The sequence below is a fragment of the Cajanus cajan genome, chromosome 5, assembly GCF_000230855.2.
Source record: "Cajanus cajan strain Asha chromosome 5, NIPB_CcT2T_4, whole genome shotgun sequence".
NCBI lineage: Eukaryota > Viridiplantae > Streptophyta > Magnoliopsida > Fabales > Fabaceae > Cajanus > Cajanus cajan.
In genome coordinates this window covers 2338288-2409631 of record NC_138521.1, presented here as the reverse complement: position 1 = coordinate 2409631, position 71344 = coordinate 2338288, and the positions used below count along the sequence as shown (strand labels likewise).

Genomic DNA, 71344 nt, shown 5'->3' with positions numbered 1-71344 from the left:
AATCACGAGTTCTTCCAATCCTTGAAAATGACACATGTTATAAACCGTGAATACAAACAACTTGAGGTAAACAGTGAATGCAAATAACTTGAAATGCAATTTATTAAAAATTGAATAAGTGGTGCCTCGTTAAAAACCTTCTCAGCCTCTTTGCCTTACAGGCTCGAGGCTGGAAGGCAAGTGTACCGTCTCGGTAATAATCCGACATGACCTTCATTTTGGCCGTATGGCGATCGCAACCCACTACTCAGCTTTAATCCGAATCCTTCCCCTAAGAGAGAGGATACTCGGTCTAAACCCGATTACGGGCATGTCCAGCACCATTCCCTCCAGTGGGGAGCTCGGTATATTACCGACCTAACCTCTCGGTTGGGGGCCTAGTCGGTCGTAAACCGACTCAGCTGAGTTCATTCGGTAAATAGCCGACCTGTTTGCTCAACCGGGGGTACTCGGCCAAAATCCGACTTACCCCTCCCATGTAAATGCTGTTCCGATATCAAGAATAAAATCCCATCCTATACGATAAAATATTGCCCAAATATTTACGGTTAAGGAAATCCCTTGATTCTCGGGGCCCAAGTAGCCCATGAACGACGCACCATAAAACCCTAAACCCTAGAGTTGAGGGGGCAGATTACACTTTTGAATGCTCTGGCTTTGCGGCTTGACCTAGGAAAAACCCTAGTGCACCCCGTGGCCGGAACAATATTATTAATTTTAAATTATATAAAAATAAAGATAATTTTAAATAAAATGAAAATTGAATCAATGATAATTATTTAACACATGATATAAAAATTTATACTAATTTTTTAGAGACTTGTTTTAAAATATAACAAATTTATTAACATTTATAAGTATAAAAATATATAAGCATATTTAAAAAAAAAAATAAAGATATTTTTAATAATGAATTAACTCAACCTTTAACCCACAACATAATACTGAGAGCAGTTTGATGAGTCTTCAAATTTTACAACTCTGGTCCTGGCAGCTGTAGATATTTTTTATGACTTGGTTGAATTTTGCAATGGCTGTCTAGTGTCAACGTCATATCCTTAGAAAAGTGCATAGCCAAAAATAAAAGTGATACCCAAAAAAGTGAAACTAAAAAATAGACAGATGAGGTAAATGCAACAGTGAACACATACATGGACAGCCTCCACGTGTATCCCCTTATCCACAATTATTCTCCTCGTGGACCCTCGCCACACCCAATAACTCCCCCCATCCTGAAGAGTAAAGACTCTACGAGTTTCTTTCTATTGTAGCAAGTAGCAAGCAAAGCATCGCAGCACGCAGTTTGTAATGGCAACCACACTCGCGTTTTTCCGCCCCACCCTGGTCCGGGCCTCCGCGGCTTCTCCATCCAAACCCGACCCCAACAGCAGGAAGCCCGTTTCCTCCAACTGGTGGGCTCCTTTGTTCGGATGGCCCGCAGATCCGGACTACATCGGCTCCGGCCCACCGCGGAAGCCGACCGGTAAACCGGATCCGGAAGTGGGCCGGCCCAGATCGAGGTTCGGAGCGGGGTGCTTCACGGAGGAGAAGGCAAAGGAGCTGCGGAAGAAGACCACGGAAACGTCGACGTTTCACGACATCATGTACCACTCCGCAATTGCGTCCAGACTCGCTTCCCAAGGGTACGATAAATAGCAACTCTCTTTCCAATCCGTCGACTTTTCTACCCTCAATCGCTCATCGTTCAATTTCTTTTTAATTTCTTCAACTATCAACCTTAAGCTGATGAATGATTTGGGACACTCTCTCTTCATATGTGCTAGTCGTCTGGATCTGTATTTTATTTACCTTTCTTCTCCTTTAATTTTCCACTTTTTCGATCTCTATTCTCTATTCTCTATTCTCTACATATTTTGAATTCTCTTATTGTTATTTATTAATTTTAGTGCGCATAAAAATTAAATATAAATAAAAATAATGAAATTGGTACATCATAATTTTATTTTATAAATTTAATAAAATTAACTAAAATAATTATTTATCTATAATGGAATTAAAAATGCTTATAGCTCACAAAGCAAGAACTTGAACTTGTATGAAAGTTATTTGGAACTTCAATAAAATAAACAATTTAGATTAATAAATTACATATAAAATTATTACGTTTGGTGTTTCTATTATAGTCAGCAGCACCACCGGTGTGTTGAAAAGAGTGTGTATGTTGTTACCCGTTACTTGTTAGCATTTCTCTCTGGTGCAAAAAGAAAAGTAAAAGCGAATAGCAACCGCTTTGAAGAGCCTGCCAGTTCCAATCCAAATTTGTGTCCAAGTTTTATTCATTTAAGAATAATGGGCTGGGCTTCCCTCCACCTCCAGAGTCCAGACCCTTAAAGCTCCATCGACAAATAAACCAACGGGCCGGTTATCAAAAATTTATATATCCAAGTCTTTTAAAAGTAAGGTCATATATATTTGTTATTTTATACATATTTTATTATTATACTTTAATTTTTATAGGATAAAATAAGAAAAAAGTATTTTTTCTTTCATTTTCTGATTTTTCTCCCTCACCAAATAACAAAAATTATCTCATTTTATTCTCTATATAATTGAATTACATCATAATCAAATTATACCAAAACATTGATTTAAATGGTGATAAAAAAAGGTCCGTGAAGGCAATTAATTTTTTTTAACATAACATACGGCAATTTGAAAAAGGAAACTCACAATAAAATATGTTAAATATAATTCATGAATTAAATAATTCCGACAGCTTTTTTTTTTTTTTTTTTCCTAACATTGTAAAATTAAAACAGTCCCTTTAATTTCATACAAACAAATAACGTATCCATTAGATATAAATAAATTTTGACATTCACGATAAATTAAAATTATTTAATTAAAAAATAAAGACAAATAATCGAATTAATTACAACAGTTCGTGGCGTAAAAGACAGAACGTGGCAGCATGGGGACCGTTACATTTCCCCTAATCCCAGCAAGTTCTAAGCTACGCCGTGGGCGTAAACCAAATTCCGAATTACGTTGGTGGCACCAGTTAAACCCCGAGCGCATGTTAGAACTTAGAGGGAACCACCTCGTATTAAAATGTTATTACTATGGAAAGGCGCGAAGCAGAGAATTTGGTTCAAAACGTCACCTATGCGATTGTCCCCTTGTGCGAACATCATGGGATCCGGGTCGGGTTCTCTCGTGTGGTTCCGGAAGGGTATTCGGATCCACGACAACCCGGCTCTAGAATTCGCTTCCCGAGGAGCCTCTCATCTCTACCCCGTCTTCGTGATCGACCCGCATTACATGGAACCCGACCCGAACGCTTCCACACCCGGGTCCTCGCTCGCGGGCCTTAACCGCATCAAGTTCTTGCTGGAGAGCCTGGTGGACCTTGACCTGAACCTCAAGACCCTTGGCTCGCGACTTTTGATTCTCAAGGGTGACCCTGCTGAAGTTGTCATTCGATGCTTGAAGGAGGTATCATATCAATATCATGTAATATGACCGTTGTGTCCTTCTGTTGTTTGCAAAATTTAAGGTTGTTGTTTTCTCTCTGCTTAGTGGAATGTCGGGAAGTTGTGCTTTGAGTACGACACTGAACCGTATTATCAGGCTCTCGATGTTAAGGTTAAGGTAATGTTGTTTACTTCAGGTGTTTCAGAAGCCTAGTCTTTGTTGTTAAGTGGGTTTGTGTTGACAGAACTTTGCACTTGATGCTGGAATCGAGGTTTTCTCTCCTGTGAGTCACACACTCTTCAACCCCACCGATATTATAAAGAAGGTCAGTTTGAACCTTCCACAAATCATCTCAATTTATTGAGGCTTTATATGTTTTTAGTTTCTACAACAATAAGTAAGTCATGTATTTTTTTTTTTATTCCTTTGAAATCTCAAGTTACTGTATCTGTTCTTAACCTTCACGTAATGTAAATAAATAAATAATATTCATTTTGGAGATCTATTTTTTTTCTTAAGATTTTACATATGCCATCATGGTACTATAGATATTAGTGAGTGCTACCTAGATGGTTATTTCATATTCAATTAAACACATGTAGTATTTAAGCTTAGTACATTAAGAGTGTCAAAAACCACTAAGAGGCCTAGTAGTTGGAGATTGAGATGGATGTATTAGAATTTTGGTTTGATCCTCATTTTCGTCTTTGTAGTCTTTTCTGCTAATTAAAAATAAAAAATTATCAAGTGTCACGTAGCGGTATGCATAAAATAGTAACCTCATATTGTTGGAGGATAAAACTTAAAAGTTCCGTCAATTAACTATCGATTAAATTTTATCATTTTCTATCCCTACAAATGAAATAGTTTCTTCCTTATCTTTCGACAATTCACGTACGGTTGGATTCCAATGTTATTCATTGTTATTGTTGTTATTTTGATTATGTTAACTCGTGATCAATTTGTCTGTGTTCTTGTGCCAATGCCAAAAAAGAATGGAGGGAAGCCGCCCCTTAGTTATCAATCGTTTGTCAAGCTTGCTGGGGAACCGCCATCTCCTATTTCAACCGTGTACTCTTCACTTCCTCCAGTTGGCCATCTTGGAAGCTGTGATATTTCTGAAGTTCCAACACTCAGAGATCTTGGATATGGTGATGCTGAACAGGTGCGTGCGTGTATTATATTTCAGAATTCAAATTATATCCCTTTGTGAGCGTCTAATGAGAGAAGTTATATTCAGGATGAGTTCTCTCCTTTCAAAGGTGGTGAGTCTGAAGCATTGAAGAGGTTGGATGAATGCATGAAAGACAAGGTACTTTTACATTCTAGCATCAAGAATAACAACTATAAGCACCATGCTGGGATGCCAATTCATCAGTATTCACATATAAAATTGATGTTTCTTGCTGAAATATTATGTAACATACTGTTATACCTTCTTCTGTTTTAGTAAAGTGGCTTAGTTTCTATTTTTTTTTATTTTATGATTTTAGAAGTGGGTGGCAAACTTTGAGAAACCCAAGGGCAATCCGTCTGCATTTCTGAAGCCAGCAACAACTGTTTTATCACCTTACCTGAAAGTAAGTCAAAATCTGTTACAGCTGAATTGTTTAATATGTCCATTTTGTTTGACTGCACTATATACGACAATGAAATTTGAGATCTTTAATGCTTTTTTGCCTTTTGTTAACTTCCTTGGCAGTTTGGTTGTCTCTCTGCCAGATATTTCTACCAGCGCATTCAGGAAGTATATAAAAGTATGCCAAAGCATGCATCTCCACCTGTTTCTCTTATAGGACAGGTCCTGCTTTCTCCTGAAGTTTAATACTGTATTGTTTTCAGAGCTCTACTTTTAGGTAACTGAAGCTGTTGCCTTGTTGGTTTGTGCAGTTGTTGTGGCGAGAGTTCTTTTACACGGCAGCTTTTGGGACTCCAAATTTTGATAGGATGACAGGCAATAGGATATGCAAGCAAGTAAGATTAGAATAATGGTCTGCTGATGTATATTATTTACCGATATTCAGTTTGATTCAAAGAAGAGATAAAAGATTTAGAAAGAAATAGATGTTATCTTAGGATGCATTCATATAACACTATTTACCGACTAGAGTTGTACATTAGGACATGAAATACTTCTGCATCTAAACATAAAGATATTATAAGTTAGCTCATTATGTTTATGCTTCAAGAATATTCATTTTGTATAATCTCGAATGCACTTATATCCTTGTATTGTTGTTGATATGTTGAACCTTGGTCTATTATTATGATACTGATGTCAGATTAATACTGCTTTGTTAAAATAAATGTGACACCACTTAATTATTATAAATGTTATTTAAAATACATTATAGGTTCCTTGGAAGGATGATGATAAATTGCTGGAGGCTTGGAGGGAGGGTAGGACAGGCTTTCCTTGGATTGATGCTATCATGATCCAGGTTTGGGTTTTGACATCCTCTTCCAAATGAAGCAATGAGCAATATTTTATTACTTTGAATTTGCATACCTCAAAACTATTCTGCCATGATACTTCTTATCAGCCTTCTCACTTGGGAAGTGCATTTGAATCCATCATTTCATGTTGTAGCTACGCAAATGGGGCTGGATGCATCATCTGGCACGGCATTCTGTTGCATGTTTTCTAACTCGAGGTGATCTGGTATAATGACTTCGATACTTTGAGCATGCCATATTATTCATACTCCGTTATTCTATACTAATTTATGTTTATGCTGTCGAAAGTTTGTTCATTGGGAAAGAGGACGAGATGTCTTTGGGAGGCTGCTGATTGATTCAGATTGGGCAATTAATAATGGAAACTGGATGTGGCTTTCTTGTTCATCTTTCTTTTATCAGGTATGAAGTATACTGTGTTAGTACCAGACAACTAGTCTGAATTTTCAGTGGAAAGTGACTAAATCTTCTGTTTCAGAGTTTGAATCCTGAATTTTCCACTGACCTGTATCTCATTCATTATTTATTATGATCAGTATAATCGTATTTATTCCCCAACCACATTTGGTAAGAAGTACGACCCTAATGGAGACTTTATTAGGCATTTTCTCCCAGTCTTAAAAGGTACGTTATAAGTTCTTTCATTTCCATCATGTTATATCCTCTATCACTTTTCTTTTTGATAAAATGTTAGAACTTAGAACTGAACTTCTTCAAGCAGATATGCCCAGAGAGTACATTTATGAACCCTGGACGGCTCCTAAAAGCATTCAGAACAAAGCAAATTGCATAATTGGCAAAGACTACCCAATGTCAGGTCAGTTCTAGTAACTGTTAGTTTCATTGGCTTTCAACCGTGAGTCATATATATCCATCCTGCTGTTTTGCATCCACAGAAATGGTTTCTTTAGTTTATAATATGCGTTCACATTTAACTGAAACATTTATTACACATATTACTTATATGAAATTCCAATTTTAATTAAAGAACAATACTTGGTACACTAATGATACTGCATGTAAGTTTTATCCTTTCATATATAGGAAGATTTGCATAAGTATTGCTAGGAATTTGTATTTCTTTGATTTATCTGTCACAGCACCTGATATCTATACTCTGAATATATGCATGTTAATCACCAAAAGCTGATAACTTGAATAGATTTTAGAACATATTTTTTGATTTTTCTGATAAAATTTAACGTGTTTTTGTATATGAGGTTGCATACTATACCTGCTTATTCTTTGTGTTTCAGTTGTTTCTCATGATTCTGCGAGTAAAGAGTGCCGAAGGAAAATGGGGGAGGCATATGCACTGAATAAAGAATTGAATGGTCTGGTTAGTGAAGATGATCTGAAAAAGTTGAGGAGGAAATTAGATGAGAGTGAAAGGCAAGGGCAACAGGGTGGAGCTAAAAGATATAAGCAACAGCTGATTGGCTGAGTTGCACTTTATACAGTTTTTTTTTTTTTTTTTTGCATTATCAAGACATTTGTGTGACGAGTATGTAACAAGTTTCCTACCCCGTGACGCGGGATACGTTTTTGTCTTTATTTTAAAATGTAGAAAAAAATAACTCGATACAAATTTAAAATATTTTGAAAATTATAGCATTTTAAATTGCAGTAAAATTACGCATAATAAAGTAAATGTGATATTTATATACAATTATGTAAGTTTTAAAATTTTAAATTTGGATAATAATATTTAAGTTTTGAAACAATCAGATTTCTAGTAAATCATATTATTAACAAAATAAATTTTATTTTAAAAAGTTATTGATAATTAAAATAATTATATCACAATATAAATTATTTATCTTAAATATAACATATAATCAATATATTGAATAGTATTTGTTTATATATGTACTTTATTATAAATGGACTAAAATATTGGGATATGCATTTAAATAGAATGTTAATGATGGATGAAAAAAAACAGATAATTAGCGAATAGACTTAGTTCTGAATGACAAAAGAGGCGCATGTTTAGGAGCCTCTCAGCCTCACATCACATGAAAGGTCAACAATACCCTAGTCGCCCAATTTGTCTCGAAGGTTAATTTAAATGCAACTTGACTAAAGATATAATCATAAACTTTGTCTAAAAATAGAATCATAAGATTTCTTTTTGGTAACTTCTATAATTGAACTTTTCTAGAGAATTTTAATATTTTTATATATACTAGTCTTAGATTTTATAATTACCACTTTTAAATTTATATAAAAACAATTTTTAATTAATTGATACTATAACTTTTTAAACTAATAATACACACACAAAAAATATTTTTTATGTGATTTATGTAAGATATGATTTAGAAGGGATAGGAATTCTTAGAATCTACACACTTCTTTTTCTTCTTCTTTTTCGTAGACTTTTAACTGAAGATTCATGTTTGGAGACTTTGTAACTGATGGTGACTCAAACCAATTAGGAGCTGAGAATCTCATAGAGTAGGTACGGAGTTTGGATTGTTGGAGCTTAGAGCCCATTTCCTTCTCCATTCTCTTATCTTCTTCTACCTCAGAGTATCTTAGAGTTTTTCTTCAGTTTCACTTCATTATGAGATAAGGGAAGCTGAAAATCTTGGTTTTTGTTGAAATGTTGAGTTGTTGAATGAATTGAGAACTTAAAATCGATAGAATTTTTGAAAATTTGTAGTTGTGGAGATGAATTCAAAGTTAGTTGCATGTTGAAACTAAAATTTTGGTGTTCTTGATGATTTCTTTGAGTTTTGGAGCATGCATGTTGTATTTCTTGTGATTTTTGGGTTGCATGAATGAATCTAGTAGAGATAATGAGTGGTAGATATTGTTTAGGAGAAATATTGGTGAAGTGAAGGTGAGGAATGAAGGGGAAACCATGAAAATGCAGAAAATTTCTGCACTTAGCGCTACAGTCGTGATTGAGCGTTATAGTTGTGGAGAAAATTGAGTTGGTAGAGATCTAGCGTTGAAGCCTTGAGTTAAGCGTTGCAACCCTATGAAGAAATTGAATTGACAGAAATCCAGTGCTTAAGTGCCAAGTTGAGTGTTACAGCCTTGGGGAGAAACTAAATTGATAGAAATCTAACACTAAAGCGCTGAGTTGAGTGTTGCAACAGTGGGGGTAGATGATCGAATTTGGTTTTGAGGCCTTCATGAAAGTTATAGCCTTGGATGTTAGCTTTCCAATGGCTTTGGAATCACCTATAAAGGAGGTCTCCAATTATGATCTTTTTAGTGAGTAAAGGTCAAGCTATCATCATTTAAGCAAACTATTGTGATTTTTACAATTTTCAACATAGTAGATGATGGAATTAGAACTTGAGTTCTTCATGAAAGTTGTATAAAATCTTATTGTCTTTCATATAAGATAAGGATGAGCATGATAGGAATAATAGAACTTCCTATTCGTTGTTTTATGTGAAGGTTGTCATTGCACAATAAGTGATTTGATTAAGTTGTATGTTGGTGATTATGTTGTGAGTTGCTAGTTAAAAGTTGAGTTAAATAGTATGTTGTGAAGTTGTGTAGTTGTGTTGAGATTCTGTATGAATAACGATGATGTGTTGTTGAGATGTATGATGAGTAAGAAGTTGTATATGAGTAGTGATGATTGTGTTGTAATATGTGGAGTTGTATGTTGATTTCATTGTTGTGTTGAATATGTAAAAAATTGTTGTGTTGTTAAGCTATGATGACCACTTAGGACTATAGGAGATACTTTTGAAAGTTGCATATCCCATTGCTTGGATATTGTGTTGTGGTGCTCCGAGAGTCTAATTTGTTGAAAAACCCTTATTTGGAAGTTGACAATTGAAGTGGACACTGTGTTGTTTTTCCTCTAGGACTTTGTTGATATCGTGTGTGGGCAAGGTGGAGGTAGACGTGTATGAAGCGATCATAGTATAAGGGCCAGGTCAAGTTATATTGATTGCAAATGACCAATCGAGTAAAGTACGATATCAAGAACTTAGTTCCTAACCAAGTATTGGAAGATTATAGTATTTGGAGGATAGTTGATGGGTTAATCCCATAAGAGACTTAGTTAAGCTAGCTAAAGTCGTAGCAGGCTCATATCTAGTTGTTCTATCCTAACGTTAGTACTACATTTCATTGTTTAAGTGGAAACATCTAAGAAATTAAGTTGTTGTGTTGTAAATTTATATCCAATTTGTTGTTGATCTAGCAAGCCCTAAAAGATCACTCTATGTTGTTGATTTGATAGGATTATGCCACTTAAACTGCTCGTCCTGTGTTGTAAGAGATCTCTTGATTGAAATGTGTGACGATGTATATAGTTATTGTGTTGAGCATATGATGTATCAAGTTGATTGCGTTGTTCATATGTTGTGTTGAACTGTGATGAAATGTGTTGTTATGTTAAATCAAAGTTGGATTATGTTGATCTGTGTTGTATGTTATGATGCTTCGATGCTGTGTTATCAAAGATGAGATGATGATGTGATGTTCCTATGTTGTGTGTGTCTATATATATATATATATATATATATATATATATATATATATATATATATATATATATATATATATATATATATATATATATATATATATGCTGTTTCCTTTGTTTTGTCATAGCTTACCCTTATGTTTTTTTATGTGGTTTGTACTATGATAATCATACGTGATATGAGAGCAAACATGGATAAGGTTGGAGTGCTGTAGTAGATGCCATACAGTAGTGTTGGAGCTTGATGTTTTTGATGACTACTTGTTGGTGGTGGATTTATATAGATAGTTATAGTTGTTTGACCATCAACTTAATTGTATATTTCCATACATAAAATTACTATATGTATATTGTATATATTGGAGTAGTTATTTCATCCTTATATATATACAAAATTATACTTATTATAGTATTTGTAATTATATGATCTTAAATTAGTTATTTTTCACTACTAGTAATCATGTTGCTTAGTGTAGAAACTATGATGAATTATTACACTTTAGAATTATTGACTTCTTGATAATAGTTTTTATACTTAAATTTAAATATTTTTAATTAATAACGTAAAAAAAATTCACTCTAATAATGTTATTAAATTAAATTCATACAAGTACCACTTTAATAAGTAGATACCTTGATAAAATAAAATAAAATTCTTTTACTTTTTTCATATACTAAAATTGAAAGATTAAAATTCGAATGAAATGAAAATTCAACTCATTATACATCTTTCTTTAAGTAAATAGTGTATCTAATCACGTGATAATTTTCTCACAAAGAATTCTAATCACAAAAAGTTCTATATAATAATTTTATTAATTTATATAATATAACACTAGTTATTTGAAAATTATACGAATGATAATTTTCTACAAGTGACTGATTGAAATAATGATAGATTCAAATTTCTTAAATGAGCAGAGAATTTGATTGGATTGGAACAACTCTAACCTTTTGAATACATTTAGATCTTTCGAAGGTAAAAGTTTTCAGTATTGTGCAGAGCAAATGAATTAAAATAAATAAATAACCTTCAACCATGGAGAATAGTCTGCTGACTCCTTAAAAAGATTACAATTTATTATAATATATATAAATTAAATTCTCCTTCTTTTCCATTTTAATTTAATAAACCTAAATTAAAATAAAATATAGTACTTTTTTTCATATTCAAATATAAGAAGAAAAAATATAAAATGAGGGATGAAAATATAATTAATTTTATCTTATTTAAAAACATTCTTCATTAATTTATAATGATTTTTAATATATCAAATATTTAAAAAAATATAAAAATGAATTGGTTTTTTAATTAACAGTTAAACTAATTAATTTAGATTATAACAATGAAGAGTAATAAAAGATTTGATTTCAGCGTTCCAGCTTGCACCAATCGAAAGATAGCCGAAGAGAAAAGAGAGAAAGAGCGTGTAAAGTTGATTCAACGGAGTGGCAGGAGTCAGAAGCAGGGACAGTAACTCTATTTCCAATCTTCTGATTCGGTAACCATGTTCCGGAGGCTTCTCTCTTCTCACCTCAAAACCCTAGTCACTTCTTCTTCTTCATCTTCTTCTTCCATTCCCCGATCCGCTTCCGCCGCCGCCAGATTCGCCGCTCTTCCTCGCTTCTCCCGCTACTTCTCTTCCCAATCCGGTGCTCCACTCTCTCCTTTTCCTCATTCGCTAATTTATTAACTCATCTCATATTTCTTCTTCTTCTTCTTACAGAGGATTCTTCTGCGATCAAAAAGAAGGTCGAGGACATAATGCCTATCGCCACTGGCCACGAGCGCGAAGAGCTTCAGGCTGAGCTCGAGGTCTCTCTCTCTCTTCAATCAACTGCTTAGTCTGGTTCCTTACTCTTTTCTGTGCCCTACTGCTTTTCTTATTAGTTAGCTTAATGCTTATTTATTGTTCATGTTCACACACACTTCACACATACACTCCGAAAAACTTGTGATTAAAGTATTGCAGAAAGAGCTATTAACCGAATAGCTGTTTTTCTCTATGCATTTTATGTAAATAAAACCAAGCATTTGAATTGAAGTGAGATTCTCATTGTTAGTTTTTGTTTTCTTATTATCTGTTTCTTTTGGTTAGGGAAGGAATATTCTTGAAATAGATCATCCCGAAGGTCCATTCGGCACTAAGGTCAGTGTTATTGCTTTTCTATTTAAATTGTTTATACAGTAAAGTATAATTTTTGTTTTGTAAGGTCACATAGCATTGCGCTGGGGAAATCATTTTTTCAATGTGTTTTGGCTCAATAAGTGATGTTCATTATTTCATCCTTCATTGCATCTTCTGTTATGGATTTGTGCATGTGCAGCAAGTTTTTATTTTGAAGAAAGCTTCGAATGCATTTTTTTCCCGTTAGTTTCCCTAGTGTAGACAGTACACTTGACTCTCTGTATCACTTGAACAAGTTTCGTTGTGGCTGTTGAATCTTGAAAGTTACGTATTGGAAGATGTTTCATTTTACATTTTCCCTGTTAGTTTCCCTAGTGCAGATTACATTTTACAAGCAAACTTTTTCATAAGCTGTTGATATAAAAGCCTGTGGTTCTCCGTGTTATAAACCATAAACCATAAAAACCTAGTCAAATATAAAATATGACCAAATCCAAAATATGTTAAAACTATAGGGACCAAAATCTTATTTAAACCTAGGACTAGGGGTGGGTTGGGTCCATCTCAACCCATGAACCTGAATCAACACTACCTCTTAAAGCCTGTTTAGTTCAGGCAACTGGATCAGGTTATGTAAAAAATTTGTCAGATCAATGACATTTGGCTTGGGTATTGAGACATTTGGGTTGAATTCATGAAAACTGACCCAACCCAACCCCATTTATTTGGCCTGGACTGAAAATTCTCCCAAACCTGGCCTCTTTGAACCTAATTCATGAGTTGATTCTTCATAATTAGTTACTGGAATTGCTCCGTGTGTATGAATTGTGATACTTTCTGCACTTAAAAAGAGTTTCCAAATCCTTAAAATTGGATTTCAAGTGTTTTTCAAGATGTTCAAACATTTAATATCTTTCCAAAGCACAACACCCATAATTGGCAATATCAATATATATTTTAATGTTTTATTATATGTTCTTGTGTACTAGATAGCAGCAAAGAAATGTGAAAGCAGTGATGCATATATTTTGAGCCCAGTTATTTAAGCTAAACTTGGATAACTGTTTAGTAGTTAAAACAATTGTGGATTTGTTTACATGAATTGATGGAATCTAAAGGCCTGTTTACTTGTGTTTTCATTTTCTGTTTTCACTTTTTAATTACAAAATTGTCATCCTGTTTTCAGTTTGTTTCGTGTTTCCAAAGAATTACCTGGGAAACAGAGAAAACAAAAAGAGAGTTGTTTTTAGTGTTTCCTGTACAAATCTTTGAAATCAATAAAACATTGAAAACAAGGTGGCAATTTTGTAAAAAAAAAGTAAAAACAAGAAATAAAGACACAACAGGTGAAGTATCTGAGATTTTCTAAGCCTTTCTTATCCTTTACCATATCATAGTGGCTTACTTAAGCTTCTTGATTTTTCACTTTTCATTTGATTAAATGGGCTATCTGTCTTTCTAATTCATTTTTCTTTCTTACCAAATGGTTTGTGTTGTGCAGATTCACATTGTCAAAATATTAATAAAGGTTTTATATATGTTTCATCTATATTGTATTTCATTGTTTGTTTTGGTTCGTAGGAAGCACCTGCTATTGTTAAATCTTACTACGATAAAAGGATAGTTGGGTGCCCAGGAGGTGAAGGTGGTGAGTATCAGAATATTCCTTGTATCTCCTAATGTATTTTTTGGAAACTTCTTCCCAAGGTGATGAAAAATGCTAGAATTCTGGTTATGGTGTTGGGGAGGGGGTGAAAAACTTGTTTTGATTGCAGAGGATGAGCACGATGTTGTCTGGTTTTGGCTGGAGAAAGGCAAGCCCCATGAATGTCCAGTGTGCGCACAGTATTTTGTTGTAAGTTCATAATAACATTTAGAATATCTTTTACTTTCACAGTATTTTTGTGGCAAGTTGAGAATCCGTGAATCATTTACTATATTAAAAAAATGAAAAATTATTCAATTTTTATTCCCCAAAAATAAAAAATTTAATAAGATTGAATTGACAAAATAAAATAAAATAAACGATTCATAGTACAAAATCTTCTGCTGTTACTTTAGATAGGTGTTGAGTTGAATGTCGAAATATGTTCAGTATTTCAATTGAAAATACCTACTTGTGTTCTTCACTTGTGCACATTGATTGTCAAGCACCATTGCTTAGCGATTGTTATTGACCACACAGACTGAGGATGCTCTTATAAAATATATTTGGAGTGATTTTTAGTTCCTTTAACTTATATTTCTACAATCTGAATGCTTTGACTAGTCTTAAATATGATTATGTTGTGGTGTTGCATGATTTTAGTGTTCTTAGATTATTGCTATGAGTGTGAGATAATTGCTATTTTAGCCAGAAGACATTATAAAGTAGTTAATGGGAAAGTGAGAGGCTTTCAATTATGTATTTGAAACATTGATCGACATTCTATTATCATCCAGACCCAGATTGGTTTAAGGGTACTTTTGGGTAAACAATTTAATTAGGGACTTATTCAGTAAGTGCTTACATTATGAGAGCTTATGTCATAAATGTTCAATTTAATGAGCTTATTTTGGTGAGAGGCTTATTTATAAGACATTATAAAGTAGTTAATGGGAAAGTGAGAGGATTTCAATTATGTATTTGAAACATTGATCGACTTATTATTATCATCCAGACCCAGATTGGTTTAAGGGTACATTTGGGTAAACAGTTTAATTAGGGACGTATTCAGTAAGTGCTTATTATATCAGAGCTTATGTCACAAATACTTGATTTAATAAGCTTATTTTGGTAAAATTTATGAGAAACATGTTGAATTAAAAGCTAAAAAGAGCTTATAGGAGAGTCATAGGCCATCCTTCAATTTTCAGCTTAACTACTTTCATGATAATAAGATAATTTCAAATAAATTCAACAGAAGCTCTTCCAGTTGCCTCCCTATGTTTTGGGAACCTGTTTTTGATCTGACAAGTCAAACAACAAAACTTTTTGTAGGAATCAAAAATTCTATTAGCTCAAGGCAAGGTTGTTCAAATTGAAGAATTTATGTAAACTCAAGAAGGGCCTGTAAGCTCGCAAGAGTTCACCTCGTACCAAAATAATAATAAATAAAACATAATCACAGTATCCAAACCAAAGATAATATAATCATAGCATCCAAATCAAATGTAATACCATAAAACAATAAAAACCAACATTTGAATATCATAACAAAGCACACTATATTGACAAGGTATGACAATGATAAAGTCATGCATAAATGATCAAATTAAAACATAGAAGTTCATAAAGTGAAAAATACAAAATAAAAATAAAGTCTTAATGGTCTTCAAATCAGCATCTTCGTTTTCATTACCATTTTTGTCATTGGAGAAGGAGAAGATGTGTTCAAAGGAGGAGAAACTAGAAGGGTCATGACTCGTGATCCTTGCTGAAAACCCACAATAGCCTGTAAAGAAGGATGAAACCCTAATGAATATGGCACAATTTTGTGGGGCGAGTTTTAGTCAACTGAACCAAACTTATGGAATTGGCAGCAAACTCACAATGCCGAATGTGCTTGCTTTTGGACCTAACGAGTTCATCTGAGTTTGATGATGAGAAAGTGTGTGATCAAGTTGGTTTGTTGTGTCACCCTGGACATGTAAAATCATGCATGTTCACGGGTTAAATACTCAAATTTAACAACCATGGCTCCATGTCATATTTAACAAATCAATTTATTTCCTAACTGCTCAATAAATTCTTGAATTATCAATTGGCATCCTGGAAAATAGTATAAAATTCTATAGGAACGTTTTTGTTTTATGTTATCTTTTGCCAATGTTATCAAGATGCTTTAATGTATCTGTGGGTTGGTGGCTGGTTCGGAAACCCCATGTAGTGTATGCCTACATGAAATGGACTTATGCTAATTTTTGGTGGAGAATCTAACCTTAAGTAGTGCAGGGCATGGTTTGTTTAAAGTTTAAACTATTGTCATGTGTTCAACTTCGTTAGAACTTCAATCAAATTTAGAATATTAATGAGAATTAATCAAATTATTGTTCACACATTGATGCTAATTTTTCTATCCTTTTTCCCCCGTAAACAGCTGGAAGTGGTTGGACCTGGTGGATCACCTGATGGACATGGCGATGATGATCACCACTGATTCATCCTTCGATTTTCCATCTGGAATAAATTCTGCAAAGATGGAGAGACATTGTTTAGCATACACTCTGGCCTTTCAAAATGCTGTGGCCTGTTTGTTTTTGATTTGTGTATAACTTCTTGTGATGTCGTAACTTTTGAGATAGAAAGTTTCTGCGATTATTTGAACGCAGGATGCTGCTCATTTGCTTGAGCTATGAATTCTGTTGGACTTTGTTTTGTGCGTTGCGAAATAATTGTTAGAACTTTTTGATTCTTTAACTGGTATTGAATTTCGAGAACCTTGAGTGATTTTGAGCACCTAAACCTCGAATGGGATTTACATTTTCGAAGGCAAGGGAAGGAGAGACGACTGAATGACAACTTTTTAAGAACGTATTTGGAAATTATTTAAAAGGAGGGCGTAATGGAATGTTTTTTCCTTAGTCTATCATGTGGTTACAAATCATTGTCTCATTCTGAATCACCAATCAAATTTTAAACATGTGAATTAAAATTTAAAAAATATTTTATTTTTCATGTATTGTAAGTCCTCAATTTTAAGTCTTTTAACACAGATTTGCCACCCCATTGTGTGGAATTGCACTTATCCATAAGGATCACCACCAGTATTACATTCCAATTATTTATTTCCATCCTGTCGACAATGCCACCACTCATTGTGGCAGGAGTGATAGTGGTCGTTGCAATTTGAGGGGCTTCCTTTGTCGTTGACATTCATCGGAGTCAAAGTTGTTGACAATAAGAATGACATGCATTTTAGAAGTGTTGTATGTAGGTGAGTAATTCGAGGACTTTCTTTGTCGTTGTCGCTTGTTGAAGTCAAAGTTGTTAGATAGTGAGAATGACATACGTTTTGGAGGAGTTGAATGTGAATGGGTATGTCTCATTATAACGAAACATGTAACTATACTCCGTTAAAGATATGTAAAAATGTAAGAAAAAAAATAAAATATTGTTTGTTTTAATTCACCTATTAAGACTTATTATTGGTAAGCCATAATTTGAGACTTTTTAATGGGACAGATGATTTGAATTCTTATTATGTATAATTTAATAGACTTACTATTTAAAAGGAGAGACAATTGCAATTAATATGTAGTACATAAAAAAATGTTTTTAATAAAATAAGTAGTTTTTAATATTTTTGTTTGTCTATTTTTTAAATAATCATTTCTTTAAAAAAAATTGAAAGTGATTTTGTTTTCAAACATTTTTTTTTATAATTTTAAACAAACTGACTCTTTAATCTTTATCTCGTTGAAATAAATTAGTTGAAAGCTTCAACCAGTCGGTATGCCATAGAATATAGTAACAATAAAAAAAATCGCACATCCGTTAATAAATCTTTACAAGAAGCTTTTATAGAACAATGAAGTCATAAAATTACAAATAACGTAGCTTTTATTCTTTCTTTCGTTTTTTTTTATAAAGAAAGTGAGATCATGAAATTACAAATAAAGTAGCCCAAATTGAAATTAAAATTCAGGACTTAAGAATTTATATTTCTAATCCATATATGTAAAGTTGGGCTCGACCATGGTACGGGTATCTTTTGACTTTCCCGTAGAAAACAAATGTTCATATTTGAAACGATGTCGCTTTCAAATAAATAAACAAAGGGAAAATGATGGTGCTGGGGTATCGGAGAGTTTATTTCAAGATAAAATATAGAAATGGAAGCATACACATGATACCTTATTTTTTTTAAGAAAAAAAAAAACAAAAGAGAAATAGCACGAAAGGCTAACAAAGTAATGGAGGGGAAAAAAATTAAACGAAAGAAAAAGTAAGCACTGAAAAATAATGAAATGACACCAATATATTCTTAATTCTTACAAAGATTTATCCCAAATGCTTTTAGCCCTTACAAACGTAACATAAGCTAACTGAAGTAATGGAGCCTAAATCAAGTAAATGGCATCCGAACAGAATAGATTCAAAGAATCACACATAATCTCATAATCTCATACTCAAAATGATAAATGACACATTTAGACTTAGTCACTTTCCTTTCAAATTGAAGTTATAAGGAGTGACCAATATTAATATACATATAGATTGAAGGAAAGTTTTGGAACAACTCTACCGGCTATAGTATTATTCCTTCTTGGTGAATCATGTTTTGCTTTATATGTCATAGTTAACTTATATACAAGGAGAAATTCATTTAATGCAAAAAAAAAAAATTATTTAAACTTATTTTACTCAATAATTATTAAATTTTGACAATTTAACTGTTGAATTAAATTTTTTTAATGTATATATTGAGTTTGTAAAGTTTTAAAAATTTTGAAAATTATTTGATATTTTATTTCATTAGTTCAAATTGATGGATAATCATAAAAATATTTTATACATTAATTTGAATTAATAAAATGAAATATTAAATAATTTAAAATTTTTTAAAAACTTTACAAACTTAGAATTATGCATTAGAAATTTTTAATTCAATAGTTGGATTATCAAAATTTAATACAAAATGAGTTATTGAGTGAAGTCAATCTAATTATACTTATTCTTGAGGTAAGTGGATCTTCTCTCTCTCTCTCTATCTATCTATCTATATATATATATATAATGCCAAAAAAGTCAATCAACAATATTGTACAACCTGATAAAAGTGTTTTATGATCATTAGAGAGTATATAAGATTATATTATTGAAATTCTCTTATTATATTCAAATTAAGACTTGTGATTTTTGAGTTTCTTTTAATACTTGTTTTTAACTATACAATAATAAGCTTTTCTTGAAAAATTTTGTACAACCTTTTATTTTTTTTTAATTTTTTTAATTTTTAATCACATTCTGACTTTGTTAAACATAAATAATCTGATACTAGCAAAGGTCAAGGAACTTGGATTCTAAGCATTAAAAATTTGGAAAAATTTGGAAATAAAAATTTAAAATTTATGACCAACAATATAAAGGAGGACCAAAAGAAAAGGAAAAAAATAACTTAAAATCTAAGTATGGTCTATTTACTTAACTCATACTCTTGAAAATCAAACACAATTGGCTGGTTTGGTTAGTTGACCTGACTTGACTAAGAAAACTAATCAGGTAATCGGTAGAGTTTATATAGACAACTCAAAACACGTGAATAAAATGGTTTCTAGTAAAGTACTCCAAATTCGATAAGTGAAAGAATGATGTCATAATATGTTTGGATTGATGGTAGAAAATGAAATAGAATAGATTAAACTATAATGAAGAATGTGTTGAAAGGAATGCCTTAGAGAAGGAAATAAAATAGATTTTGTAATTTTTAATAAATTATGACTAATAAAAATTAGTGTGTTGAAAAGAGTATGTTAAGAGTGTATTGCTAGCACTCTTCATATGATGAGATGAGATGGGATAGAATGAAATAAAAATGTCATTTTAAATTTTATGTCAACTATTTAATTACAACAAAGGATGAATCAGAATGAGTTATAACTTTTTAATTTTCATATTATTTTTATGATAAATTATGCAAAAAAAAGAAGTAATTTTATAATCTAAATGTTTGTTTTATTAAATGCACCTCAAATTGAGAATAAAGATAATTGGAATTAAGTGATGAAAATAAATGCACAACAATCCATCTTTACATATATATATATATATATATATATATATATATATATATATATATATATATATATTATGTTTCATTCCTATTCTTACAAATTAAACAATGAAACAAATTTTCCTTCCATATTATCCATCTCTATTTCATCCTCTACCCCAATTCAAACATAATCTTAGTTTTTGTTTGAATCCAAAAAGATGACAAAGAAAGAGAAAATAGGAAGAAAAAAAAACAAAATAAAAGGAAAACTTTAATTTGAAAGAAAATGAATATATTTTTCTTATTTGGTTAAAAAAAATACTGAATATAAAAAATATTTGTGTAAAATAACTTTTTATCTTTTTAAATAATATTAGGTAATAAATATATCATCTATCATCAGTCATATTCAACAATTCATATAATATTGGTTCAATTTAGTCGATCAACTCAAGTTTAAGTCCAATTTACAGTTATAATGATCTGTCTAGTCACTACACTTACTGCAGTCTAATAATAACTAAGCAAAAACACAAGCATTGAACATTTGCCTAGGATTAGTTTAAAAATTTACATGACTATTTAACTTCAACTTTATTTTTATTTTATTGATAATTATATTTAGTTTAAAAATTCTTAGCATATTATTGACTTTCTGTCCAATAGTCATGAATGTATCATCCTCTATATACCATTTCATTGATTAAAAAAACTTATTTTTTAATAAAAAATATAAAAATACAAATGATTTATTGGTGGGAATTAAATTTTTTTTAGAAGAATGGTGTGAATGGTTGTAGCTATATAACTTTGTTCATTCTATCTATATGAAAGATTGAATAGAAAATTAGATAATAAAGTAATAAAAATATATGTTTTTATGTGAATGATTTATATTACAGAATTATAAACAGTTTGCTAATTACCTGTGTTTTGATAGATTAAATTTTGATATATATCAAAATAATATATATATATATATATATATATATATATATATAAGATTACAATTGTAATTGTAATTTTTATTGGTAAAAGATATCTAAAAATATTATTCCATTTGAAATGTCTAAAATATGAAAATAAAATCAATTCCATTTATGTAACGAAACATGTACCTTATTCCTTCTATATTTAGTATAATTGTTTTACAGCAATAAGGAAATCCTTTAACTTTACACTTGTACAAATATTAATTTAATTTTCTTATCAGTGTGACTGACAAAACATGGGCATATACTGATGTGTGTCACATCAAAGAAATGCCCAACCTGCCTAAATATTTATAAATAAGAGCATATTACTACAGAACTTGTTCCGAATTCATCGTCCGAATTATTAAAATATTATTATTTTTTAATAAATATATTATAAAATAATTATTTAATTTGATATTTCATTATTTAAATTAATTTTTTAATATTTTAGAAGAAATTTCGGCTTACTCTTTCAGAAGATGCATCATTTTCCTAAATAAGTAGCTTCTGAGTATGCTTTTAACTTTATATCTTGGGCATATACTACACTGAATATATTAAGATGATTTGACATTGATGTCAAATTTTATAAAATGATTTTCATAACCCTTTTATATAAAAGGTGATTTTTAATTAATTTAATTATTAAATTTTACAAAAATTATAAAATAAAATAATCTATCAATTTAATTAACTATTAGTTTATTACATTCAATATTTTAATAAATGATATGATATATTATTTAAAATATAAATATTTATTTATTATCATATTATATACCAATGAATATTTAAATTATATAAAATATGATATATACGAGTTTTATAAAATATTATACATATACACTTATTTATAAAAATTATAATGACAATAAAATTTAAATATAAAATCTTATATATACTATCTCATATTCGTATAATTTAATAATTAAATTAATAAAATATTAAATATAAGGTTCATATTTAATATTATCAGATCATGTACACATATATAATGGAAAAAAGGATAAAATACTTTACATAAAAATGAGAAGAAAAAAAATATTAATCATTAAATTTTATCATAAACAGTAAATGTTAAAATGGGAAGTTATGTAAAATTTTAATTATAACTTGACTTAATTTTTTTAATTTTAATTATCTATGTATAATTATGACATAAAAAAGTGTGATATAGTTGGTTGTTAATTTTGTGTTTTAAGTAAGTGGTTTAGAATTCAATTTTTAATAAGTGTATATAGAAAAATAATTTTAAGAAATGTGGACTCTTTAAATAAATGTCAATACTTTAAAAGATTATTTTTTAAATAATTTTTAACATTTAGCCAAAAATACATTAATTTAGCGAAAAAAGTTAATATAGTCATTACTATTTTAAATAATTTTAATGTTAAATGGTTTCAATGTTAACCATTCAAATGAATGACATGTTGAGATTTATTCTCCCATGTTCTCATGTGATATGATATCTCTCATTTGATATGAGATATGTAATCTACTTATTATCTATAAATATATCAAAAGTTTTAATTAACATTAAATGTTAGATTTTACTATTCAATAATCATATTGAAAGTTTAGAAACTAAATCAATCATAAAAAAATTATGAACAAATATCTAAATCCTATATCCTAAATCTTAAACATTTTATATTAACAAAATATTATTATTAATTTTTTTCAATAAAAAAAAATCATGTTTTGCATGTATTCGAAATTATGGTGAGATATGTTAAGAGATTTTTAATAGTAATTATTTACTTTTGGGTTTTTAACTAGTATTATTAGGATATTAATTAGTATTTGTCAAATGTGAGAGTAAAATGAGTGAATTTGAATTATACATCATACATAATAGATAAATATTTTTTTTGAAGTCATACGATTACATAAAAAAATAATTTTTTTTAAATCTCATGAATTTTGTGTCATAATTTTAGTCATTTTAAGATAAAATTTAATAATTAAGATTTATTCATTACACTCTCACGTAAAAAAACTCTTTTTCATTATATATTTATAACATATAATTAAAAACGATTGTCCTATTTGATATACATATTTTATTTAAATAGTTTTATTTTATCCTTAAATTTTTAAATAATAAAAAATAATATTAAAAATTAATTATTCTTATAAAAATAATATTTAAACTCAAAATCTTTAAATTTGAAAACTAAATATAATATCAATCAATCTATTAAATACTGATAATTTTTAAACATTTTTTTTGACCATTAGGATTAGTCTAGTGGTTGGGGTAGTTAGAAATATGAGAACCTAGGTTCAATCCTCATTGCGACCATTTTTATAATCTTTCCTATCTTTAAATTTTTTTTTTATAAATAAAATATAGAGACACCATGTATTTCAACCTCACAAAAATAAATTTAGATTATATATCATATGAATACATATATTATATATAATTAAAATTGTGATTTTTTTAAATAAAGCAATTAGTTAAAATTTATGTGACTTTATGAAGAATTTACATGATTTTTTTTTATACATGAAAACAATAATAAGAAGTTGTAATAATTCATGCATACTTTTTTTCAATTAACCGAGTTAAGATCTCTTAATAATTTTACATGACTTAAGTTTTCTAATATTAATCATAATAAAGTTTAATAGTGAATATTTATTTATCTGACACTTACATTAAAAAAATCTTATCTCACCAAATATGTTTCCTTTAACCCTGCCCGACAAACACAAAGATGTCTCTTTTGTCTCACTCTCACATGTACACACAATTCTTTTTAAGTAATCATATGATGGCTAATTAATATTTAATTTTTAAAATTTTTATATGTCAAATTCATAAAATAATATATATTTTTTATATTAAAAAAACAGAGTTCTCATGTCAACTTTATTTCACTTTTTAAGATTAATCGTTAACTAGTATATTTACGTGTTTGATGCACGGTATTTGATTTAATATATATTTATATAATAATAAATATATTGTTTTTTTATTAGTTTCATGTTTTAAAGTATATTTTAAAATTATTATTATTTTCATTTTATAACGATAATAAAAATTAATTATATGATATTTATAAATTAATGTATATAATAATAAATTTAATATATTTTTTTATCCTATTATATCTAATGTATAATTAACAATAATATTATCTTTTATACCAAATCTTTAAAAGTGAAGATTCTATTTTGAAATAAAATAAAATTAGTTCATATACATATTTTGTCAATATATGTTAATTCTTCAAAACAATAACATGTACTATAAGTTTTATACTCATTTCTTGAATCTCAATCTTATAATAATAAAAATATTATTTTAATATCTAATGTAAATTTATTAAAAAAGATTAACACTAATAATAACCCCAAGAGGAATAACATGAGAAATGTAACGACCCATCATAGCCGTCTCACTTCATAACACAACACTAACCGCACATATAAATATATATTGAAGCCAGTAATATAATGTATGTAACAACATCTCCTGAAAATAAATATATACACAACTATGTTGCTTGCCTAGCAACTAACTACAAATATCTACACTAAATGTCTACCCACCACTAGGAGACTACAAAATATAATGTCCAACTTCGAGCATCACCAACTGCTCTACTGCTCAATTCCAGCCTATCCTTGCTCTGCTCCCATATATAGTATGATCATTGCAGTCCAAACTACATGGAAACATGCAAGGGTAAGCTAGTGAAAATAATCAACATATATTCAATTAAGCAACTTTCAACATAACAACACTATCAACATTCTCAGCAAGGTCAACATATAACTCATGGCAACACACAACTCAATCACAACTTCTCAACACAACAACATATATATATATATATATACAACTCATATCAACACTAATTCAACTCATCAACAACTTATGTGTCGTCACGCATTTCAACTCGGAGATCTCCTACAACATGGGTGAGCAGTTTAAGTGGCTAGGTCCTACCGAACCGACAACAAAGAACCTTTTTGGGCTTGCTAGGTAAACAAAAAATTTGGATATCAATCCACAACTTCACGATTTCTCAGACTTTGTCACTTAAACAAGGAAGTATAGTACTATGTCAGGATAAAACAGCTGGGTTTAGGCCTACCACGACATTAGCTAGCTCAACTAAGCCACCTATGAAATTAGCCCACCGACTATCCTCCAAATACTACAACCCTCCGATACTCAGTTAGGAACTAAGTTCCCGACTTCGTACTTTACTCGATTGGCCACTTGTAATTGGTATAGCTCGACCTGACCCCTATACCGTGGTCGCTTTGTACACGTGTGCCTCGACCTTGCCCACACACGGGACCAACTAAGTCCTAGAGGAGAACAGCACAACGTCCACTCAAAGGGACAACTTCCCAAGGAGGGTTTTCAACAATTTGGGCTCTCTGAGCACCACAGCTTCTCAATCCTCACAATGGGATGAACAACTTCGAAAATATCTCCCCTAGTCCTAGTGATCAATAGCTCATCATCACAGCTTGATCAGCTTACAACTCAACAATACAGCTCAACAACTCATATCATCTTTAATCAGCTAATCAACTTCACAATTAGTTTACAACATTATGCTCAACATGCATCTCAACATCTCACAATTCAATCATTACTATTTATATATATCATACATCTCAATGTAACTATATAATTCCACAACATAATTATCAACATTCAACACCTAAAGTCCCTTATCAAACAATATTTCTACACTTATTCATCATCATTAAACAATAAGACAACTCAACCAACAAGCTTTAGACATATAAGACATTCACCAAGCAAACAACCAACTCATTCACAAAAGAAATTTATCAAACTGAGTTCCCACGCTTAGCCTAGAAACCCACGCTTAGCCTCATTCTTCCAGAGGCACAACTCAGCTCCCACACTAAGCCTAGAATCCCACGCTCAGCGTGAATCTTCCAGAAACACAACTCACTCCCACGCTAAGCCCTGGATCCCATGCTTAGCCTCAGAGTTCCAGCAGCATTCAAAATTTCCAGGCTAAGCCCTAGAATCCCAGGCTTAGCGTCCCAAACCCAGAAAATTAATACCAATACATGAACATCTCAAATCTCCCAACCCTCTCAAATCTATGAATTGATCAAGACATGCAACCCAAAATACTTCAAGAATTAACACCATACAACTAAGAAAATCCAAGAAAAACAACATGCATTCACAAAAGCTTAAGAAGATCATCAAATTTTAATCTTGCTTCAAGAACAACAAAATCCCCAATTTCTACACAAAACCCCTTCGAATCCATTCCACATTTTTTAGATTTCACAAATCTACCAACAAAAATCTTCAATTCGTTCAATAGCACCACGTTTTAAAATCAAAACCCCAAAATCCAAGCTTTCCTTACCCTGGAATGGAGTAAACGACGAACTCCGCACGTCTTTGAGTTTGAAGGAGATGAAGAATGGTTGATGGACAACCTTGGTGCTCACCACCTCAGCCTTGGAGTAAAGAAATCAGAAATCAAGGTTTAGAGATTTGAGAGAAAAATGAAAGTGAAGGAAGAAAGGGAAATGAGAAAGAGAGGGTTTTGGGGGTTGTGGGTCTTACAAGAAAAGTTATAAAAAAATCAATTAAATGAGACACTATATGCATGTAGTGTAGCATTAGCAATATGATAAATGACTTATCATTTCGTTTTACCCAAATTTAATGTATTAATAAAGGTTTAATTGTATTTTTGATATCGCAATCATGTGATTTTAGCTCTCGAAATTTTAATCGAACAATTTTATTTTCTAAAATATCACAGTTGTTCGATTTTTATTTTTCAAAAAATTTAGTTGATTAATTTTAATTCTCAAGTATTGCAATTATACTATCTTAGACCATCCCATTAGAAGTCAAATAATTTTAAAATTATATTATATATATATATATATATATATATATATATATATATGATGTTTTAAAATTATATAATTGTTAACATATTTAAGTTACATATATTATAATTTTCATTCACATATCAAATTATATATTTATTATTATTAAATAAATAAAATTTATACATATTAGTAGTAATATAATATTATTGATAAATTAATATCAATGATACTAATTTGATATTTATAGGTAAACTTATAATTTTATAAATATAAATTAATATTAAAATATTTTTATAAAATATAAATATATTAGATAAAATAAATATATTAGAAGAAAATAATTAGAAATATCAAAATATCATGCCACTCATTAGAACTGCATCAACAAAAATTATTAAATTTTTAATAAAAAATGCTAAAATCGCAAAATTGTGATACTTGAATGATTAAAATTATTCAATTAAAATAATAGAAGACCAAAATCGTTTAATTATAATATTTAAAGGACAAAAATTGTTCAATTAAAATTTAAGAAACTAAAAACGATTGTTGTACTTGAGAAATTAAATATGCATTTAAGCCTCAAATTTATTAAATAGTATTAGATAAAGGTTTAGATGCTTAGGAATATTTAATAGACATAATTTGAAAAAAAAAATCATGTATATGTCATTGCAAAAGTTAAAACATACAGTTATTAGTATAATGATCAATGCAAGATAGGAAGGATATATTTAAAATTTAAAAATAATAATATAATTTAATATATTAGATTAATTATTAATTATAATCCAAATATAAAACATTAATACAATTGTTAAAAAAATTATTAAATCATAAAATTATATTACGAAAATAATATTATTAATATATTATTTTTTCACTAATAATAAGATTAATTTTGATGTTAAAAGTTATAAATATTTATGTTTATTATTTAATACATTTAAATTCCATTAAATATAAAGATGTTACAAAAGAATCATTTGGACATTCTCATATTTTTCAATTACAATGTTTTTATTTATTTATTTATTATTATTTTTTATCTTATATGTTCTTGAATTATAATATCAATAACTATTTATTATTATTTATATTTCAAAATTTTAAAGACTTAATATTAATATCATTTAATATATTTTATATTATAAGTATTTTGTTTTGTATGTAGGAGTTAAAGAACCAACACAAGATAATATTAATATTGAAGAAAAAATTAATATAAATATAAATATAAATTATTTATGTGTGTAAATTAATTTTCATATTTTTAATAATATATATTTAAATATAAGTTAATGCAAGGTTAATCAAATGAAAAAACAATTAATTATTACATGGTACATAAATAATTTTTTTAGAAACATTATTTTAATTACATACATGTAATTTAATAGTCATTTTAAGGGAGAATTATTGCATCATGGAGAATGGAAAAAAAAATCCACTTAATAGTCATCATTTAAGTTAAAAATATTGCATGGAGAAGTTATGAATAAGCTATCCACTTTATTATATACAAGATAAGATAATAAAGAATATATTTAACACAATATGATGAATATTAAGAAGATCTAAAAATGAGCTTGACATAATCTAAATGGGTTAAAATATATATATATATATATATATATATATATATATATTTTTTTTTTTTAAATTACAAATTATATTTATTAAATTATAAATTGAATGTTTATTAAATGTAAAATAAATTATAAAATATTCACAAATTATAAAAAAAATTTATTTTTATTGCTTATAATTAATAATGATTACACAGTATTTACTGTTTTTTTATAACTGATTTTTTTAATTACATTCAATCTCTTAATTTTTTATATTAATATATATAAATACTAATTAATTACGATTTCAAATTATCAGTTACTGAATACTAATGGCAGCAACATTATATGATTTGTCATAATTAATGATACTAAAAAAAACTGATTGCAATTATAATTTTATAAAAAAATTGATAGAATTTAGTTAATAAAAAATGAAATATTTATTTAATTATGTAAAAAAGTAATTAATTGAAAAAAAATACAAATTTAAAATATATGATTTATGTGAAAATAAAAATACAAATCCAAAAAAAATTTAGGCAATTCTCAACTCTTTTAGACATGTATAATTTTTGTATAAATAAATAAAATATTATAGTACCAATGATATCCATCTTGTCTAATATTTGTCATAAAAGGTTCATTTTCTTTGATGAAATATAGTAACAAGTAGGATTCAATATTAACAAATTTTTTTCCCTTTATTTCTTTGTCAAAATCAACTATTTTGTATTAGTAAATAATTATAATTCATGTTTAATATATTGAGTAATAAATAATAATAATAATAATAAAGTTATTCTTGAATTTTTTTAATATAATTTTTTTTATCAACTTTTCATTCTTCATTCGTCAATATTGTGCAACATTAAAACGCTTAAAATCAAATTCACAATCAAAATATAATATTTTTGTTTTTTAAATATCCTTCTCATGTATATAGAATTATTAAATTCAAAATATGTATAAGAAAATAATGAAAAGAATGAGAATGAGATTAAAATTGAATAATAAAGAGAGAAAAATTAAATGTTTATTAATAATATAATTTACAGAGTCAATATGAATAATATATTGAATCATGAAATAGTTTATAAAGTAAACTTTTAAAAATATATGAAGAGAAAAATATTCAAATCTTCTCAATCATAAATTGATAAAAGAAAAATTCTTTATAGTCATGCAAACCCTTTTAAACTACTACTAAACCTCACCACCATCAATTCACCATCTATAGAAAATATTAAAAAAAAAACTGAGCCAAAAATTTGATACTGCAAACACAAAAGTAAAAGAGAAAAAGTTACATAATACATAATGAAGTAGTATATGAAGAAGGAAAACACAGTAAAATAAATATTATTTATGAACTAATAAAATACTAATTCATAAAAATAAAATAAAAATCATTGAAAACACATAATTGATATTAAAAACTATTAAAAATATGGTGTTCATAATTGATGTCATTAAATTTATTAAAAGTTAATAATTTAGTTTTATAAATGTTTAAATTCTTAAAAAGAAAGGCAAATGTCAGAGCATTTTCAATGAGGTTGCTTATAAACAATCTCTTGTGCCACATCACTGTCACATCAGTTGTGGCCCACTTTTTGGATTGCTTAAATTTTAGCAGAGTTGCTTCTACAAGTAACTTTGCTAAAATTTAAGCAACTCAAAAAGTGGACAACAACTGATTTAGCAGTGATGTGGCACAGAGAGTTGCTTATAAGCATAGTTTTAAAAATCGGACCGGTCATCGAACCGGTTAAGGTACTGGGTCAGTGGGTCAAAGGTTGAACCGGTGGGTCATTAGTTGAACCGCATGACTCGATTTTTATTTATTTATATTAAAAAATATTCATATTAAATATATTTTATACTTATAAATTTTAATAAATTCATATCTTATTTTAAATTTCAAATTTTCTATCTTATTTAAAATTATTTTTATTTTTATTTTGTAAAAAAATACATAAAAAGTTTCATATTAAACAGTATATTAATACAAATTAAAAATATAAATAATATGTACATATATAATATGCTAGCAATTAACATCACAAAATAATATATGTAATATTTACATAGATATTATATTATTAAATATATAATTTAAAATTAATAATATACGATAAAAGTTATTTAAGTTGTATATATTGCAAAAAAATATATTAGACAAAGTAGTCATTGTTATATTTAATAAGACTCCTTGCTTTTCTATTAAGAGATTCAATTTTCATTATTATTTTTGTGGTTTAAGGTTCCTTAAAAAAATTTAAAAAAGAAAAAAGAAAAAAGTGGTTGAACCGGTTTGACCCACCGGTTCACCAGTTGAACCGGAAAATTGACCGGTTCAATCCGGTTTAAAACGGGTCGACTGCATAACTGATCCAACTTAGAATTCGGATCGACTAGACCACCGATTCCCGGTCCAACCGATACGATCAGCCAATTCAATCCAGTTTTTAAATCACTGCTTATAAGTAACTCCTATTACCGATGTTCTTAGAAAATAAGCGAGGAGGACATGGAAGTGTAATTTTGAAGGGAAAAAAATTCAAAAGAAACTAATCTACTTTTAACCTTCAATAATATATAGACAAATTGTGTCGTAAAATTTACTTAAATACAAAATCCACTCTGCCACATCAATCGATTCGATTGTTGAAAATTCACATAGAAATGAAGATAAAAAGAAGAAAAACTCAATTCATTGACATGACAGCAAAACCACATTACTCAGTGTTTTGTGTAATTTTATGGATATTTTTTTTATGGACAAGGATATCTGACTGATATCTAGTTCAAAAATTATTAAGCATATATAAATATGTGCAGCATAATTAGAGCAATAAATTTCTGAGTATAAACATTTATTTATCATATACTTATGTTATATTTACACTTTTTTTTCCTCAAAAGTACGTGGGTATCCTCCAAAGTTCTACATCGAATAGTTTTGAAGAAGGAAAGTGATACTATAAATAAGGGATGATAGTTTGAGTCTACTCACCACAACAACAACACTAGTCTTTGGGTGTATTGGAGACTTGGGTAATTGTGTGTCAAGAGAGAGTTTACAATTTTTCCTTGCAAAAATTGTGTGAGAGGATTTGCAATTTTTCCTTGTAAAAATTGTGTGAGAGGATTTACAATTTTATCATTGTAAAAATTGTAAGTAGAGAAATAAAATAATTTATTGAGTGTGTTTGTGGATGTAGGCAATAAGTGCCGAATCACGTTAATTTCTGAATTTATTTCTCTCTTTTTGTTTTTCTCGTGTGTGAGGTTCAGCTATTGAAGGCTTCCCTTCCCAACACTTTTTTTATTTATTTTCCTTTCTGAGTGCCTATTTATTAAGTACTAAGATGGAGTGTTTATACATCATTTTTCATATATTTAAAAGTAATTTCAAGTGTAAAAAACAAGGAATTTTGTTTATAAAAAAAGAAAAAGAAATGATAGGTATGAGTGAATCATTTTTCTGATGGTGCCTTTAATACCTTTCCCATCAAAGTATATAAAGATCGTTTTGTCCTAACAAAGATCGAGTAAATTATTTTATCCTGATCCGATCGATAATTAATCTATACTTGTGAGTGACAGAAAGTGAAGCTAGCTAGTAACACTTATTATGCTTCACAAATGTCTTCTCAATAGATCAGCACCAGCTTCGTAGCCTACATCAAATTAATATATACCAATACCACAGGCGTAACGTGCAAGTTTATTTATATATATATATATATAACAAATCATTAATTTGTCAGTTCCCAAGGAGAGGGAAGTTTTCAATTTGTGTGCATGAGAAGGAATATTTTTCCCTCTGTGCATGCCAGCATATTGCAAATCAGAGCTCTAAAATATTTGAAAATGGTCACACTCCAGTTGCACTAATTTTAAAATTTCCTAGTTTACTCCCCTTTTCGATTTCTACTCAATATTATGGCCCCTTGCTGTAAAGCTTTGCCTATTTAAGCTACCTAGCTAGTATATATGTGCAAGATTACAATCCTGATTCCCACAAAAAATATATTACATGCTTTGGAATTATCATATACAATACAGTCAATTAACTTTGACATGATCAAATATTTCTTTAAAAAAATTAAAAAGGTGACCATATGTAACATAGAGTTTACCATTAGAAAGGTGACTATATGTATACATAGAGATATGTAAACTCGTAATAATTCAAAATCATTCATTACTTCACCATTTTATAATAAATTAAAAAACAAGTATTATATTAATTTTTTAATGCAATATTAATTATTATTTTCATTAATATTCTTAATAATATTATGTAGAAAGATATTTTTGTCTTGTATTGTTTTTTTTTTTATAAAAAAAGATTAATCATAAGATTAATGTTATAAAATTATTATTATCTTTTATTTATTTATTAATTTTTTAATCATTATAAAATGATTTAAAAAGGACACATATTGTAAAAATAAATAAATATTTTTTTTTGGCGTCGAGAGCATATCTTGTCTACCTATGAACAAATGAATCCTCATGATTTGACAATTAATATCATCCTACACATCTTCTATACAATTTCTTTTTTGTATAATGACCACAATGATGTTAGTATCTGACCTTATGTATATTACTCTAACACTGACCCTTACTCTTTGATTGATGCCGAGAGATTACAGGAAGAAAGTAGTGCCTATGTAACTTTTTCCTAAATAAACACTTATACTTCTATTAATGCTATTATTAGTTATTATTATTTCGATTTGAAGCTATTCTTGTACTGTATTGTGAGGCTAGGGAGGAGTTGGGGAAAAAAAGTTGTTCGAAGTTCTTATATGAGGGAAAAAACATTAATTTTTGACATAGGAAGACATTTTAGGTGCTGAACCATTTATTGGCCATTCAAGTAGAATCCGCCATGCAAGTAGAATCACATTTAACTTTTTTCCTAGGAGGATTTAGGGAAAACACATTAACCTTTTTCTAACCAATTATTGGCCATCCGAGTAGAATCTTCCATGTAAGTGGGACATACACTTATTTGAGGTTTAAGTCAATCAGTTCAACGTTAATTTTGCTGCTGTTGTGCTAGCACTGTCTTATAAGGATGCATATTATCAAAGTATTAACTTACGTTTTTGCATGTAAGTATTATAAAACGCATTTAAAACTTACCATGATTATGTATATCAGTATTATGTGTGCATATTATCAAGGCAGAGAATTGTATATTATCAAAGTTTGATCGGCATTACATTAGGCAAAAGAAACAACGTTGTTGGTGGTGGATTCTTTTTTTTTTCCAGAGCTTGTTAAATTCCTAGATTAGACATCTCCAATAAGAATTGTTCACACGTTAGTCCAAGCAGCACCAAACTACTAACCAGTTAGGTGAAAGAAGAAGCACATATTGTAATTTAAGATTTCCAAGTAAGCCGCATGAAAGCTGCATTTTATAGGTGAACAGACATAGTGGTGTACAATGAATGTAGCCATTGACTTATGCATAGTGTATACTTCAAATTTATCTTGCTGAGGATGGGATGGATATATGCTAGCTCCACTTTTGGTAATAAACTACATATTTGCTATTACTGTGAGAATCAAAGCTGCAAATATCTGCACCACTTGGAGACACGAAAACAGGAAATCAATATATAAACTAAATAAAAGAACTAGCCAGTGGGGTGTATCCAAGTTAGAGTCAACTGAAGCCTTTTCTACCAGACCATAGAAAAGAAAAAACAACAATCTGCTACTAATAATTTAGAAATGTAAACAATGGCCTTGTTTTGTTCCATTGTGCTTCTTGTTTCTTAATGTTCCTTCTTTTGGCTTAATGCTTAATGCATGTACATAAACAAATAATACACGAAGATTCTAGGATGTTTATTTTTCATGTAATGTGTTTAGTGTGTTTAAGTGCTTATCTATTATTATTATTATTATTATTTTTTTGGTTTTGGCACAATAGCAAGAGAAGTGCAGTGTTTGGACTTATGCAGTTTCTCATGAGTATAAACAAACAAAAGTTTCCTTCAAGTGGGGTTAGAGCAATTAGGTGTAGTGGCAAACAAGAAAGCAAGAGAGAGGCAAATGTAGTAAAAGGGTTGCATGCTTTTTCTTGTCACTTCTAATTTGAGATCCAGGTTACTGAGCTTAAATGTTATGAGTAAAGAGCTAGAAAGTAGGGGAAAATACCTAGAAGCTGCGGTTCCCTTTCCAATAGCAATTCACACTGATTTTTATTTCTCGATGATAATTCGAGGACACAAAAAGTTAGGGAAAAGAAAAAGACTTTAGTTTGAGGTTAATGGGTATCCATCAATCAATCAAGGAGGAATTGATAAACAAATATGATCTTTACAAGCACGGTTATTCTTTCTTTCTTGTTTTCAGTAATATTCTTCAGCTGCTGTTGCTGTTATCTTTATTTTCTGGCCACTGCCCACAAGCATAGATTCTCTCTATGTGCGAGTCCTCTGTCCTTGCTGTGTGCCTTAGAAATGGATGAATGTGCTTTACACTGCTTGGATTCTCTCTGCCCATAAAAGGTTTTCTGCTTTTGTCTCTCTATACCTCTCCTTTTCATTGATGCTTGCTTTCTTAGGCGGTTCTAGGCACACTCATTGCTGGTGTGGTGTGAACACTACACGTACATAAGGGTGCACACATACACGTTTTATTCCAACTCCACCTTACCCCTCTTGGTATAAAGAGGCATCACCATTCTGCATTTTCTTCATTGCATAACCTCTTCATAGTCCCTTGAGATTGACTCACTTTCAATAGGTGGGCGTGTTTGTAACAGCAAAATGAGCTATGCACATTATCATATGGGCTCTGGTTAGATATTTTGCTCCTCTCCATTGTCCTTTATCCTTCTTCACACCTTGCATATTGCTCTCAAGAACTCTTTCTTTTTTTAAAATGGTTGTGTTTGGAAAGTCAATTTTATAATTCATGCATCTGTTCTTTTGTTCTAGCTTCTTCTATTGTTTTACTGTTGTTATCAATGATGGTTTCCTTGGTCCATTTGGAAGATCATCGTTACTTTTTCCCCATGTTTTAAAATCTATCAGCTATCTTCAAACTTTATATCCATTTGCAGGTAGTAGAACTGCTAGGAGAAGTTTGGAGTTTGGGAAGACACATGTGGTGAGGCCAAAAGGAAGACACCAAGCCACTATAGTTTGGCTGCATGGTCTTGGTGACAATGGTTTGAGGTATGGATGTCATCACTTCAATATTGTTATATGCCTCATTCAGCTACTGGGCATGTATTGTACATTTTATAGTGTGGATCCTTTCATAGCTTGTGCCCTCTCGTTTTACCTTATCTCCTTCTTGTCACTTTTTCTTTCACCAAAACCCTCTTTGTGTTTTTCTTTTTTGATCTGCTCTTGCAGAGTTAGTTGGTAAGTTTGAGCAGTAATTCTGACTAGAATACTCTTTAGATTGATATATCAGAGGGATCCAAACTTGTGTTTTCCTAATGTTGTATGTTTTCAGTGTGGAGTTTCTTTTAGTTGAGATTCTAAATGGAATAAATTCTGTTGGAAAAAGTTGTTGTATTTAATTGTTAGAAGTTTGATTTGGAAGAGTATATACTAGATTCTTGATTGGGGGGCAAAAAGATCATTTGATTTCTCTACTAAAATGAGCAACTTGACATGACTTTTGACAGAAGAATATTTATATGACTAGAAAAATAAACACATTCTAGATTTTATTTTCTAAACAGTGTTTTTAAATATTGTCTCACAAAATACCATTCAGTTTGATCATTTTAATTTATGGATTTTTATCTAGCAAACCTGTGTTTTCCTGATTGACATTTGTATTCTTCTCCGATTCTTATTAAAGATTGAGCTTTGTTTTGTTGCAGCTCATATCAGCTGCTGGAATCTCTTCCACTTCCAAATGTAAGAAATGAATTTACCTATTTTAGCTTTTGTACAGACATGTTCTCACTTTATCCCTATAATATTCTGATAAATCTATTCTCTGGTACAATATATGATGTGATATTGTGCAGATAAAGTGGATTTGCCCAACTGCTCCTACCCGCCCTGTAACCATACTTGGTGGTTTTTCTTGCACTGCATGTAATATTAAACAAACCCCAATTGTGCTTCTATTCATTCTGATTGAATCAACACTGTATTACTGTTAGCTAACACGTAAACCTTATTTTCTTATCTAACATCGATCAGGGTTTGATATGGGAGAACTTTCAGAAGATGGTCCAGATGATTGGGAGGGTTTAGACGCCTCAGCAGCACATATTGCCAACTTGTTGTCTACAGAGCCAGCTGATGGTACTTCCAAGGCTAAATAATAATTAAGAATAAATGTTTTTAATTTTTGGAAATAAGAAAATGTTCATTTTGGTACCTAAAAGTAAATCCTCTCTTTTTTAATCTCTCATTTGTAAAAATATATGTCAAATGTGGTCCCCGTCAATCACAAAAAAATTATGTGCTTTTGGTATTTCATTTATGGAAATAAAGATCCCATTTGTCAGATTTTCATAAATGAGGGACTCAAAAGAAGCAATTTGTTTTTGTGAAATTAAAAGCGAACATTTTCCTATTTGCAGACACTTAAAACATATTTAACTCCAATAATTAATAGTTTCTCAAGTATTTTTATGCATTGGAGAACGGATTTTTTTTCATCTATAACTATTCACTTAAAAGGAAAAATAAAGAGCGAAAAATTTATCAAACTCCGATCTTAGTTTTGCCACCTTTAAGCATATCCAATCCAATTCAGCGCTTGTAATTGATATATTTTGTTGATTCATTCATTCTGTTGAAGTTTAATAAGACATGGATTTTTTGTCACAGTGAAAGTTGGAATTGGAGGCTTCAGTATGGGTGCTGCAGTAGCTCAATATTCTGCAACTTGTTTTGCCATGGGAAGGTATGGAAATGGCATCCCTTACCCTGTCAACTTAAGAGCAGTTGTTGGACTGAGTGGCTGGCTTCCAGGATCAAGGTATAATTACATTAGCATTAAATCGTGCGTACACACACACATATATATATATATATATCCATGTAGCCGCATGCTAATGGTATGATTACACATTCTGTAGGAGCTTAAGGAACAAGATTGAAGTGTCACATGAAGCCAGAAGGCGAGCTGCTTCCTTACCTGTTTTCTTGAGCCATGGAATCAGTACGTATCTGTACATCTAAAATGTTGTGACAATGTTCCATTTTATTAGATAGGCGAGCTTATAAAGTAAATACCATTGTGTTTCATTAGACTCAAAAGCGTGTTAATAAATTTCTGGTTACTGTGAATATTTTCATTCAGCACATATAGTTGTTTTGTTGACTATGTGAAGTAGATTTCATGCATCATACATTGTATATGTTGGTGTTTTTTGCTGCTATCAATATGCTTGTACATGGTTAAACATACACATACAACTATGATTTATACAACTATTCAAATGAGAGGAATGGCAGTGACACTCTTTCTAACACTTTTTATTATAGGTTGAAATTTGTAGGGAATTACAAATTTTGTGACTCTTGCATCTCATTTAATGAGTCTCTTTTCTGATATAGTTATAGAATCCACCAAAATCTATGATATTCAATCAATATTAGAAAGTACTAACAAAAGAGTGTTATGTGTCGATAACATTTCTCATTCAAATGATGATCAGTTTAAGCACACTTGAAGCATAGTTGTTGATTGAAGCCAACCTCCAAAATTCATTTTGTAGGTGATGATGTAGTCCTCTACAAATACGGAGAGAAATCAGCTCAATCCTTAAGTTCAGCAGGGTTTCGATACATTACATTCAAATCCTATGATGGGTAAATATCTTTTTTTCAGCAGAAATAACCAACTCTGAATGAATGACACATCAGATAAGTAATTATTTCACGTTTTGGATGCAGGCTTGGTCATTATACTGTTCCTAGGGAGATGGATGAGGTTTCCAATTGGCTTAACTCAAGGCTGGGGCTAGGGGGATCCTCATGAATAACATAGTATCAGTCAAGGCATATAAAATAACGAGTGACTACATCACGAAATGGTTCGGTGGTATATATAGTATGGTATAGGAGGATTAGTCTTATGGGTTCCTTTAGTTATGTTGGTGAGAAATAAAGATCTGAATGTGTTCCCAAGTAGTTGTCTCTCTTAATATTATTATAGTACCCAGAGACAGGGTCAGCTGTACTGTTGGAAAGATTTTGTTTTATATACTGTAACAATATAGGGAGCTAAGCTATGTTATTTCTTAATTTCAAAATGCTTTCTCCCTTTTCTTTTCCTTTCCTTTTTTTTTCTTTTCCCTTTATCGGGGATGGAGGGACAAAATGCTTGCATAGTTGCATGGAAATTTTGAGCCACGAAACCTGCAAACTATTTGTTATGTTTGATATGACGTCTCTTCATCATGTATTAACAATCTCATATCGATTAATAATATCATAATAATGTGAGTGATCAATTAATAGTTTAATAATAAATGATCTGATATCGACTTGTAAGTAAAAATTACTTTTTTTTATATACAATATTGTGACCATATTATTATTGATATGAGATTTTTAACATTACAGTTGTGTATAAAGTAGAAGCAAGTGTTACTTGCTTTTACATTATTTTGGCCTATTTGAGATGAATTTATGAGAATGTAAATCATCAAAATAGATCCAAACATGCACTAATTGTGTTTGTTTTCTCTGGTCAACACGTATTCTAATACACATTCACAAGTTTTGTATGTTTGATTTTCTGTTTTAAAATTTTGAAACAACAATTTACACTTTCTAATATATGAAACGCAAAAATAACAAGACATTAAAATTCAAATTAACGTGGATTATGTTGAAGTTAATTTTCCCCTAAACACAATATATCATCAAGTTTAATTAGTAGTTGAGACGGATGAATTTTAAAACAAACATACCCTTAAAGCCCTAAGTCAATTTCTTAATTTTTACTATGACAACATTTAGATTCAAATGCATATAAATTTAGTCGTAAATTATTGAAATTGACCTAGTAGTGGAGGTGAAGATATTGTACACTTGGTCCTGGGTTCGAAATTATATTATTGTCATTATAATTTCTATGAATAAAAGAAAATATAAGTTCAACCTGGACTCTTATTTACTTCGTATATGATACGAGAACATTAATACTTTATTTGATTAAAAAAATAGAGAAATAAATAAAAAATAAAGTAAAATTAAGTGTTATTGCAGAATCTCGTGGGGATCTACATGGCACCAAAATTTGCAGGGGCGCACCTCAACTAACACATTTGTTGTTTGCGGATGATTGCTTCCTTTTCTGCCGAGCATCAGTATTAGAGAGCACAAAACTTAAGGAGATCTTGAACCAATATGAGGGCTTCGGGACAAGTTATAAACCTCCAAAAATCAGAAGTTTATTACAGCCGCAATACACCTTTGAGCATATGTGAGGCTATCAATAACATTATAGGTGTCACAGAATGTATGGGTACGGGAAAATACCTAGGCCTACCTTCCATGATTGGTCGCAAGAAAAAGGCCATATTTAACAACATTAAGGACAGGATTTGGAGGAAAATTAACCACTGGTCGGGCAAGTACTTATCCAAAGCAGGGTGGGAAATACTCTTGAAATCTGTCGCTCAAGCAATCCCTTCGTATTGCATGAGCACTTTTCTTCTCCCAACCACGCTCAACGATGAAATACAAAGGATGATGAACTCCTTTTGGTGGGGTTCAAACAGAAATGCTTGTCATGGAATACATTGGTTAAACTGGGAAAAGGTATCTATGCGAAAAGAACATGGTGGAATGGGATTTCGTCATCTCCACAGTTTCAACTTAGCCATGCTAGGGAAGCAAGGTTGGAAGTTTCTAACCAACCAAGATGCTATCTTAACTCGCATTTTCAAGGCAAAATACTTCCCAAGAGGGGACTTTTTGGGGGCTTAGTTGGGTCACAACCCAAGTTATGTTTGGCGTAGCATCCACGCTTCACAGGCCGTGGTTAAGGGAGGATTGAGATGGTGTATAGGTAACGGTCAAGACATTCATGTATGGAGGGATCCTTGGTTGCGAATCTCTGCAGCTCCATATGTGACCTCACCTAGTCCACTAGGTCTTAAGAATCTACTGGTATCCCATCTCATTAACACAGATTCAGGTACATGGAACCATGAGCTTCTTTCTTCGTTGTTTTCCCCGTCAGATGTCTCTGCAATAACTGCCATACCTCTCACTCACCTTCACGAACGGGACTCCATCACTTGGAACCTCTCTAGAAAAGGTAGCTACACCGTCAAATCAGCGTATTACTATATCATGGAGTCACTTATCTCCAACTCACACCTTAGGGAACCAGGTAACTGGCTGCAACTATGGAAACTTAAGCTACCGCAAACAATGAAGATCTTCCTCTGGAGAATACTAAGAGATTGTTTACCCTCTCGCTATCGGCTACAACAACGAGGTGTGCCATGCACTATTCTTTGTGCCCACTGTAACACGGGTCTTGAAAAGAATGGCACTTATTCTTTGACTGCGTTGAAGCCCAAACCATCTGGCATGCTTCTGGTATTTGGACTCTCATATCTCACGCTATAAATAATGGCAACGATTTTAAAGAGACGCTCGACCATCAGTTGAATAGCCTCAGCCACGAAAGCATAATCAAAATGGTGGTCAGCCTATGGTGTATCTAGCGGCGCCACAATGACAAGATCTGGTCAAACACCACTACTCCTCCTCATCTTGCTATCTCCCAGGCCATGCAGAAGTTTGAGGAATGGCAGTATGCACGAGCAAAGGATCATCCTCCTCCCACACAGTCAATATCTCCTGGTAGCTGGACGCGCCCACAAGTGGGCTTCCTCAAAGGCAATGTTGATGTAGCCATATTTAAGGAAGACAACAAAGTGGGCTTTGGAATTTGTTTGCGTGATGCAAATGGGTCCCTCATCAAGGCCAAGTCAGGCTGGTTCTACGGAGTAGCCCCGTCCCACGAAGCAGAAGCCACGACTCTCCTAGAATCCATCCGATGGGTGTGTGATCAAGGTTATACCCATGTCATACTAGAATCAGATTCCAAACAAGTTGTGGAGGACATCCTAAACTCCAACATCTACTATTCAGAATACGGTCACACTCTACATAGATGTCGTTCTGTACTCAACTCTCATCCAAACCTATTGGTCAGGTTCATTCGGAGGCAAGCAAATCATGTCGCTCACTCCTTAGCTAGGGCGTCAAGACACTATGCTAGCTCCCATGTTTTTGATTTCATCCCAACATGTATTGCACCTCTTATTTTGAATGATATCAGTTAAGTTTATTCACCTAAAAAAAAGTGTTATTTGGTAAAAGAGAAATAAAATTATAAAAGGGAAACAAAGTGAGTTATATATTAAAAATAATTTTATTTAAAATAATAAATAAAAATGATTTTTAGTATTGTTATATTTATTTATTATAAAATCATTTATTTATTTTTAACATGGTTGTCAAACTCGCGAGTTAACTCGTAAACTCGTACGAGTCTACGAGTCTAGGGTAGCAAAACTGGTTAACTTGCAAACATAATCGATTTTTGATTACTCAGGTGGACTCGCTCAGAATCGCGAGTTTGAGAGCGAGTCTGCGAGTCAACTTTTTTGCCCTCTAAATGCCCAAAACGACATCGTTTCAGATAGGGTTCCTAAGCTCCTCTATTTTCTTTGATCTCTCCCTCCGCCGCGTACGAAAAGAACACTTTGGCTACTTTGCATTCTTCGATCTCTCTCCCTCTACTGCATACAAAAACAACACCGTCCGACTTCATTCTATCCGCCTGGCATCGTCGTTGCAACTTTCGACAGTGTCCCTGAAAACAACATTGTCCAACTTCGTTCTATCCGCCTGGCATCGTCGTTGCAGCTTCTGGCGGTGTCCCTGCAGTTTCCAACGAGTTGTTCGTCACATTTTCCTGCTCGCACCGGTCACCCTCCTCATACGAAAACAACATTCGAGCTCCCACCACAACACCGTCCGACTTCGTTCTATCCACCCGGCACTGTCCTTGTAGCTTCCGACGAGCTGTTTGTGGTAATGTTTTCTTGCTCATCCAGCACGGATCATTCACCTATGCCACATTTTTTGATTTATAGGTGCTGTTTTGATTGCCTAAACCAGCACACTCTGCTGGGTTTTTTTGTTTAATCTTAAAGCCCTGTTTGTTTAATTTCAGGTCTACTGTTTTTATGTTTTTTAATATCTTTTAATATTATGTAGACTCTTACGAGTCTACGAGTCGAGTCTATGAAAATTCTACGAATTTGTGTAGACTCTCAAATTTGACAACCTTGATTTTTAATATAAACATATATAAGCATAATCAACTATTTTTACTTTTATTATAAAAATCATTTTTATATATAAGCATGACCAATTATTTTTAAATATAAGCGTAATTAACTGAGGCGACGAAGAGCAATGTTAATTCAAAGAACTTTCCCTCATGTTAGAAGAGAAGTTCTTATCAACGAGTCCCCAACAAATTTACACACTTTCCTCCTTTTCCTTAATATCAAACACACCATATTTTTCAACTTCCCTTCAGTTTCCCAATTTTTTTTTCTCTTCTCTTACACTTCGTTCATCCCAAACATAGCTTAAAGCAAGGCACAAAGAGGGAGAAAAAGCTTACATACAGAAAAGTTGAAACTTCTTATTTGAACATAATCCAGAAATTCAGGTACAAAGAGTTCACATCTCTTAATAACTGATATAAAGCTAGTTAATGTAAACTACTTCTCTTCAAGTTTCATCACCTTAGGTGTGTGTTTACTGCTTGGAAGTAACATCTTTAAGCTTTTCCTTCAATTCACCAGTCTACATGAATATAAAATATTAGTGAACAGTACGGTACATGATAAAAGCCACAAGTAAAAAAATCAAGCATTTAAACGGGAACAAACCTGGTGCATATTGAGAACAATATCTGATCCACCAATAAACTCTCCCTTAATGAAAACTTGAGGAAATGTTGGCCAGTTACTGGACAGCAAGAACAAGGATATCATAACAATAAATTTCCTTATTTATTAATTAATAAACTTTAAAAGGAAACTAGTAATTAAACTTGAAACTTGTGGTGGTACCATGCTTAAGAACCAATCAAATATGGACTCAATTATATGACATTAAATGCAAAGACAAAATGACATATAACCACAAAAATGCCTAGAGATTTGAAGGCAGACTAATTTCCAAAGATTTGATATGGCTTGTGGTTCAGATGTTCACACTTCACAGTCTAGAGGGTTTAAGGGAAGGACAGACAAATAACAACTGGAACAACTCACTAGGTACTATTAAATCAATTGTTTCAGATTCATATAAATACAAAGAAACGTAGAACAAATTTTGATCTTCAAACTCACCTTGATGACTTTCAGTTCATTGACAGGGCACTCATCCATCGAATTCCATTGGCATTAAAGGTTTTAAGTTTGCTATTTTGATCTGATGACTATTTATCATAAACATTAATTGTAAAATCCCTTCAATTCAACTCACCTTCAAACTCACAAGGATCCGCTAATAGTTAATGATAAAATAATTTTTGGTTTCGCTAAGTATAATCACACCCTTGGTATCAAAAGCTGCTGATAATTAATGATCAAATGTTAATGCTTAAAATAGTATAATACATTATATAGAATACAGAGAGAGGTCCACCACAATGACAAACTATCATCCATCAAAATTCTCGACTATAAACTACAACTGTAGATTACTGGTGTCTGGTGCTTTTTTTTCAGTGTCATATATATGTAATATGTTAGGAAGCAGAGTGTAATAAGAATATAAAATCAACAAGCATGAAGTTACCTGAAGGCTTTTACAGCATTTTTCAGTTCAACATCTTCCAAAATGTTTCTAGCACTTATTGGAACATCTGTGAGGGCAATATATAATGATAACTATAAGTTATAGAATTGTTATCAAGTAATGTGAATTCAGATGGCAACAAAATTCTTATACAACTTCACCATAGAGAAACAAAAAGAACAAACATATCAGCAAACAGAAAAACTTTTTAATTTTGAAGCATATCATATAATAAAAGCTGATATAACTTACCATAGTGTTTTAAAACTCTAACGGCAAGCGAACTAAAACCACATTGTGGAAAATCAGGCACACCTTTCATGTAAATCATGACAGGATTATCCTTGACATCCTGCACATATTAATCACAGTGACCAAAAGTTCATGTTACAAATTACTCAACATATTAAAACAAGAAGCCAAAAAAAAAAAAAAAACATTTTACCGGTGAAATATTGATTTGATATACCCTTACCTGCTCAATAACATTTGTCAAAGAAATGCCGGAACCATCAAGCTTATTAGCTGGCTTGAAGTCATCATGCGTGTCCGAATCATTTGACATACTAGTGGAATATCTCGTGCAATAAAACAACCCATTTAACTGCCAGAATGTTAAAGGAAGATTGTTAGAAAACAACAATGATTGTAATGCCAATCTAAGCAAACCTAATCAGATTAACTAGAAAAGAGTAAAAGGACCAAAAAATATATATTCAAATTACAAAAAATAAAAAAAGTCCAAGCCAGACCTAGAAAACAAACGATACCCATCAGGCAGCAATTAGTAAAGATTGCAACTTTTTATAATTCACACAAATAGATGCGAGAAATAAACTAGTGTTAATGGTTAAACATGAATAAAAATTAAGGGCAGAAGATCTTACGGGCCTGCTGAGAGAACGATTTGCGATTCCCTTCAAGAACATGTTTGACAAGGATGTCGCCATTCTAATCTACCAAGGAAAGAAAACCCGAACTCACCGAACACAACTTTTCTTTTGATTTTGAACGCCGTGTAGGGGTAGGGAAAAAAAGGATTTTTATTTGAGAAAAATAATAATAAAAAATATGATTGTATTTGAGTATCTTCTTCCGAAAGGTCGGAAATGCCCCTGAAGAGTCTTTCTTATTCCAAAACCCAAAACCCAACAAAACCCTTTTGCTTCCTCAGTTATTTTACTCCGCAGCCTCGGGCCAGAAGACGCCATATCAGAAGCATTCTCCTTTGATCGGTTTTCCTTTCGGGTTTTTCTTTGTTTTTGTTTAGGTTATGTTTTATTTTTCATCTTTGTCCTTTACCTTTCTCTTCTTTCTTTTTCATTTTATTAAATTTCCGTCAAGTTCTTCTGCCTTATTTCCATGTTGTTCCCTTAGAGTTAAAACCCCTTTGATTATGAGTATGTTGTGTGTGAACTTTGGTTATGTTGTCTTGAAACGTGTAAGTTGTGAAGTTTTGTGATTTATTGAGTTTGTTTCACCTGTTTGTTCTGGTAGTTGAAATTTCAATTATTTGTCGTTTGTTATGCTACGATTGAGCGACCCAGTTGGTCTGTTGGTTTGTATAACTATGAAGTTATTATCTTTACTTAGTGCTGACTGGCTTTGTGTTTTATTTAGGTGCTGTTGCCGCTTCACTGTTTGTGTGCAAAGAGTTGCCTACTTGGAAGAAGAAGAAGGTTGAGTAAGATGGAGAAGGACGAATTGAAGAAACATGTCCTCACTGCTTTCACTCCTAATGGGGACTATGTTGCTATTCTGTCTGCCAATGGGATTGCTAAAGTAAATTTACCTTTCTCTTTTGCCTACATCTGATGTTTGGTATTAGTTTTCGTATGGATGGCTTTGAATTACATTTTTTGTTTTGCCATGACAGATAACTCTTAATTTGAATTCATGATCCTTATATCATAATTGTCCCTTACTCTAGCAATTTATACCCTACAAATCTTCACTTGATATTTGCATAAGACCAATTTTGTTAAATGTTACCTGATGAGATTTATTAAGGACTTACTTTTTACTTTCAACCGTAGGTTAGCTAAATTATGTCTAATGATCAACATGCATTACAGCTGCTTATGAAATATTGTTGGATAGTGGAATTCTGTGATTGTACTTACTTTGGTTCATGTAAGATTGTTAGGTTTAATGGTTTATAACAAAAACCATCCTGTGATTTTCAGATTTGGAACACAAACACTGGACATTTGTTAGCAGAGTGGAAGCCATCAGATGAAGATCATGATATTCGTTATTCTTGTATTGCATGTAGTTTCATTGGGAAAAAGGTAGTATGGGATTTTAGCAAATTCTTTTAATCAATAATGCTCTTTTATGATGCAATCGGGCTTTCTTCCACCTCTGATGTGGATTGTGTACTTATGTAATTAGCGTAGAAAAGAACAACGAACTTTGTTATTAGCTCTGGGTTCAATTGATGGAAGCGTTCTGGCTGTTGATGTTTCTACTGGTGAGAGAAAGTTGACTACTAGCCATCCCGGGTATTGTTGTCATTTCATTTTCTTTTTTTCTGTGTTAAATTATGAATTTAGTCCTTATATCTGAAACCTTTTCTTTTTAGTACCTACATGAAAAATTATTTAGATTATCCTTACTATTTATTAAATTTGTAATGGTGTTAGAGTTCTTTTTCAAATAAAGACCACAATGAAAAATGATTTGTGAAGTATAGCGACCAAAATGTAGAGTTTTTTTTATTTTTTTTATTTTTTTATTTTTTATTTTTTAAGTAAGAACCAAATTGATTTGTAAAAGTTTTTCACGAAAAAAACTAAAATGAAATATGGTCAAGAATACCATTACCAGATGATTTTTTATAACTTTGGCGAACAAGAGGGATCAATTCATAAACATTTTTTCGTGGAGGAACTAAATGTAGAGTTTTTTCATATAGGGACTAAGACGAAAAATGATGTTAGGTGTGTAGAGACCATATTTTTATATAACCTTTTTTTAATTAAAAAATTATTGTATAAGTTCTCGAGACATTGTCATGTTGTAGAATAAAGTAAAATTATCCATATAAGTTGGTGCTTTTTGGTTGTCTCCCTACTAATCTCCATGCATGGCATATTTTACAAAAAGCCATTGTTGTTTGACTTTGATTATGTAAAAGTCATGCCTGACTTTGGTGGTCTTGGACAAACTTGAGCTGCTCGCTTAGAAAAGATTTATTGGCAGACCAATTGTATGTTCAGTGGACCAATTGAGACTTTTTATTTGGTCCAAATATAAAAATATCATACCAATGTCTCTTTCTGTTTGGTTCCATGTAGAAGAGACTTGGAACTCACAACCACCCAAGAATTTTCTCTAGCCAATGAAGCAATGGTTGATCAACTGCACTGGATATTCTCCATGTTCACCACTACATTCAGATTGAACATTTTAATGATCATTTCTGACATGCCTTTCTCCCTTATTTTGTTGGATCATCTGTGTGTGAATGAGGGTATTTATCAATGTTATAAAATATTATTAGAGTTTGTTCGTTGGGTTCTTATTTTGTCATAACTCATACTAGTATACTACTATACGACTAGCTATACTTTATGGTGATGAATGTGTTGGGCCTTAAAGGGGCCATAAAAGAAAAGTAGGAGAAACATAAATGTAAGATAGATTGTGGGGTCACGCAAGAAATAACAGGATTCATAATGCTTTTATACAGGGAGATACTAGTATGACACCTATCGAGAAAAAGGTGACATAAAATCAGTTAAGGTAGTTAGGACACTGCAATGAAGGACATTTGAGGCACCTAAAAGGATATTGGAGGAAATTATTATGGTGAATAATATCCTTGAGAATTTGGTTTTAAACCAAAGCCGATGGTGTCGTGTGATCTCCTCACCTAGGATGAAAAAGTTGTTGTTCATTGACTTACAAATAGAATAAATATTTGTATTGTTTATTTTGCTCTATGGTGTATACGAATCTACATTTAATACACAAATTATGTTCTTGTATCTAAAATTAAAGAGTGTTTAATTTCCTTAATATTATCACACGTGGACATCCATATATTGATTTTTATGCTTTCATACAAGATTGAAATGATAATAAATGCCAGTCTGTAATACATTGTTCTTGTCATCATACAGGGGTATTGGCGGACTTTCATTTGCAAATAAAGGATGTCTTCTTCGCATTGTTGGGCATAGTGGGATGGCATATGAGGTTAATACTCAAACAGGAGATGTTTTAAAGGAATTTAAAATCTCAAAAAAGTCCATCACTTCTCTGGCTTTCTCACATGGTGAGTACTAATTCCATTTCGGACTTGGTCTGTCATAATCATTCATCTTCTTGCATGATAATTGACACTGCTAATTTTACTTAATTTCCAGATGAAAAATATTTAGCTATTGTCAGCTCTAAACTACGGGTTATAAACTGGGAAATTGGGAAAGAGGTTCTGAAGTCCCCTAATGATTTGGTAATCTTCATTATCTATTCTGGATATGAATATTTGTCTTTACAAGTTAAAAGCATCATCACATTTTACTTTTATTCCTCAATAGGTAAATGTACAGCACATTTCTATATCCAATGATGCCAAAAATTTAGTTACAGCAGATTTTGAGGGTAAACTTCTTCAAGTTTGGAAGTGTGATAATTCAGGAAATGTGAGTAGAGGTCCAACACTTCCCATAAGGCATCCTCCATTAGTTTTGGACTGCCACTGTGGTTGCAATAATGAAGAAGATTTAGTTGTTTTGGCAGTTACCGGTAGAGGTTCTGCTTATATATGGAATTTGAATGCCTCCTCCGAAGATCAGATACAGCCAATTGAAACAGATAAGGAAAATGATGAAAATTCAAAAGAAAGGCACACTTCGATTATTGCATCCAGATTACAAGCTGTAGAGGAAGACAAACAGATGAAAGCTCTTGTGGCTCATGGCTCTGTAGATCATCCACAGTTTAGTGTCTTAAATATAAGCAATTCAGGGGAGAATATAGTATTAATTGTAGGAGATGAGATGGATTCTGTTCAGCGGCATGACAGCCCTTCTGACAAAGGTCTGACAGAATCATTATGTTTTTAGCTTTCTTTCACCGTCCTTTTTGCTTCCTTTTGAGTAAATTCTAGGTGATTCTAGTTTTTATAAAATCATAAAATACTTTAACTGCTCTAGTGGAAGTTGTTTGTCGTAGATTGTTGAACTCATGAAATTCCAAATAGAATAAATGTTACGAGTTTTTAATTTGGATTTTTTTCTTTATAAGTTTGTTTGTGTCTACATGTTCTCTAAACTTTTTAAACTATATATGTTCCCCTGATTTGGAACTGGATGCAGCAATAACGATGGAAAGCAAGAAAACTAAAAAAAGACAAGCAGCATCTGATCCTGATCTTCCAACCACAACTGACGAGGTTGATTTAGGTAAGGGTTATAATATTAAGTTGTTAGCATGAATATACTTGTTCCCACTTCATTGAGTATCTTTGTGTTTTGGATCTCATTTGCTAGGTCCTGCGCTCCATTTGAAATTGAGATTACTTTATTTGTGGCTGTTTGTTCATGAATTTTGAAAAGTTCCTATTCTTTTGGCGTGCATATATGATTTGCATGACAAACTTCTGAACTCAAAATTTTAGTATAGCCTATACAAATTTGAATGCTAATAAAGATTTAAAAAAAAGAGTATATTTTTTATTGCAAAATTCATGCTAAGATCTTCGACAATTTAATATCCTTAAATTCATGTCTCGGTCTAATAGGTTTACTTAAATCATTCATGTGTTGATTTATGTAAATTCATGAGCAGCAGTACTATCAGCATTCTGAAAAATTTGCATTCTATGTTTAAGAATTGATTGGTATTTCTTGTACTAGCATTTAATGTAGATCAACCAGAGGCTGCTGAAGGTGTCCTTCTCGATGATGATTTGAATGAGCCAACAATGGGAGAGAAACTTGCTAGTCTAAGTTTGCTGGAAGAGGACAAATCCAGGAGTGATAAAGAGCAAGTATCTTCTCTCTCAGCAAACCCTCCAAGTGCAGACTCTGTACATGTTTTGCTTAAGCAAGCATTAAATGCTGATGATCGCACCCTTCTGCTACATTGCCTGTATACGCAAGATGAGAAGGTTCCCTTTTTCTCCTATTTCTATTGAAATTTAGGTATAATTGAATGGAAATTACCCACTTGCTCAGTTTCTTATATGCTATGCATGATGTAACTCTTTGCAGGTTATTAGAAAGTCAATTGCACAGTTGAACCCATCAAACGTCCTCAAACTTCTACACTCTCTTATATCCATTATTGAATCTAGGTAACACATCATAACAATGATGTGGTAAAAGTATGTTTAATATGCTTGTTAGTGTTTTTGTGCTGAACAGTTAACTTATTTGGTATTAGTATTCTGTATGATTGGTCGCTTGATTTGAAATTTCTTTCTTTTCTCTCTCCTTTCCTTCTTTTAAGGGTGGGGAGAGGGGAAGACAATAAAAAATAACAGTTAAGTGGTATCGATAGAGAAAGCATGGGCAAAGAGATGATCTAACAGGAAAGGAAACTGGTCAAAAACTTCTGCTATCAAGTAAAATAGACAAATAAAATATTTATATAAAAAAATTGCTACAAAATTGACACCACATTAACACAAATAGTATCCAATATCCACCTACAGTAGCTTGAACAGCAACCAACAGATAATCATAATTGACTCCTTATGTACTTGTGTTATCATTAATATAACTCTTTAGCTATCAGATTTTGCGTCGACTCCTGATAAATTCTAAATAGAAGTTACTTTCTTTTTGTTTTAGGGGTGCAATTTTGTCGTGTGCTCTTCCATGGTTGAAGTGTCTACTTCTACAGCATGCAAGTGGAATAATGTCCCAGGAATCTTCATTTAAAGCTTTGAACACTTTGTATCAAGTGAGCTTTTTTACGATGAATCCACTGGATAAGCACTTATTATGTCTGTCTTCTAAACTATCATTTATGTGTGTAGTTCATATTTTCATTCTGTGCTTAAGAAATAAATTTTATCTATCTATTTAACTGCAAAGCACGAGCTTTTGCTATGTGTGAATCTGCCACAATGTGACAAGTATCTCCAATGGAGTTTTAGTGAATTGGTTGGATTATTGTTATATATATATATATATATATATATGTATGTCTGTATGTATCAATTTTCATAAATACAATTCATGTTTGATGTTTCCTTTACATATGGTGTTGAAACCAGGATTGGCTATTGGCCAAGTAGCTTCAGATACATCTGAAATTTTATTTTAAGTCTGCATTATCACTCAATTAACATTAAACTTCTATTTTCTTTTATAATATTACTCGAGCTGCATTGCATTCAGTTATTGAAGACATGGGAGCTACAAAATCCCTTGAGAAGTTTAATGCTTGTAGAAAGACCTACAATTGTGGACCATGTTTTTGCTCAATTAGTGTTCTTTCCTTATTTGATCCCTTTATTTTTGTGTGTGCAGCTAATTGAGTCTAGAGTCTCCACTTTTAAATCTGCCATCCAACTCTCGAGTTGCTTAGACATCCTATACACAGGGGTAAGCCACTTTATGCTGTCTACGGTTACAGAAGTTGTGATGAACTTGTGTTTATTAATGGTTTCTATCGGAACAGGTTATAGACGAGGAAGATGAAGATGATATAGGACCAGTTATCTTTGAGGATAAGGAAAGTGATGAAGAATCTGAGGATGCCATGGAAACTGACCAAAATAACACAGATGAAGAACAATCAGAAGCAGTATTGGATCATGTCAGTGACATAGATGCAAGTGATGATATGATGGGAGATTAATTTGATAATGTCTTTTTGTTCTTTTATCATAACATGATTGGCAATGACACGTGGTTGAGTTGGCAGTGATTGATTGGTCTTTGATGAATTCTTTACAATATCTTGGAAGCGCCATATGCATTTGCTTTCACTATCAGTTTTGAAATTTTGATATTAGTGTTCTACATAATCGGGTATTAGAATGTTTAGTCTTTTCACTTTTTTTGACTACCATTTTGTGCATGTTCGACAGATCAGAAAGACAATTTTAGCACTTTTCAGTGCGTATAGATTAGTTTATTTTGAAATTTTTTTCAGGTCTTTATAGAGCTTTTGAAAAAAAAATATATATATATAGCCCGAAAATGCATACATTAAAGAAGTCTCATGAAGAACAAATGAACAGCAGCACATTATGGGTACTCTTTGCAGACTTTTTTATTATAATATTACAAAATAAAAATACGTTTACCAGAATATCATGTTTTAAAATATATTTATTAAAGTTGAGTTTATTATTTGTGTTGAGAAATTGGTTTCTCATCTTAGTTTTTCATTTTCTTTTAAATTTATTTTTGCACTAAGAAATTGTTTAGTCAGTAATCCATTTCTTAATTGCAGATTTTTTTTTACAATTTGCCTTTTTTTGTAATATTATTATTATTTATGTAATATGTATTTTATATTCAATTTATTAATTTAAAAATTAGTTAATTTATAAATTAATTTTTATTTTTTATTTTAACAGTATGTTTGTTTCTATTATAAATGCAATATTTTTTTTAATAATATCTAATAATTTTGTAATGTGGTTGATAATTTATAAGAGGAAAATAAAAAAAAAATCATAAATATTTTTAATATATTATAGTAAGTAAAATTAATACATTATAGAAAATGGAAATGTTTTTTTCATAAATATTTTAATATATTATAATAAGTAAAATTAAGATTCTAAACAATATATGAAATTGTTATATCAAAATAACATTAAGAACAAAGTGAATGTTATAATAATGAAATATTTTATAGAAATTAGTTATTAATAAGTTTTCACACAATAAAAACATTTTTTTCTTGGTTTGACTTGGATTCCTAAACGTAGAACATCTTTTCAATTAATTAGATTACCTCATCTATTTTTGTGTGTATATAAGAGGATTTTTGGCAACACTTTTGTTTCTTTTTAAGTTTGAATTGAGATATATTTGTATTTCATTACATTATAACCGATATTAATTATTCGTTGTACAACTCTCCAAACAACCTTGTGTTCATACTGGAGTTGTATTTTAACGCGTGAACAAGAAGTATATATGTAAGACATGTAATTATGGTAATTGGTAAGTATGTTTAGAAGTTGCAATTAATGACATGTGAGTAAGACATGTGTAATTTTACAAATTTGTAACAATTGCACTACATTTCATCCCGTATGATTGTGAATTGTTTAATCGGTCGTTCTTCTTAGATTAAACATCCTTAGTACTAAAAAATGTGTATTGTTCTATCTAACTCAAACACATGATATTGGTAGACATATTATTGTTTGTGAATTTGATTTCAAAATGTGTAAAAGTTATTTAAATGTTTTTTATTTTATTTTATTTTATTTTGACTTATGTGTGATATGTGGTAGGAATTTGATTTTGAAACATGAATAGAAGTTATTTATTTTGGCAATGTTATTTATTTTTTAAAATATTTTTTCGGTACTATGTACTTTTTAATTTGTATTGTATAATGAAATTATGTATCTTTAAATTATGTATGATGTAAAATAAAAATGATGAATTATTTATATATTAACTAATTTTAAATAATTTTTAACCTAATAGATTAAAAAGAACATAAATGTTATATAAAAATAATAATATTAAAAAAAATAAAATTATAAAAAAATTGCAATTGAGATATCGATGACTAATCAACCAATTTCTCAATGCGTAAATAAATAAAAATATGAAAAACATTGGTGAAAAATTAATTGATGGGATATCAATTTCTCAACATAAATAGTAATTGATAAATATATTTTCAAATATCATATTTTAGCATATTTATTTATTTTTATAATATTATAACAAAATAAAATTCAGTCTCTACATATGTTACAGGATGACATATATTGTATTGTAAAAGTGGAAATAGGAAAATATCATGTAATAACAAATAAAAAATATATAATAAATTAATTGATATTTATAATAGTCTTAAAATAATGTAAAAATGATTTTTGATTTATTGATAATTAAAAAACTTAGACTAGTAATGATTTTTTATTATCAATTAAAATTGATTGAAAATCTTGAAATTATTTAACCCACTTGTCTAATAAAAGAAGAAATTAACAGTTTATAATTTAAATAAATTTTAGTATATAAAATATTTACAAAAGTTTTCTTTTTTACATGTCATAATATAGTTTTAAATTTCGATTTAAAATCATAGTGTGTATTTATTTTTTTATTTTATGATTTAAGCATTTATAATTTTTTGCAACTAAAATTCTTTTATTTACATATTCATATAATTTAAAGTTTTTTTAAGTCTTTTTTTTTTTGGTAAATAAGAGCTAAAAAAACAGAAGAAAAATAAGAAAAATAACAAGGACTACAAAGAAGTTAAACTCTCGAGAAACTTGTTCCATCCTATCTACATGAAGAGGCAGCAACAACTCTAATGGTGGTTCGAGTATAACTTCAAGCTAACTTACCGAAGCAACTCCTATCTTGGCTAGAGTGTTAGTACAATGGTTGCCCTCACGGAGTGTATGCTACAACATGCAGGACTAGGGTTTCACTTACCAATCTCTGATTAATTGAGAATTCAAAAAGCAAACCAGTTACCGATATCCAACATCCCAACAAAGCCTTGGGCCATTTAATTAACAAAGTTGTGATCTCTGCATAAAGGACTTCATGCCTCCCTAGACAACCGTAGAAACCCACCAAAAAATTTTCAATGTGGTCCCGACACAACCCTCTATAACTTGCTGATAAAGGGTTTCGCATAACACTATCGTCCATATTGAAAGCAACTGTGCCCACATTCGATTTCTCCCAAGACACGAGCCTATGATCAATAGATAAAATACCTTGATTTCCAAAAGCCACACCCGACTGACACACCAGTGACTACACCCTCGCATGTGACTTCGAGAAGCATTCCTCTTAACCATCAAACACTTGTTTGTTTCTAGTTGTCCAAATCCACAACGATCTCGTCCCCCTTTGCACTGTTGTTCCTCCTTCATGAGAAATTTGTACCCTGTTTTGGTGGAATATTTGCCTTCCACACTATGTTGCCACAACCACACATCCGACAAACCATCTACAAAACAAGGAACAATCTTAATAATACGTTCGACAATATAAGGAGGAAGCGTTGTATACAACAAACTCAGTTGCCATTTCTCGTTTGGCCAAAGGTCTCTCATTACTAGCCTTGAGTTATGAATGTCAAACCACGGGACACTTAACGCAAGCGACTCTTTCAACAGCCAAGGGCTATGCCAAAACTGAGAGTGGTCATTCCCCAACTTTATCTGAAACCTCTCTTCCAACACCGCCCAACCCTTCATAATTGCCATCCATGTGACAGAGCTTGGTTTCTAGATACTACCTAGAATGTGTCCTTTATACATGTAACGATCTTATAGAAGGGTGACCCATAACTGGTTTGAAGGACTTAACAAATCCCACACCAACTTCCTTAACAATGCAATATTTTGTTGTCATGTTGCATGAAGACCCAAACCACCTAGCTTTTTCGCTAGTTTCATCATGTCCCACCTCACCATATGCACTACCTTGCCACTACTCTCCTTCCAAATGAAGCTTCTAATTGATCTATCTATAAAATTGCAGATGGACTGAGGATACCACAGAATTTGCATCCCATAGGCGGGGAGAGAGAATAGGACCGCATTTGCCAACGTCACCCTGCCTGGTTTATTCAACAACTTACTCTTCCACATACTAAGTTTTGAGTTCACCTTATCCATAAGGCCAGCAAAATTTGCTCCACTACACTTTCATGAAAAATACGGAAGCCCAGATATTTCCCCAACTAGGTTCTGAACTTCACTCTAGTAATTTCCTATAACTGATCTTTTCTGCCCTCTACCACACCTTTAGAAGCGAAGGCTTCAGACTTGAACACATTCACCTTCATGCTAGACATCGCACATAAAGCATCTAAAATGCCTATCACCACACGCCCTTGTTGCAATGTCGCCTTAGCGAACAATAACACATCATTTCCAAAAATAAAAGTGAGATATTGTGGTAAGCTAAATTGGCTTCCAACGACCATCATCAACTTCCCTTGTGATCATATTCTACCAAGTCTTTCCATGCATAAGACAAACAAATACGATGATAAGGGATTCCCTTGTCGAAGTCCATTAGTCGGAGCAAAATAATCAGTTTGGCTTCCATTCCAACGCAGGGAGATCTTCGTAGAGTAAATCTCATGCATAATAAGAGATATAATAATCTCCAGGAACCCAAATGCTTTAAGAGTTTTCTTGATGATGGGTTTATAAAACACAACTTCATAATGATGAGATATTATCCATTTTAGATTTATTTTTCACTTTGGATCTAAGCTCTCACGATTAATTTATGGTATTTGTCTGAAGGAATATTTCATGAGAATTATTTTTATACACAACTCCACAATGATGAGATATTGTCCATTTTGAGCTTAAACCCTCGGTTTTACTTTTGGTCATCATCTAAAAGGTCTTTCAATCATTGGAGTATGTTTGTATTTGAGAGAATATTTTATGAGGGTTATTTTTATACACAACTCCGCAATGATGAGATATTGTTCACTTTGGATCTATTGTCCGCTTTAGATCTAAGCCCTCACAATTATTTTATGACATTTGTCTGAGTGGATATTTTATAAGAGTTATTTTTATACACAACTCTACAATGATGAGATATTGTCCACTTTAAGCCTAAACCCTCACGGTTTTACTTTTGGTCATTACCTAAAAGGTCTCTCAATCATTGGAGTATGTTTGTGTCTAAGGGAATATTTTATAAGGGTTATTTTTATACACAACTCCACAATGATGAGATATTATCCGCTTTAGGCCTAAGCCCTCACGATTTTACTTTCGATCATCACCCAAAAAGCCTATCAATCATTGAAGTATGTTTGTGTTTTATAAGTTGTTATTTTTTCTTATTTTATTAATGTGAGACTTGTTTGTATCCCAACACTTGAGAAAAACCCAATTCACTCTATCGCACGCTTTCTCCAAATCTAATTTCAAAATAAAGTCATCTTCCTTCCTGTGAGACCTCTTCATACAATACATCACTACCTCCTGGAGTACAATAGCATTGTCTTTTATACTCCTACCTTATATCGAATAGGTACAAGAGGAAGACAGAAGACTTCTAGCATAATTGTACAAACATGAAACAGGTTGAGGAGTCCTTAGCTCTTTACAACAACTCACACAATCGAACATACTAACGCTAATGGATCTCGTTGTAAGCCTGCTTATAGGACTAAACTCATTAAGATTAGTATAAATAAGGATGATTAATAACAAAAAAAATACGTTTTCATAATTATCAAGATTGATTAGTATTGATTTCTTTGATCTTGAAGACTGACTTGAATGTTGGAGTGTCTTTTGTAGGTACCCCTCTCTTCCCTAGGACAAGCATATGGAAGACGAAGACTCAGGAGACACAACAAAATTATCAAGTACCCTCGTTGGAGTGCCTTTTGTAGCTACCCCTCTCTACCTTAGTCATTGGTGCAACTAACTCCATCCTAGCCTCATGAGGCAGCTGCCCTACATCCAACCTAAACATCCCTTCATCTAAGGTCTCAATGGTCCCATATAGGTCTTTAAAATAGGAGATAGCCTCAGTTTTCAATATCTATACATCTGTCGACCGCTCCTCAAATGGCAAAAAGAGGCCATGAATTTTACTCTTTTCTCCATACAATAGTTTGTGCATGAAAGAATGTTATATTCCTGATTCCCAACCGAATCCATTTTTTTTAATATTTCTGAAACCAAAGTGTTTCTTCTTGAAAGAGAATTTTCTCATACTCTATCAAAAACGCTCTTTGAAGTCTCAAGAGCTGAGTCGAGACAACTCTCTCAAGAGTACATTGAATCCCCTTGAGTCTTGCCTCAAGCCCCTTTTTTCTTCCAACAATACTCTCAAACACCTCTTTGTTAAACCGAGTCGAATCCTCTGTAACCTGCTTAAGAGTCACCGCAATATTGACACCACCCTTATTCCATGCTTGATGGACCACCTCTCCATAATGCTCATGTGTACACCAGGAAGCCTGGAAACAGAAAGGCCACTGGGTACATTCACTCACATAACTACTGCAACAGATAAGAATATATAGGATTGTGATCTAAGTGTCATCTAAACAAGTGCTCCACCATGGCCTCTAGGAAGGCCAACCTCCGCACCACATCACAAACTCCACTTATCCAACCTTCTTGAGACCAAGCGTCCCCCAATGCAAGGTCTTTGCCCTGTAAAATTAGGACCAAAGAACCCCAACTCCACCATAACACAACTATCTAACCCTTGTTTAAACATAGAGGCCCTAAGGGGAGAAAACACCCCACCCCTTAGATGCGCTAGATACATCCAAAGCAATTTACGTGTCATGAAACACGGGTTGACATAAACCTCTCATTACTAGATTTTAATCTAGCAACATTTTCTTATTTATATTTGTTAAAATATTATTATATATTAAATAAATATATTATTTGTAACACTTTTTTTGAAAAATGTCATTATAGGTAGAATAACATTTTTTATTTCAATATTATTCTTTCTAATTATTTTCAAATCAAAGTCCCATATCGAGTAAAAAAATTTACATAAGTTATTTTGTAATATTTTTTTGAAAAATGCTACTATAATTGCTTCTAAAATCAAAGTTTCACATCGAGTAAAAAAAAAATATTTCTCTTATATCTAATTGTAACCCATAATTAAAGTCTCATATCGAATAGATTAATGATTCATAAAGAGTATATATACTCATATAATTATATTTAAGATAAATGAAATTTAATATTCTATATATAATTAGTGGTGACTAACTAAAAACGTCTTTCCCTAAAAACTTAAAGAACTCCTAGAAGTTTAGGAAACATAAAAATATAATAATTGATAGTAATATTTAAATTAAAATTAATTATTATTTTATAAAGTTAACAAAATTTTGGCAACATCATTAAAATGTTACAAAAATACTATTTTGATAACATTTAAAAAATGTTACCTAATTATGCAAAAATGTTATTAAAAGTCTTTAGTAACATAGACTATATATAACATTTGAAAATATGTTGTTAAAATAAATTAGCAACATTTATACATAATTAAGTAACATTTTTCAAATGTTGCTAAATACCATTTGTGTTGTAGTGTCCCAGCAGAACCGCCCCTTATTCCCCAAGAAAAATGCAACATGATACAATGTGCCGTAGAATCCACCAACTGTACTAAATAACTATCAGTCTTATTGACAAGCCCCCAAATCCCTCCAAAATATCCTTGAGCTTCCTCCAAACTTACCACCTCATAGCCAACTCTATCCCAAAACAAACGAGACTTTGAAAATGAAACTTACCACATCAGGTCGAAACTTCACAAGTAATTCTTTCATATGGTTGAAGCTCCTTTTATTCACAAACCCCAGGATGTTCCAAGATAAGATTGAAAAATATTTAAAACCAATCATCTTAATACGATGCTTGAAGGCGACCCTAGAAACACAACCTATTAACTCGAAGGTGATTCTACCATCATCCCAACAACACTATCTTCTTCCTCCATCTGCACCAAATCATCCTCCTAATAGTGAGCAGTATTATCATGATCCCTCATTATTGTTTCATCAGGCGATTAAAAGGTAAATTATACTATTATAACATTAGGAATGGGTTGAAACTAGATAATAAAAACCCCAGAGTACATTCCCCTCCGTCTTTTATGTACATAAGAGGGAACCCAACTTGTTGAAAAACATGCATGCAATGTAAACTAGTATTCTTTGTGATGCTAGGTTGAATAGTACTCTTTGTTTTCATCATTTTGTGGTGCCATACCAAATGTTTTCTTCACAGCCTCACTAGCACCATGGGTCATTTCCTTCACCTTTTTCCGTTAGTTGCAGAAACCCACTTACGTTGTCCTTTCCAGATTGGGTCGATTCCTTCATTTACTGCCCTATCTCTGAGGCCTTTTCTTTATAGTTTGACCACTCTTCCCTTGGGTCTTGTCCTTTGTTGCCTGTGTCGCCCCTTTCGTTTTCACCTTAGCTTGTTGGGCCTTCTGGCTCACATTTTCCATCATCTGGTTGGTCTTCTACCAATCCATTAACCCATCAACAAATGACAATTAACCCCTTTTTAAGACTGTTTCATATGTTAAAAAAAAACGATTCTTTTTCACTTTTTTTTCTTCTTAAAATTGCAAATGATTCCTTTTATTACGAATGAATATCAATATAAACATAAATGTCAATGACTTATGTTATGTCATTTAAGAACATCTATTTGGAACCGATAATATAAAAATAAGATTGAAGGTTGCATGAAATAGAATAGAATAGAATTGTAGAATGTTAAGTTGAATGATATTGTTACCTCAGTTCGGCCCTTAGCCTCACCAACTCTATAGCTTTGATCATGAGATGGCATCTTTCTTCTGCAAAGGGTGTTGTAGTAAAGTTTTTCTTATAGTATCATAAGCACCTTTTGGTTGTGACAAGGTTTGAAATGACTAAAATGGAAGATATGGCTTGCCATCTAAGTAATGACCTATTTTTGAAAAGCACCTATCTCGAATAAGTCCTTATTTCTCTCTTAGAGGTCGTTTATATTATTTTCAATCTTCGTGTTTTAAAATTACATGCATTTAATTTTTGTAATCTTTAAATTATTAAGATTAAGCCTTTCATCTAATTTTGGTCCAATAACTCAATTCATAGAAATAACATAACTGCATAAGTATGATATAACAGTGATTTAAATAAATTAATAAATATATATATATATATATATATACATAGTACTTAGTAAATAAAAAATTCGTAGAGGGGAAAATGGAAAAGGGTATAAGCCTTTTTTTTTTCTTCACAATCTTATTTGAATCGGCCAAGAGTATTATAAACGGTGGAATTCTACCTACAAATATTCCAAACAACTCGGATATCTAGAATTGAACTTGATATTATTGGATAAGTTTTAGAATAATCTATGTTAAATGATGACCATTTTTATATAAATGTCTTATATTATTTTCTTTAATTAGTTTGAGTAAATTATACATCTCTCTCTTGATAGATACAAATATTATACTACTATTTTCTCTTATATTAAAAATTACAATTTCTTCTCTCAATAAATTCTAATGAATAACTCTTTACCTATTTTTAAAAATTTTCGTTAAAGTTTCATTAACTTTTGTTACAAAAAAAAAATATTACCAAATCATCCTTTATACTAAAATTTCTTTGGAAATGTAAATATTACACTATTCTCTCTAAACAAATTTAAATATGTTATACTAATAATTTATCTCTTGATTTACATATTTAATTATTATTTTAAAAATTATTATAAATTTTGCTAAAATTAATTATATATCTTAAAAAAAATACGTTTCATTATTATCTTTACAAAATATTTTTAAAGTTCTATAACCAGTATGCATTTTAGTTCCAATTATATGAAATATAAACAGAAAAGAAAGTAAAAAACCATTGCATGCAGAAGCAGCAGCCGGACAGTGAGGAAACTTAGAGAATAAACAACAAATATAGAATGGTTAAGCTTTGAATTCTCAAATCAATGCTTTAACTCACTTTTTCGGTAGCGATCGAGAACTATTGATAAGCATGCTCTATCACATTCACATGTTATATTCTGAGAAATCGAACATAAGCAATTTGCGGGAACTTTTAAAACATATTCAAATACCTAGCTTTTGTTTTTGTTACTTATTTTAATATTTTTAGACTAACTACGGACTTCCTTTTCAATTTGACCCACTTCAGTTGCCTCACCTTCAAAAGGTGAACTAATTCAATTCAATTTACTTTTTTTATGAGTTAATAAACACATAATTTGGCTTTATGAGTTATGTTGATTGATTTAATGTTAAAAACGCACACAAACACACACAAGAAAACTAAAATCATAAGTAAAAACGCCAACATGAATAATTCATAATAACAAACTCAAAGAATAAAAAAAATATAAAATAAATAAATAAATCACCAATAACATTCATAAAACAAAAAGAAAAATGATTAAATTTAGAACAAGATTTAAATACAGTTTCATAAATAGAGGTATTGTTGTTCTTTAATTAGAATTATAGTTTTTTCTCAGTAATTAAAACAGAATAATTCATTGATACATTCCATTAGAATCATCTGTTTATATATACATCATACAAAGTATAATTCGAACATTATACAGAGTATAATTCGGACATTATACAGAGTATAATTTGGCTAAAATTGGGAAACAAATTACCTATAAATAAGGAACTAAATATACGCCTAACAGATATTATAATAAATCAGAATATATTATCATATATTCTAACACACCCCCGCAGTCGAAGTAGGAGGTTGCCGAAAGCTAAGACTATCTCGAAAATCCTCAAATAACACTAGCGGAAGACCCTTGGTGAAAATATCTGCAATTTGATAACGTGAGGGGACATGAAGCACTCGAACCTGGCCGCGAGCAACCTTTTCTCGAACAAAATGTATATCCATTTCAATATGCTTAGTGCGTTGATGCTGAACCGGATTTCCAGCAAGGTATATGGCACTAACATTATCACAATATACCAATGTAGCCTTTTGAATTGGACAATGAAGCTCCAAAAGTAAGTTTCCCAACCAACATGACTCAGAAACCACATTGGCAACCCCTCGGTATTCTGCCTCTGCACTAGATCATGATAAGGCAGGCTGTCGTTTGGCGGACCAAGAGATTAAGTTATCTCCTAGAAAAACACAATAACCAGATGTAGAACGTCGTGTATCTGGGCACCCAACCCAATCAGCATCCGTATAAGAAAGAAGGGTGGATGTTGAAGATGGATATAGATGAAGACCAAAATCCATAGTACCTTGAAGGTAACGCAAAATGCGTTTGAGAGTGTGCATGTGCTCCTCCCTTGGGTCATGCGTGAATAAGCATACCTGTTGCACGGCATATGTAATGTCGGGTCTTGTGAATGTAAGGTACTGAAGAGCCCCTACAAGACTTCTATAATGAGATGGATCCTCAAAAGGTGTGCTTGTAGCAACACTGATCTTTGGTTTGGTATCAACAGAGTAGGAGATGGCTTACACGATGACATGCCAGCTCAGTCAATGATCTCTGCAGCATATTTTTTTTATAGATAAAAATAAACCACCTGCATGACGATTGACATTGATGCCCAGAAAATAACTCAAAGATCCCAAGTCCTTCATAGCAAATTCCGAGCTAAGAAGGGATATGATAGACTTACGAAGCTCATCAGAAGAAGCAGTCAAAATTATATCATCCACATATAAGAATAAATAAGCCATAGAAGTACCTTGACGATAAATGAACAAAGAATGATCTGAAGTACTGTGAGAAAACCCAAGAGTACGAACATATATAGTTAGCAAATCTCTTATACCAAGCCCGTGGGGCTTGTTTAAGCCCATAAAGAGATTTCTTTAGCAAACACACATTATTAGGTCGATCAGGGTCCCGAAACCCCAAAGGTTGATGCATGTAAACAATTTCCTTGAGTTCTCCATGTAAGAATGCATTTTTTTACGTCAAGTTGATGAATAGACCAAACTTTAGAAAGAGCCAAACTGAGAACTATGCGAATAGTTGCTGGTTTGACCACCAGACTAAACGTTTCACCAAAATCCACGCCAACCTGTTGAGTTTTACCATCACCTATAAGACGGGCTTTATGCCTCTCAAAAGAACCATCAGATTTGTCTTTATGAGAAAAAATCCACATAGACCGAATTACATTAACATTAGGTGGACGGGGCACCAACTCCTACGTCTTATTATTAATAAGAGCATCATATTCATCATCCATAGCCTTTTTCCAATTCAGGTCACAAAGAGCAGATACAAAGTTATGAGGTAGCGGGGACTTAGACACAAAGGTAAGAAAAGTGAAATACTTTTTAGGCTTATAAATCCCATGTTGGCTTCTGGTAATAGGCCTTTTTGGTGGGCTTAGATGTGAGCTTGGAGTTGGGCGAGGAAGAGATGGGTAGGAGAGGAGGTGGGGTGGAGGGGCTCAGCCTAGTCGGCATGGGAAGGCTTTGTTGCTAGTTGGGCAAGTCGATTGTTGGATCCGGTGAAATGGGCTCTAACGAGTTAGGTAAGGGAGTAGCTTGTGGTCTTGTTTGAGTAGAGAAATGATAGACCATGTAGGTAGATGGTCCATCTTCTAAAAACTCATAAGTGTGATTTTGAGGAGTATGTAACTGTGCAAAGGGAAATTGCGTCTCATCAAATATTATGTGACGGCTAATGATGATTTTTTGAGATGATAAATCAAAGTATTTGTACCCACGATGATTCGGAGGATACCCCAAAAAAATACAAGAAGTAGACCGAGGTTGAAGTTTGTTTATGGTTATAGAAGGAATGAGAGGATAACATAAACACCCAAATACCCGAAGATGAGAATAAGATGGGTCCTTTTGATAAAGGATTCGGAGAGGAGATTGATAGTTTAATAACTTGTGAGGAAGAATATTGAGAAGGTATGTTGCCATTTGCAAAGCGTGATGCCAAAAAGACGGGGGAAGAAAAGCATGAGCCAATAAGGTACGGACAATGTTGTTGATGGTACAGATTTGTCTTTTAGCTTTCCCATTTTGAGGGGATGTATGAGGACATGAAAAATGAAAAGAAACACCATTAGCTTTACAAAATTCCCAAAAAGGCCCATTATCAAATTCTGTGTCATTATCACACTGTATATTTTTTGTGTCTCATTCAAATTGAGTTCGGATAAGGGATTTGAAATTCAAAAATATGGAATAAGTTTGTAATTTTTGCGATAAAGGAAATGTCCATAAAAATTTAGAATAATCATCCACAAACAAGACATAATATCTATGACCCAATGAACTCAAAACAGGTGACGTCCAAAGATCACTATGGATAATATCAAATGGCATAATAGTGCAAGAATTTGAAGCATAAAATGGCAACTTAACATGTTTTCGAAGAAGACATGAATGAAAAATACGAGAATCCTTAATTTAATTACATTTAATCAATTTATTCTTCCTAAGGGAGGTCAAAACAGGGGCTCCCGGGTGACCCAAACGATCATGCCAAAGAGATGGTGCTATGGCAGCAAATGTATATGGATTTGTAGGCTTGGTGATGGGATAAAGCTCGCCCTGACTCTCCCACCTCATTACCGGCTTCCCCGTCTGAAATCCTTCACAGAAAATTAAAGGGATCAAATTCAACAGAAATAGAGTTATCAGTTGTAAACTTTCTAGCTGACACCAAGTTTTTAACAAGTTGAGGAGCATGAAGGACATTGTTTAATGTTAAGGGAGGACACGAGGAAGACAATTTGGTGTGACCATAGCCATGAATTGGAATTGAATGATCGTTACCAACAATTATATCATGTTTGTTGCTCATATTAAAATAAGACGTGAGGTTACCTTGTGCAGATGTCATGTGAGAAGTAGCACCAGTATCTATGTACCAATTTGCATCTAGAGGACTGATGCCAAGAGTATGCATTGTAGCTTCTATGTCTGTTGGAATTGGTGCTGCGATGTAGGCTTGCGAAGGTCTGGGCCCAAGTACACCAGGCTGTTGACGTTATTGCTGTCCAAATTTGGGCTTGGCCCATGGATTAGAAGGGTACGGACAAGGAGGTATAGCCCACAGAGCCATCCACTGCCAAGGCCACGGTTGTCCGCCAGGCCATGGGACCACTAGTGCAAAAAGAGGCTTTTACGTCACCTAAATAACGTCGGAAAATGGCACCACCGACGTTATAAAAACGCGGTGGCATGTACCGTAATTTTGGCAGATTATTTACGTCGGTCCTAACTGGGTCCGACGTAAATTTTAACATCTACGTTGGCTACGCATTGTGTCCGACGTAGATATTAAAATTTACGTTGGCCCTTATTGGGTCCGACGTAAATAACCCACTGCTGGTTATTAAAAGAAGGTGCATTATGTGCGCGTAGTGTAGTTTCAAAAATTCTCCTCCCGCGCGCAAAGGCTGAAGTGGATCTCCTTCTTCCTCTTCTCCTTTAGAGTTGCTTTTCAGGGATTCATTTCAAGCTTCTCCTTCTTCCTCTTCAACAACTTAGATTTCTTCTCCCGTGCTTCTCGTTCAGCTTGGAACCACGAAGTTTACATATTCGAGGTTAGGGGCACTATCTTGTTTTTCTATGAGTAGCATTTCCAGTTTTTCTCGTTCAACTTTGTGCTGCATTTCCAGTTTTTGAAGCTGGAGAAGGAAGTGACCATGTCCGGATTTGGAGCTGGGTCTATCAAGCAGAACGGCCCGTTCTCCAAGCAGAACGGGCCGTTCTGCTTGCATTCGGTTTTTTTTTTTTTTAATTTTTATGAGTTTTTACGTCGGACGTTCTCATGTTTGACGTAAATTTACGTCGGTTTTCGTGCCCCGACGTAAATTTACGACTCCCGCTTTTACGTCGGACGTTTTTCTGACGTAAAAACCCCTAAAATAACCGACGTAAAATGCGTATTGTGTACTAGTGGACATTGGTCGGAGCTTGCTGACTGGCTTGCTTTTATCCACCACCGCGGCTATTGTTGCCTCCGATTATACCCCCACGGTTGGTGCTGCCCTTTCCGTCGCCACGACCACCATTGTTGCGACGATTTTTCCCTCCATTATTGTTGCGATTTTGGCTCCTCTTCCCACCATTATTGCAGTTCGAAGAGGGATAATCAGAAACATCAGGAGAGCCATCCGAGTCACGAGCAATCATGGCAGATGACGAGTTCTGTGCTACCTTTTTGGCAAGGCCGGCCTCTTCAAGAGTGAGCATCGAACGGGCTTGATAAAATTGGGGCAAGGGATCACTTTGGCGAATAAGGGTGGCCACACCGTTGTAGGGCTCGGTGAGCCAGAGACTAGTTGAAAAACAAGTCTGTTGTTGTCGACGGGAAAATCGACATTCTTGAGTTGATCCGACAGAGATTTGAGATGTTGACAATATGCAGAGACATTTGGAAAATATGCCATGTTTGTGTGAGTGAAGTCATACTCAAGGGTGACGGCACGAGAGTGTTTATTATCCTGGAATATGTCACGCAATCTATTCCAAGCCTCCATTGCCGTGGTGCCAAGTTCAAGAATGGTATGTAAAAGATCATGAGAAATAGTGGTGTAAATCTATTGAAGAACGATAGCGTCAAGGGTCGACCATAGTTCTTTCTCCTCTTTTGTCTGAGGAACTTTCTCCTTGCCTTTCGCTGGAGGAATAATATGATCAATTACTTTATGGGATCGTGCGTGAATTTTGAAGAGTTCCGCCTATGTCGTGTATTGCACGTTTTCCATCTCAAGAGTGATGGGAACGTGATTCCTGATGTTAGATACAGCGAGAGCAAGGTGAAAGGAAGATTTTGAGTTAGACATGGAGGTTGATAGGTGGATGAAGAAGACAAAGAAGCAGGACAGAACAACACTAGGGCTGTGAGCAGAAGTCAGAGAAAAGGTGAAGGATCTTTCCCTAAGAGCTCTGATACCATAAAAGAGAATAATTCCTTGATCCATTTCATTAGAATCATCTGTTTATATACACATTATAAAGAGTATAATTCGGACATTATATAGAGTATAATTTGGCTAAAATTAGAAAATAAATTAGCTATAAATAAGGAACTAAATATACGCCTAACAGATAGTATAATAAATCAAAATATATTATCATATATTCTAACAGTAATATATATTTTCATTTAATGCATATCTCAATAATATATATATTTATGTATATTACCAAGTTAAAATTTTTATTTTGATTGAAGAATAACATCAACTGTACCTAAGTATTATTCCTAAATTTTATCCTTAATTTAAAAAAAAAAACTAAAAAAAGATAATATGACTTGAGTTGGTCTATCTCAAGCCAAAAATTAAGTTAATTGATTCAGGTTAACATAAGAAAAAAATGAGTTATCATTCTTATAACTCGCCTAACTCATGAACCGGATTGAGTTTTTCACAAGTTGAAACTCACCTTAAGCATTAAATTAGTAATTTCTTCTAATAATATTTTTTTTCATACACCAAAACTCATGACAAAAATAACTTGTTGTGGCACATCACGTTATGGATCAACGCTAACATAGCCCATTTTGACTACAGTATATGGCATGTGAAGAGAAAAAAATTAATGTCAACAAATAGTGGTGTTACATCAAAAGATTAAAGTCTCAAATAAATGCATCTTAATCGCATCGTCCACCCTCTTCACGAGCATCTCCCATGTATGTATTCAATACTTGTTTTCAACGAGACTAGCTAAGATTCGAGAACTTGAATGTTTTGTTGGAAATATGTATAGGAGGTTGAATTGTTACAAATTTGTTAAAAATATGTATTTGAACTCCAATTATTTTTTCATTCAAACTCTTTATGTTGATTATTTTTAGGTACTATATATTTAGCATCACCGGTATACTTATATAACTACAAGGATCAATTAAGTAGAGATTCACGTAACATACATATCGTATTAATAATAAAAAATGATCGAAAGAAGAAAAAAAATATTTAACAAGGCTGTTAGGTTCTAATCTCAATGTAATTAATTAATTAATTATATATATATATATATATATAGTGTGTAAAAAGAGAATTTTCTAATTCACTTTCTATGTTAGATTTATCTACATAAGATAGAAAATGACGTAATAATTTTGTAAATATGACAAAATATTCTATAATGGATATTGACTTACTTGTTATAGAATTTTTTTTATTTATGATGAGTAAGTCAACATTCATCATAGAATATATTGGTTAGCCTTGGATTCCAACCTTCCTATGATAAATATTGACTTACTTGTCATATAAAGAACATTATATGACGAGTTTGTGCTCCATTATTTCATCTTCTCCATAGCCAATGTCGAAGGCGATTTCTAGTGACTCCATTATGTGCACAACCTACACGATCTAGCAACCACTACGACCAAAACGTTTCGTAACCAATTTTCCTTAATCCGACGAGCTTCTTCTTCAGTTCTCCTTCGTGCGCGCTCCCAAGTTTGAAGTTTTACTTCTTTTTCTTTCATGATTTTTAGAGTTTGTGGTGGATAATATGCATAATCCTTCGATACAAAATGTTTTTTATTATGGTTTCATAAACCCGATTGTCATTTAGAGTGTTGGAAATAAAGACACTAACGTGAAACAATATTTCATAGACCGGTTTAGACTAGGAGAAAAATACATGTAATTTGCACTTTATTTGAATGGATAAATACTTATATTGTAATTTATTTAAAATTTACAATAACTTAGCGATTTCTGACACTATTACAAATCATAGTGCATATTGGCAGCCCCTCATTAATTTTGAGGATGTTTCTTATAGTTCTCTTATGTTCATTATATAGGAAAACTATTGAGTTGTTTGTTAGACACCTCATTGACTCATAAGTTTCTATTTTCAATTTTTGTGGGTTTTTCTTTTATATTTTCATCAAACAAATAATAATTTAATTATTGAACTATTTTTGGTTCATTATTCATCTTCACAGGTCTTTGGATGCAAGTTTGATTTTATGGGGACTTCCTCCGATAGCTTAGAAGAAGCTTCAATATATTGTGTCAAAAATAAGTCAATTGTCAACCTAACAATTCTTATAGTTGAATTAAAATATATTAAAACTATCATTTATTTATGTTTTATATTAACTAAATTATAATGACCACATCAACAAGGTAACCATGATCGTAACTATTATGTGATAAAAACACATACTTACCATATTGTTACTAACAATATTAGGGACTCGTGGGGAGAAGTAATACATTCTTAAATCAAATTTATTACTTTAAATGATTATTTAATTATTTAATGATTGACTAATGTTTAACTTATTTCTATTTTGAATTATTTGTAGGTATTCAAAAATTCAACTCCATTTTTTCATGAAGACTTAGTAGATATCCGCAAAAAGATGGGCATATGCTTTTGAGTCAATTTGAGACTTAACTTATGTCTTGTGCATTATTTTAGTTTTATTTGTGTAAATTGTTATTAATTAATGACAATCATTGTTCACTTTAACTTTATTGTTATCTCTCTTTCATTGTTATATAGTTTAATTTGTACATGGTTTCAATTTGGATGATAGATATTTTGTTTTTTATATAGGTTTGTGTTGAATTGGTCAACAATATGCTATCTTGAACTATCTAAAATGTATTTCTATTGTACATGTTTGAGAAAATTCAAAAATTGAACGTCAGGTTTGACCACACCCGTCATAAAATGTGAAAATGCTAATGTGATCAAATCATTACATTTGGTACCGATACTTTGAGGGTTGTTTACTATTCGATATAGAAAGTGTAATATTCTGTGTTACGTGGTCAATATTTGTCATAAAATGTTCAAACATTTTATATCATCAAAATTTATATCACTTCTCAAGTCAACATAAAATATCAAAAATAACTTATATAAAATATCCTTTCATAAAATATATATATATATATATATATATATATATATATATATATATATATATAATCTTATAGATTTAACTCTTTTCATATGGGATGTATTATGAAAGTAGAAGGTGAAGTGTGAACTAATATACGTAGTGTGTATTTACTTTTCATTTTCTAACACAATTCTTTCATCTCTCTCCATGTTCAAATGTAGATTTAAGTAGAAGTAACTATTTATCACTTCAAATTAAACGTGAAAAATCACGTTAGAACTCGGATGCAAACACACACGTAACATATTCTGTATTTGTATTTGCATTAAAT

The 71344-nt window shown here is 31.7% G+C and overlaps 9 protein-coding genes across 13 annotated transcripts; 7 read left to right on the top strand and 2 right to left on the bottom strand.

Moving 5' to 3' along the window:
- Positions 1-1235: 1235 nt before the first annotated feature.
- Positions 1236-1847, top strand: LOC109809579 (plant/protein). Its single transcript, XM_020372920.3, has one exon. It carries the CDS (start codon positions 1309-1311, stop codon positions 1654-1656), a length of 348 nt encoding a protein of 115 aa, XP_020228509.1. The 5' UTR covers positions 1236-1308; the 3' UTR covers positions 1657-1847.
- Positions 1848-2811: 964 nt separating this feature from the next.
- Positions 2812-7506, top strand: UVR3 (DNA photolyase family protein). 2 transcript variants are annotated; one of them, XM_020371650.3, is made up of 14 exons: positions 2816-3456; positions 3541-3612; positions 3680-3760; positions 4430-4600; positions 4676-4747; positions 4929-5015; positions 5138-5236; positions 5326-5409; positions 5790-5876; positions 6026-6097; positions 6181-6294; positions 6429-6516; positions 6614-6709; positions 7149-7506. In XM_020371650.3, the coding sequence occupies exons 1-14, from the start codon at positions 3073-3075 to the stop codon at positions 7334-7336; spliced, it is 1695 nt and encodes a 564-aa protein (XP_020227239.1). In that variant the 5' UTR covers positions 2816-3072; the 3' UTR covers positions 7337-7506. The 2 variants fall into 2 exon arrangements, with proteins under 2 accessions (XP_029129341.1, XP_020227239.1); XM_029273508.2 differs by lacking the exon at positions 3541-3612 and having other exon boundaries at positions 2812-3456.
- Positions 7507-11728: 4222 nt separating this feature from the next.
- LOC109809293 (cytochrome c oxidase subunit 5b-2, mitochondrial) lies at positions 11729-16882 on the top strand. Its single transcript, XM_020372553.3, has 6 exons — positions 11729-12007; positions 12082-12170; positions 12454-12504; positions 14065-14131; positions 14259-14338; positions 16563-16882. Exons 1-6 carry the CDS (start codon positions 11863-11865, stop codon positions 16620-16622), a joined length of 492 nt encoding a protein of 163 aa, XP_020228142.1. The 5' UTR covers positions 11729-11862; the 3' UTR covers positions 16623-16882.
- A 17836-nt stretch (positions 16883-34718) lies between these two features.
- On the top strand, positions 34719-38866 carry LOC109808665 (alpha/beta-Hydrolases superfamily protein). Of its 2 annotated transcripts, none has more exons than XM_029273075.2 (9): positions 34719-35138; positions 35696-35810; positions 36473-36509; positions 36623-36692; positions 36801-36905; positions 37437-37587; positions 37688-37770; positions 38330-38423; positions 38508-38866. In XM_029273075.2, the coding sequence occupies exons 1-9, from the start codon at positions 35099-35101 to the stop codon at positions 38590-38592; spliced, it is 780 nt and encodes a 259-aa protein (XP_029128908.2). In that variant the 5' UTR covers positions 34719-35098; the 3' UTR covers positions 38593-38866. The 2 variants fall into 2 exon arrangements, with proteins under 2 accessions (XP_029128908.2, XP_020227339.2); XM_020371750.3 differs by lacking the exon at positions 34719-35138 and adding an exon at positions 35204-35430.
- Positions 38867-39968: 1102 nt separating this feature from the next.
- On the top strand, positions 39969-40550 carry LOC145957695 (putative mitochondrial protein AtMg00310). Its single transcript, XM_083074111.1, has one exon. The coding sequence runs from the start codon at positions 39969-39971 to the stop codon at positions 40548-40550; it is 582 nt and encodes a 193-aa protein (XP_082930237.1).
- A 450-nt stretch (positions 40551-41000) lies between these two features.
- On the top strand, positions 41001-41923 carry LOC109808927 (uncharacterized). The gene is made up of 2 exons (XM_020372125.2): positions 41001-41171; positions 41300-41923. The coding sequence occupies exons 1-2, from the start codon at positions 41001-41003 to the stop codon at positions 41921-41923; spliced, it is 795 nt and encodes a 264-aa protein (XP_020227714.2).
- A 1356-nt stretch (positions 41924-43279) lies between these two features.
- Positions 43280-45513, bottom strand: GRX4 (glutaredoxin 4). The gene is made up of 6 exons (XM_020370832.3): positions 45353-45513; positions 44941-45069; positions 44718-44817; positions 44466-44532; positions 43550-43628; positions 43280-43463 (listed from the first exon to the last, which is right to left on the bottom strand). Exons 1-6 carry the CDS (start codon positions 45413-45415, stop codon positions 43416-43418), a joined length of 486 nt encoding a protein of 161 aa, XP_020226421.1. The 5' UTR covers positions 45416-45513; the 3' UTR covers positions 43280-43415.
- An 86-nt stretch (positions 45514-45599) lies between these two features.
- Positions 45600-52355, top strand: LOC109808028 (uncharacterized). 3 transcript variants are annotated; one of them, XM_020370830.3, is made up of 13 exons: positions 45600-45735; positions 46086-46247; positions 46652-46756; positions 46860-46969; positions 48593-48747; positions 48839-48927; positions 49013-49514; positions 49793-49879; positions 50345-50586; positions 50690-50772; positions 51272-51383; positions 51956-52030; positions 52107-52355. In XM_020370830.3, the coding sequence occupies exons 2-13, from the start codon at positions 46155-46157 to the stop codon at positions 52284-52286; spliced, it is 1833 nt and encodes a 610-aa protein (XP_020226419.1). In that variant the 5' UTR covers positions 45600-45735; positions 46086-46154; the 3' UTR covers positions 52287-52355. The 3 variants fall into 3 exon arrangements, with proteins under 3 accessions (XP_020226419.1, XP_020226418.1, XP_020226420.1); XM_020370829.3 differs by having other exon boundaries at positions 50333-50586; XM_020370831.3 differs by lacking the exon at positions 45600-45735 and having other exon boundaries at positions 46088-46247; positions 46865-46969; positions 50333-50586.
- A 14760-nt stretch (positions 52356-67115) lies between these two features.
- LOC109808948 (uncharacterized) lies at positions 67116-67663 on the bottom strand. Its single transcript, XM_083074110.1, has 2 exons — positions 67596-67663; positions 67116-67461 (listed from the first exon to the last, which is right to left on the bottom strand). The coding sequence occupies exons 1-2, from the start codon at positions 67661-67663 to the stop codon at positions 67116-67118; spliced, it is 414 nt and encodes a 137-aa protein (XP_082930236.1).
- Between the last annotated feature and the right edge of the window lie 3681 nt (positions 67664-71344).

Bases quoted from the DNA above. Each gene is read 5' to 3' on its own strand.
- LOC109809293 (XM_020372553.3), top strand. From the start codon at position 11,863: ATGTTCCGGAGGCTTCTCTCTTCTCACCTCAAAACCCTAGTCACTTCT. The intron at 12,008-12,081 runs GTGCTCCACTCT...TTCTTCTTACAG, and splicing joins CTACTTCTCTTCCCAATCCG to AGGATTCTTCTGCGATCAAA. The intron at 14,339-16,562 runs GTAAGTTCATAA...CCCCGTAAACAG, and splicing joins TGTGCGCACAGTATTTTGTT to CTGGAAGTGGTTGGACCTGG.
- UVR3 (XM_020371650.3), top strand. From the start codon at position 3,073: ATGTTATTACTATGGAAAGGCGCGAAGCAGAGAATTTGGTTCAAAACG. The intron at 3,613-3,679 runs GTAATGTTGTTT...TTGTGTTGACAG, and splicing joins CTCTCGATGTTAAGGTTAAG to AACTTTGCACTTGATGCTGG. The intron at 5,237-5,325 runs GTCCTGCTTTCT...TGGTTTGTGCAG, and splicing joins CTGTTTCTCTTATAGGACAG to TTGTTGTGGCGAGAGTTCTT.
- LOC109808948 (XM_083074110.1), bottom strand. From the start codon at position 67,663: ATGGAGGCTTGGAATAGATTGCGTGACATATTCCAGGATAATAAACAC. The intron at 67,462-67,595 runs GTATGACTTCAC...TTTTTCAACTAG, and splicing joins TCTCGTGCCGTCACCCTTGA to TCTCTGGCTCACCGAGCCCT.
- LOC145957695 (XM_083074111.1), top strand. From the start codon at position 39,969: ATGAGGGCTTCGGGACAAGTTATAAACCTCCAAAAATCAGAAGTTTAT.
- LOC109808028 (XM_020370829.3), top strand. From the start codon at position 46,155: ATGGAGAAGGACGAATTGAAGAAACATGTCCTCACTGCTTTCACTCCT. The intron at 50,587-50,689 runs GTTCCCTTTTTC...AACTCTTTGCAG, and splicing joins TGTATACGCAAGATGAGAAG to GTTATTAGAAAGTCAATTGC. The intron at 52,031-52,106 runs GTAAGCCACTTT...CTATCGGAACAG, and splicing joins TAGACATCCTATACACAGGG to GTTATAGACGAGGAAGATGA.
- GRX4 (XM_020370832.3), bottom strand. From the start codon at position 45,415: ATGGCGACATCCTTGTCAAACATGTTCTTGAAGGGAATCGCAAATCGT. The intron at 45,070-45,352 runs GTAAGATCTTCT...ACATTCTGGCAG, and splicing joins ATCGTTCTCTCAGCAGGCCC to TTAAATGGGTTGTTTTATTG. The intron at 43,629-44,465 runs GTAACTTCATGC...CTTGCTGTCCAG, and splicing joins AATGCTGTAAAAGCCTTCAG to TAACTGGCCAACATTTCCTC.
- LOC109808927 (XM_020372125.2), top strand. From the start codon at position 41,001: ATGAAGATCTTCCTCTGGAGAATACTAAGAGATTGTTTACCCTCTCGC. The intron at 41,172-41,299 runs GTATTTGGACTC...TGGTGTATCTAG, and splicing joins AACCATCTGGCATGCTTCTG to CGGCGCCACAATGACAAGAT.
- LOC109808665 (XM_029273075.2), top strand. From the start codon at position 35,099: ATGTGCTTTACACTGCTTGGATTCTCTCTGCCCATAAAAG. The intron at 37,771-38,329 runs GTACGTATCTGT...TTCATTTTGTAG, and splicing joins TTTCTTGAGCCATGGAATCA to GTGATGATGTAGTCCTCTAC. The intron at 38,424-38,507 runs GTAAATATCTTT...TTTTGGATGCAG, and splicing joins ACATTCAAATCCTATGATGG to GCTTGGTCATTATACTGTTC.
- LOC109809579 (XM_020372920.3), top strand. From the start codon at position 1,309: ATGGCAACCACACTCGCGTTTTTCCGCCCCACCCTGGTCCGGGCCTCC.